We start from the raw sequence: 71,656 nt of genomic DNA on the forward strand, positions 1-71,656 counted from the left end.
CTTTAAGCCTTAGTCTCTCCCTCCTCTACAATGCACCCAAAAACGGGGAACATCCCCTTACAGCGATGTGATGAGCATTAAGTGAGAATCCTCAGAGAACACCAAGAACAGTAAAAAAGTAAGCTTTCAGTCCATGGTGGTATTTTTCATGGCATCTCGAAGAAGCTGGACAAAAGAGTGCTTTTTAAGCTTTTTAAGCCTGTGCAAGTGCTTTGTTACCTTAGGAGGACGGGAATCACCCAGGGCAATCGCCCAAACCCCCTCCACCACACACCCACCAGATGCTTCTCTTTCAACACTACCCTCCCTTTAATTCAGAAAGACCAAAACTAGAGAACAACTAAGGTGAAAAGCTTCTGTGCACCCAGACGACACCCCCTGGCCTCCCACTGAAAACTCAGGTGGACTTTGAGAATCTTGGCTCAAAGTTGCACGATGGAAGAGTGGGGTCCTGGGGAGTGGCATCCCCGTTAGACTGGCACTCAGGTGCTGCATTCTGAACACAGAGGAGTTCCAGCCCCATCATTGAGACTGCTAAGAAAGAGAGCTTGGGGGGGGGGGGCGGGGGGGTGCTGGGTGGCTCAATGGGTTAAGCCTCTGCCTTCTGCTCAGGTTATGATCTCTGGGGTCCTGGGATCGACCCCCCCCCCCCCCCCCCCCCCGCGCATCGGGCTCTCAGCAGGGAGCCTGCTTTCTCCTCTCTCTGGCGGCCTCTCTGCCTACTTGTGATCTCTCTCTCTCTCTGTCAAATAAATAAATAAAATCTTAAAAAAAAAAAAGAAAGAGAGCTTTGGGAAGCAATTTCCCCTCATGTGGGAGCAGAGCACATGCCCTCTGCACTGACACCTTGCCTCACCTTCCTCTCCACTTAAGGTAAAAACAGAAGGAAAAGTCCCAAACAAATTAATTCATCATCCATTTATTGAACCTCTGATGCAGCTCCCTAGCTGCTCTCTCCACACCCAGAATTGCCTTGGGGAGCAGACCCAGTCCCTTTTCCTTGCCTACAGGTGCTTGTTGTAAGCCTTTATGTCTGTGAAAAGCATGGCCAAGTAGGGCTGTCACTGCTTGCCTATTTCTTTTGGTTCCCTCTGAGACCCTTCCATTCACGGGACGCTTTTCTGCCGATCACACAGATCCATTTACCTGCATCCCCATTCGGCCTGACCCTCTGTTCCCAAAAGAACTGCCTTCCCTGTTTCCCCAGGGGGTTGTCCCCAGCGCGCGAGCTCCCTGCAAAGGAAGGCTTCAAATCAAGCCTGCTCCGCCACCGTCGGAAGCTGCACTGGCGCCTCTGGGACAGCAGGTGGCGCCCCGTCGGTGGCCTAGACCAGGAGCCGGGGAGAAGCAAGTTTTCTTAGAGCAAAGGTGTCTGGGTCGGGGAGGGGCATAGTACACACTTGATAAGGGAGCGAGTGTGCTCTTGAAACGTGGAATCGCTTCCCGAGACACTCTGTTCCCTGGTCCAAGCTCCAAGGCTAGCAGGAGGGGATAGGAATGAGAATGTGTCAGCTGGAAGGGCCACAACCTCCTCATTGCAGAAATGGGGAACTCAGCCCACAGCAGGGGAGGCTCGCCCAGGCACCCACCCAGGCCAAGACTCCTGCCCCGCGGTCCTTTGGCAGAACTAGAGCCAGCACTTAGACCCTCAGACGGGGGTCTTCCGAAAGATTTGCCACTATTCGCACATGCCTTTGCATAAGGGACAAGGGACAGGGTGGTGAGGTGGCGAGGGGGAGCCAGAGGGCGAGGTGGCCACAATGTTGACTTTGTTGTGAACAAGGAGAACCCTGACATAGTCCATGGCCTTCCTGCCATACACACTAACTTCTGAATAATAAACTGCAAGTTCTTTTTTAGTCTGGAAAGCTGAAGGGGAAGGGTGGAGACCTAGTTTCCTGTGAGCCTGCCCCACCCTGGAGCTCTTAGGGAATGCATAAAATAGTATCTCAGGATGAGGCGGTCCTAAGAGGTCACCCAGCCAGTTCCCTGTAGCTGGACTGATCTCCTTTCCCTCCCTGTCGGGTGGCAGGGGTACTCGGGCATCTACACCAGCACAGTGCCTGCTGCCGGCATAGCAGGAAAAGATGCATGGGACCTGGGCCTGGGGGTGGAGAAAGACGAGGCCCTCCTCTAGACAAGGGTGAGCCTGGCTGTGAAAAAGGTTTGTCCACTCTGGATTGGGTTGTAGGGAAAGACAGTCATGGGTGGGATAATCCACTTCCCCTCTCTGAATTTCGGTTTTCTCATCTATACAATAAAGAGGATAGACTAGACAGGGGGTCTTAAGTTAGGGTCAGCCTCAAGCGCCTCTCCAGAGTACAACTCGGGGTGGGGGGGTTGTCAGGAGGAGATGTCCCCTGGCCAACTCTTGTCTTCCAGAGCATTCAGGAGTTTTATAACAGGACGTCCCGACCTGTCTTGCACATTTCCAGAGCACAAACAAGAGACAGGTCAAGTAGGAAAAAGACCTTCCTGCTGTCTGGGTCCTGCAGTCCTAGAATGTGGAAAAGTCATTTGTGCCTTCCTAGAGATCTTTAGTTGAGAAAGCCCCAACTGGGGCCCTGGGCAGTAACTGACGGAACCTGTCATGTTTGGGTGCAGTAGAGTACCAGGGGAACCAAGGCATGCGTGCCTCCTTCTACTTCTGTGTCAATATTGCAGACCTGTTGTATCAGTTCTGGCTCTGCCCTTTCCTCCCCTTCCTAGTGGTATAGACTTTAGATAAGTTACTTGAACTCCCTAAGTCTCAGTTTCCCCATCTTTAAAATGGGTATAACACCTACTTCATAGAGTTGTTGGTGGGAGTGGACAAATGAGATCATTCGTGTGGAGTCAGCCAATCATTAATTTGTGGAACACGTACTGTTCTGAGTGCTGGGTGCATAGCCCAGTTCCTTGTATTGGTCAAGCATGCAAAGGGGCATTTGGAAAAACAATGTATATATAGACATATACACATATGCTTAGGCAGCATGTCTTCCATGTCAGAGCAATTCCATCCAATCCCTTCCTCATTTGTGGGGAATTTTCCCTTCCTCATTTCCTCTGCATCTTTTGCCTGCCCCTCACCACTTGATTTCTGTCCCTCGTGGTGGTAACAGTATCCTATCTTTCATTATGAAGACATTACTTGCCTTCTTTTGCTCTTCCGGAAAGATAAGCAAAGACCACCTTAGTCACTGTTACCCCTACCTCTCATCCCCACTGGTGACTTTAGCATATCCTATACATTACAGGCACTCATATGAACTTTGTCTGAAATTCCTCAGCCCAGGTAGCTCAGACCAAAGGTCTCAAAAAGCGGACCCCCTTGTTTGGCCACGTTATCCTAGAAGCTACTGTATCCACCCGGACTGGATTGTGATACATGCCGCTGAGCACCTGGAGTCTCACGCCTGGAGTGGTGGCCTCGCCCACGTGCAGGAAACCAACAGCTCTTCCACTCTGGCTTCAACATAGTTCCACAAACAGGAAACGTGATGACAAGACTTCTGAAGCCCCCGCTGCTCTGTGATTTGTAGAATCTATCAACAAAGGAGCATGGATCACCTTCTAATGTCTTCCCATCACATGTAAAATAAAGTCTGCCACTTTCCCAGGCCCACAAGGCCCCGTGCTCTGGCCACTGCCCATGTCTCAACCTCAACCTCTTCTCCTCTCTGTGCTCACCCAGCTCCAGGCACATGGGCCTCCTTGCTGCTCTGCAAACACACTAACTACGCTCTGCCTATAAGCTCTTCTCCAGATATCCCTAGGGCTTCTGACTCCACTCAGATGCCTGCTCAAATGTCAGCTCCTCAGAGAGGTTGTCCTTATCCAGCCCATCTAAAGGATCACAAATGGATCTTCTCCATTTCAGAATCCCCATCATTGCTGATGCACCCTTTTTCTCTATTCTTTATGTTTCCTGTGAAGGAGACCAGCCAGACCCTCTCTCTTGGCCTATGTCCCTACCCATCTCTCCCTCCTCTCTATGGGAAGGTTGAATTGCCTGATTGATGAGTTTGGGAGAAGAAGCTGAGCATGTGCAGCTCAGCCCTCTTCTCTAGGGGAGCCAGCCTCGCTGCAGAGAGCACACCCTTGACTGCTCTCTGATGTGTAGAAAGGGAACTTCCCAAGTGCCCAGAGGGTAGGGAAAGAAGAGAAGACTGGAGGGTGACCAGCGTGCCCGTCACCGGAATCGTCTAGTTCATGATTAGGTCAATAACCAGTCACAACCTCCACTCAACACCATCAGTTATAAGTTTCAGTATCCGGCTTCAATGTTGCCTATCAGTTGGTTATGAATTTCAAGGTTTCTTTTTTTTTTTTTTTGTCAAAATATTTTATTTATTTATTTGACAGAGATCACAAGTAAGCAGAGAGGCAGGCAGAGACAGAGAGAGGGGGAAGCAGGCTCCCTGCTGAGCAGAGAGCCCAATGCGGGGCTTGATATCCCACCCCCCAACCCCCCACCCCCCAGGGCCGAGATCATGACCTGAGCTGAAGGCAGAGGCTTCAACCCACTGAGCCACCCAGGCGCCCCTCAAGGTTTCTTTCATCGGGTGCTACATAACACACCACCCAAAACTCAGTAGCTGAATGAACAATTTACCATTTCATAAAAGTCTGTGGGTTGACTAGATGGTTCTATTGTTTCACAAGTTGTCTCTCAGCGGGAACCCTGAGCCAGCTGGAAGTCCAAAATGGCCTCGCTCACATGACTGGTACTTGGTTAATGGTCACTAGCTGAGAGTTCATCTGGGGGCTGTCAGCTGGGAAAATGAGGACCTTGGCCCTTCTCCACCTAGTTTTTTGGGCTTCCTCTTGGCATGGTAACTAGGTTCCAGTCAGGCCTGTTCCACAAGCAAGTATTCCAAAAGGAAGGAAGTAGAAGCTAACAGGCTTCTTAAGAATTGGTCTTGGATATCCTGGAATATCATTTCTCGAGAAGCTATTGGTCAATGCAATCACAGAACAGCCCAGATTCCTGATATAAGTATGATCCTAGTATGACCACACGGAGAGGAAAAGCATTGTTGAGGGCCATCTCTGGAGACTAGCTACCAGAGATGTGGGATAGAATATGGAGCTCCTAAATTCCCACAGCCCCTTCCCAACACTGTGCCATTCATTCATTCATTGTCTCTTCCCTTCTAGTGAGTTCATGAAAGCAGATACTTCGCCTTGTTCATTGTTCATTTGTTCTTTAACTAGTTGTTAAATGAATACATGAATTAAACAACCATTCAACTGCCCAATGAAGGCAGATACTTTGCTTTGTCCATTGCTATGTGTTCAGGCAGAGCCTGGTACACAGTAGGTATTCTGTAACTATTTGTGGAATGAACAAATGAATTAAACAACCAGTTATTCAATTGCCCTAGTTAGCTAAACAGGCCAGCATGTTTTCCCAGAAGTGAGGCTTAAGCTGGGCTTTAAAGACAGGCGGGCCTGGCAAGAATGTGCCCTATAGGTAAGCTGATGAGAAGCAGTGATGAGCAATGGGCAGCCAGTTGCCGGGTCACTAGCTTGGTGGCCACACATAAGACCAGGACCCTCTTAATCCATGTTGTTCCAAACTCCGTCTACACAGGACAATATATCAGAGGGAACTCAGAGAGCTTTCATTAGATTTGGGGTGTGTGTGTGTGTGTGTGTGTGTGTTCCCTAGAGAGAATGCAGAAGAGAGGAGAAGACAGAATTCTGACTGGCTCAGTTCCAGGGACAAGGCTTTCTCTGAACTGCTGTGTAGACTAGCAGTTCTTAGTAGGGACAGGGCCATTACAAACTGTCTGGAGACATTTTTGGTGTTGTCATAACTGGGCTGGAAGGATGCTATGGCATTATCTGGCCCTAAATGTCAATTGTGCCATTATGGATAAACCCTACTGTAAAAGGTGACAGGAAAACACTGTAGATCCAGGGCATCTCGAAGCTGGGAGGTTGCAGGCAATCATGGTGTAACACCTGGCCTAGCAACTGTGTTCCCACCTGAGACGACTGAGATTTATAAATGACTTACCATGCGGTAGCAGGTTAGCAGTTTGAATTAAGGCCAGACGAGTTCCAACGACGTAGGTAATAACAACACAGAGGAATTATAAAGGGAAAGAAGCATAAGACCGAAGCAGCAGAAACACTAGGACTTTTCTTCAGCGAAGGAGAAACAAGCCCCCTGTACTTTCCTATTGAGGTTTTGCCACCAAAGCACCTCTCAGATTCCTCCTGTCTCCACTCCAGCTTCCCTGATGCAAACCACCACTATCCCTCTACTGGAACAACACCAACTAAGTGCTATTCCCAGGTCCACTCTGGTCCTCCATGCTTCCTCTCCCAGAGAAGGCAGGAGATCTCAGAGCACACACTGAATGGAGCACTTGCTGCTTAAAACCCAGGAAGGCTTCCCAGTGTGCTTAAAACACAAAATCTGTGGCCCACCAGGTTGGTTGTGGAAGCTCCAACCTCATCCTACTAATAGGGTATCCCCCTGCCTCAGCACTCTCTAGACATAAAGGGCTACATGCTGCCCTGCTTTCCATTCCTGAAATACTTCAAGCTAATTCCAGCCTCCAGGACAGCCCCCATGGAGCTGATGGTCTGATGACATCTGGAGATGGATGGGAATCAATCATATCACACAAGCAAATGTAAGACTGATCAGTGATATGAGCAAGAGGACCACAGTGACTCCAAGAGCCTGTGACAAGGCAATTTGATCAATCAGAAAAGCCAGTGAATGAGTTGTGGGTGGTGGTGGTTGTTTTTTGTTTGTTTGTTTTGTTTTGTTTTTAAGATTCTACTTATTTGACAGAGAGAGAGAGAGAGAGCGCATGCAAACACACCACAAGCAGGGGGAGCAACAGAGGGAAAGAGAGAAGGAGGCTTTCTGCAGAGCAGAGACCCTGGGTTCATGACCTGAGCTGAAGGCAGACGTTTAACCAGCTGAGCCTCCCAGGCGCCCCCAGTGATTAAATTCTTAAAAGAAGTGGCTCTTGAGGGGCACCTGGGTGGCTCAGTGGGTTGGACCACTGCCTTCTGCTCGGGGTCACCATCTTGAGATCCAGGGATTGAGCCCAGCATCAGGCTCTCTTCTCAGTAGGGAGCCTGCTTCCCCCTTTCTCTCTGCCTTTCTCCCTGCCTACTTGTGGTCTCTCTCACTGTCAAATAAATAAATAAAATCTTAAATTAAAAAAAAAGTTTGGATTTTATTCTGAGCATAAGGGAAAGCCCTTGAGGGGTCTTAAGAGATTGACTGATGAAATCTGCCATTTGAGAACATACTCTGGCTGCAGCATCGATATTTGTAAATAATTTCTCCCAACCGGATGGCAGTTGTAGCTCTTGGAATTTGGAGAGAGGGCAGGAAGAATGTGGGGGCTGGATCCCACAGTTGTCAAAGGGAGAAATGATAGTGGCTTGGACTAGTGACAAGGGAGATGAGAAAAACTGAACAGTTTGTAAATATATTAAAATGTGTGGCTAAGACACAATTGTATTCCTGTTTCTTACTCTAAAGCTGTAGGTGTCATTATACAAAAAAAAAAGGAAAGAAAGAAAGAGAAGAACAGAACCCAGGAGGTCTCATCACCCTAGAGACTGATGGCTGGAGGGCATGTTAAATCAGTTTATCCGATTGGTTGGTTGTGCCAAGAAATGATACTTGTGCAAATCTGTCTATTTTTGACAGTATTCCAAGGCAAGCAGAGCCTAAGAGTTAGTGACGCCCCAGCATAGAGGGCCTGGATTCAAATTCCTATTCCTATCACTTAACTTCCCAGATCTGTGAAACATTCCCAAACCTCTCCATGCCTCTATTTCCTCACCTTTAAAATAGAAATGATAATAATAGCAACCACTGTTGGCATTTTAGAAGACCAATACACACTTTCTGCCCCTCCTGCATTCAGAACTGAGAAATAAAAGCAGGTGTCAGACAGGTGGAAGTCACAAGGTCATTTTTTGTACTGAGCAAGCTGGCCTGGAGGATGTGGCTGAAGTGACCCAGTGAACAACTGCAACAGCACACAATAACACACCTTCTCGGGGGGCAGGATGGTCCAACTTAGTCCTCTCAGAAAGCCACTGGTCTGTTGGATCCAGTAAGTCTTCCTCCTGCCCTGGGGAAGAGTGAGGGAGAAGTAGATGGAAGCTGGGATATGTTCCTCCATACTTGGCTCTGCTAGGGATAAAGTAGGAATCCACCCCCATCTCCATGATAATACGAGAAGGGGAAATAAGAGATTCTCTTAACACTGTTTCATGGGATATCAGAGAAAAAAATTAGGTAAAGGATTTGGAATATAGACTCCATAAAGGTCTCATCCTTGGCATCAAATGTCCTGGGCTGGTGAGACTAGCCAAGATAGACTAGGCTGGTCAACTGAGGAAAACTGTGGTTCAGAAATTGCAGGAATCAAGGGAGTTTCTTAAAAAGGGGATTTCTCTTTCTCCCTCTCTCCTAGTTCCCTACACTCAGGAAACCTTGAGAGTTCCCTAAAAGGAAATGCTGACCAGATATGAGTTGACAAGTCTTTTAAATAGGGGGGTAAAAAAACCCCAACAGCTCTATGTCCGGTGATACACCCATTCCGTGACTAATGAATACAATATACATTATACATGTAATGTATCAGCTATCTTTTATGGGTGCGTGTGTATGCACTACTTTTGTTGGCATAGGGCGGGTTTTTGTTGGGGGACGGGAAGGAGCTGTTGTGTGTTTTTCAAGGCAACCTCTCCTCACCCTTTACAATTACGCAATTAATAATCACTGGCCAGGAAGTCACTGGGAGCAAACAGGAAAGCCTGGGGGGGAAATCTTGTCCAATCATTGAACAATAGCAATTCCTTTTAAGGTGAGTACAGCAAGAAGACAGGAAATAACATGTGTTGACTCTAGCTCTGAGTGCAATCTATCAACAAGGCCATGCTCACCACCTGCCTTGTCTCAGCCACTCTCAGGTCACCTACCTGAGGAGGTAGAGGAAGATTGGAGGAAGACTTCTAGTTGTGTAGACATCAAGGGAAAAGCCCAGGGGAACAGGAAGTCATTGATCTGTGAGCCTAAGGTTCTCTTCCCTGTGTTGAGTCATCTCTCACTGGGGCATCAGGGAACCACACCTGCCTAAATTTCTGATACAAATGGAAAACCCCAGCAGCCAGGATCCCTGAGAGGTTTTACCTTGGGTAATCCCTCTTACCAAGACCGTTTACCTTTGGCATTTCCAACTGTAACATCTTTAGATCCCCTTCTTTCTCCTTAAGGGGAAATCTACACCAATGGAGGGGGCTCCCAGGCCCACAAGTTCACCACAAGTTTGTATAATCCATACAAACCTTTTCCATAAAAATAGAACCTTAAATGAATTGTTAATTCAGCAATAGTAATAGCTAATACTTAGTGATCACTTACCATGTCCAGGTAGTGCAGTAATTTTCACAACAACAGGAGGCACTATTGTTGCCCTCATTTCACAAATCAGGAATTAAGACACAGAGAAGTTAAGTAATATTCCCATGATCCTTGTCTATCTATCTACTATATCCATGACATTTAGCCCAGGGAAAGGAAAACAACATTTTATCTTCCACAATCTCTTGTTATGGACTCAGAGAATGTAAGATCTGGAAAAGTCTTTAAAGATAACTGAGTAAACCCATGATTTTATAGATGAGAAAACAAAGTTGGAGTGGGGTTAGGGCATATTTATTCAAGTACCACAGAAAAACAGATGCATCCTTAGTCCCCCACTTTTTATACCTCTATTATGATATATTCCCCTTCTTTCCTCCCAGAAGAAATCACCCTTCTGAATTTTTTAATCATTTCTTTGTTTTTCAATTCTCCATATTTATTATTCCCATTTTTTTCTCTTCTTGTTACCATTTTTACCGAAAAAGCAATAGGAAAGAAAAGAAGGAAAAGAATGTAAAGGAAGAAGATGGGTGGGGGAGAGAGAGAGAGGGTGAAAGAGAAGGGAGGGAGGGAGGGAGGGAGGAAATCTGTCTAGCAATTATTGAGAATCTGGAAGGGATGGAGAGAGGGTGGAAAAGATGGAGAGAGGGTTGGAGGGGAGGAGAGGGGAAGGGAGGGAAAAGAAGGGGAGGGGAGGAGAGGAGAGGAGGAAGGAAAGTAGGGAGGAAGGTGGGAAGGGAGAGAGGAAGAGATGGAGAGAGACCATCTGCCTATCAATTACTGAGAAGCTAGAAAACTTCAATTGCTAGAGCCCTAATTTGGGCTTCAAGATGTAGGAAGACAAGCCAAATCTCTTGTGATACTGGGTCAGTCCTGTCAGTTGATTCAGAGCTTCAATTTCCCCAACATTAAAACCAGAGATTCACCATCCATCAAGACGCCCCAAAGCGTTCTGCCCTCACCAAAGAAGGCCGTCCAGGCCCCTCTCCGCAGCCGTCATCTTGCCCTCAAAAAACATGGCTACTGCACGTGACGTCAAGTTCCGTCGCCTCCGCCCTCCCTCCTTCCCTCGGAGGCGGCGAGCATCAATGACGGCGGCAGGCCGGGCGCATGCGCGGCGGCGGGGCTCGGCCCGCGGCAGCGGCGGCGAAGGGGCGGAGGGGTTCTCTGCCCTCAGTTGCCAAGCTGCGGCGGCCGTGCCGGGATGGTGTAGCTAGGCCTGCGGGAAGGCGGCGGGGCGCGGGCGGGGGCGAGGCGGCCGCGAGGGCCGACGCCTCCTGACGGGCTCCCGTGTAGCGGCAGCACGCTGAGGGGGCGTCGGCGCCGCCGGCCCCCGGCGCCGCCGCGGGAGGCCGCGCCCGCCATGGCGGCCCGGGCGGTGCTGGACGAGTTCACGGCGCCCGCGGAGAAGGCGGCGCTGCTGGAGCGGAGCCGCGGCCGCATCGAGGGCCTGTTTGGCGTGAGCCTGGCGGTGCTGGGCGCGCTCGGGGCCGAAGAACCGCTGCCTGCGCGCATCTGGCTGCAGCTCCGCGGGGCGCAGGAGGCGGTGCACAGCGCCAAGGTGAGTCCCGCTGCCGCCCCCGCGCGCCCGCCTTCCGCGGCTCGGCCCCCGCGGCCTCGGCTCAGCCGAGCTCCCAGGGCGCCCCCACCCCCTTCCTCCCTGCTCTTCGTACTGGGACGCAGCGAACGTGGTTAAGAGCGCAGTCTCCAGAGCCCACGGACCTGCGTTCTCAGCTTTTCGAGCCATGTGACCTTGGGCTAGCGGTTCAGTCCTGGGGCGCCTCAGTTTCCCCATTTGTAAAGTGGCGCTTTGTAAAGAAAGCGCCTCCCTCGGAGGGCTGTCGCGAGGATTGGAGTAGATGCTTTTGTAAAGCGCAGAGCTCAGTGACTGGCCTGGGGTGATTCGCGCTGCGAATGTTGCCTGTTATCTTTCCCCTCCCGACCCTCAGGACGGTGCGCAGGGCCTGATACCAGGGCCCACAGCCTCCTTAACCACCACATCAGCCACCCTTCTCTTCCCAGGTCTCCAGTACACAGTGGTTCTGAACCTTTTTGGGATTTCAGTCCCTTTTGAGAATCTGACAAAACCGTTCTAGTGGTAAAACGCACAGAATATCAAGAAGAGATAGGGATGTTTAATAATAGTGTTAAAAAGAACATTATTCATTGTATCGATATTATGTTCAACTAACATTTATTTAATGGTTATAGCACATCAGACGTTATGCTAAACACTTCATAAGGATTATCTAATGCAGCTCTTAAAAAATCCAGTGAGGTGGATTTTATTATCTTCCTCTCTGTAAATTAACAGCTGGGGAAACTGAAACTCTGCAAGTGGTGACTCACCTTCTCTCAGAATCAGCATTTCAGGCTTATACCTACGCAACACCTTCAACTATTGCCCTTCCTTCCCGAGCCAAGAAACAGTAACAAAGCACATACCCCCCTTTCCCAGGTATGCAAGTTTCTCTAGGTTTTGCCGTCCATTACGTGGAGGCTCCAGGATTCAGACTTAGAGCCCTTGTTCTTGATACCTGGCTCCCAAATGATGAGCCCTCTGGCCGGGAAGAAAATGGATCTTTTTTTGGCATCCGACTTCAGAAATTTCACAGTGTCCTTGGAGAATTGGACAAGCTGTAATTCCTGACTCCCTTTGATAAGGAAAAAAAAAAAAAGCCTGGGTGCTGTTTGTTTTAATACTTTCAGAGGAGATAGGACTCTGTGTGATTCTTCTCCGCAGCATAACTTAAAACATTGTAGATGTTCCATCAGTTTTACTTTGCTGTAGTTAATTTTTCCTAACTTTAAATTTTCTAAGTTTTTTAAAATTTTTTAATTTTTTAAGGTGGGCTCCATGCCCTACGTGGGGCTTGAACTCAGTATCTTGAGATCAAGAACCACACGTTCTATGGATTGAGCCAGACAGGCACCCCCTAACTTTTAATTTTTAACTTCTTAGGCCCCTCCTTCTTTTCTCCCTGGCGACTGAATTTCTTCCCACTCCCCAGAGCTAAAAGGTTTGATGTAACAGTCCTGTCAGTGCTTCTGAAAATATCTTAGATGCAGTCATTCCTCTCCTTCATTGCCTCTGCTGCAGTTAAGACCTGCTTTCTTGGTATGCGCCCCTCCCTTAGTTCATTGCCCTCACTCCATTCCTCCTCCTTTCCCTCCCTCTCTAGTAAGACTTGCGTTTAACTGATCCTCCCACAGGAAATCATTTTCCTTCCCTGGGAACTACTGGGAAGTCCTGCTGGCTATGTCATTCATTCTAAACTCCTCCTCTGGAGATTTATAAAACATTTACTAATCCAGTCCCACCTTATTTTCCCAACTCTCAAGCTTAAACCTCTCTGTCTTCTGCCTAGTCTCACTGCTTTTACTTCTGCTTCACCTGTTCCCACTTCAGTTTTATTCAGTATTCATTCCAAGTGTGGAAAGTGCTTCTTTTGCTCTGCAGAAAAGCTGGCATAGTCTGCCAGACCCTCCAAAGGGCTGTTCTCTTGCCTGTCCTGCCCTGCAGTTTAGCATAAGCTATCTGGAAAAGGTGTGTCTTACAGTATCTTGGAAGTAGGTGTCACTTGCCCATTTATCTTTGTGATGTGTATTACTCATAATCCAATCCTCCCACTTGTAAGCAATCCTTTTCTTTTCCCTTGAGTCATGGGTAGGCATTGAATGAATGCCATAGTCGTTAGTTGGTTTTGGAGTTTGTCTTACATTCTTTTGAGGAAGAGAAGACCATTAACTTAAAAATTAAGAACAGGAAACAAACTTCAGCATCTACAATATTTTAAGTTAAGTTGTGGAGGAGGAGGAGGTTTTCAGGAAGGAAGATTTAGAGTAAATAAGTGCTTAAGCTAACTAGTAAGTCAGTCTGATTAAGGTAAGATGCAAGGTTACTGTTTTGGGTCCCTTCAGGTGGTTTACTTTGTTTTCCTGCATTTAAATGTTAAGTCACTACAGTTAGCTAATGCTAGGGAAGAGGAAAACGTGGAGATTTAGTTAGGGGTCCCTTGGCTAGAGAGAATGGGGCCTATAGGTAGAAAGTGATAATGCCCTAGGAGGTTAAAAAAAAAACAAAAAATGGCACACTCTAGAAGAGTGGCCACTTTTGTCAAAGGGGAAATGTATTGGGGAAAACTGTACTTGAGCTGGGCTTTGAAGAACCAGCAAGATTGAAGAGCCAGAAAGTGTCAGACCCTCGAGGGACCCTAATGCCAGGTTAAGCCATTGGGCCTTAGTCAGTAAGGAGTCAGGATTTTTGAGAGAAGGAGAACTTGTCTTCTTTTTACTTGGAAAGCAGGAAGATCCAACTGTGGAAGAGACATGTTTTAAGCTGGACATGGGTGGGTGACAAAGTTTTCACTGGAATTTGGCAACTGAGTGGATGTAGGGATTAAGGGGAGGGGTTTTAAACCTCTGTGTCAGGAAGATTGGTGGGTATGTTGTTTGACCTGTTGGTAGGCCCAGGTAGCCAACATTTAAAGAAAATTTATGTGCCAGGAAGTTCACTGATGGTTGCCTCTGGGCCTCAGGTAATCCACTGCCTAGTAGGGGAGACAGACTTGGAAACAAATAGTACAGTACGACACAGGTTAACAATTTGAAGTATGTGCAAGGTGTTATGTTCATACAGGAGAGAAAGGGTTGTTCTGCCTAATTGGGTGTTAAAGGATGAACAAGAGTTCTCCTGAGGGAAGAGCATGTGTAAAGTCACAGGGATGTGAAATAGTGCCAGTTTATCACTGATTTCTCAAGTCTAGAAGTAGATTGGTAGAAAGAGGCCAAGTCACAGACACTTGGGGCCTGCAGAAGAACATGGTTTTACCAAGCAGGCAGGTAGTAGGGAGTCAGGGAAGGGTTGTGAGACCAAGAGTCATGCCATCAGATTTACATTTCTAAGAAATCTCTCCATGTCAGTTTTTATACACCTAGGTTTGTTTTTCTAGTGTGGTGCATTGCTGGTTTGTGTTGATGTAAGGGCAAAAATTGGAGACAAGTGTTTAGTGGCTTTTATGGCAATGTGACATTACCATGAGGGCTGGAGAGACAGTGTCTCAAAGAGCAGAATACTAGTAGAGAGCATTGTACATGGGGACCCAGCAGGAGGGGGTTGAAGTCAGGGGTGGCTGACGTGGAATAAAAGGAGGATGAGGACTGAATTTTTGAGAGGAAGTGTAGGTTCTGACTCGATGCTACCTCATTCATAGAAAGATCAAAGATGCAGTGCCTTGAGGGATCCTGGGAGTCAGACAGTGATGGGGAGGGGTGAGGCTGAAAAGATCTCAGCCCTGGGAGCAAGAAAATAGAACTCTTACTTTAGCTCTAGGTGGCATGAATTCCATGCCCTAGGTCCATGTAGGGAGACTGCATATCAAAGCAGCTGGTTGATAGGGAGTATCTGGTGAATAAGGAAGATGCTTATGCTCTGTGCGAGAAGGTGACTGCCAATGCTTAGTATTAGCCAATGACATAGTAGGGGCCCAGTGATATCTCATCTCATTATCTGAGAAAAGTCAGGGGTTTAGATTTCATAATGTGAAATCTATTTTGTTTATTAAGAGGTAACCAATTTCTACTTTAAAAACCATTGATGCTGTGAATGATAGCTCAGTAAAATTTGCATTAATGTATCCTTGTTAAAAGTGTATGTTCTGCAGGCACCTGGGTGGCTCAGTGGGTTAAAACCTCTGCCTTCAGCTCAGGTCATGATCCCGGGGTCCTGGGATCGAGCCCCGCATCAGGCTCTTTGCTCAGCAGGGAGCCTGCTTTACCCTCTCTCTCTGCCTGCCTCCCTGTTTACTTGTGATCTCTGTCAAATAAATAAATAAAATCTTAAAGAAAAAAAAAAGTGTATATTCTGGGGGGGAAAAAAAAAAAGAAAGGAACCATGCATGCTAAATGAAACATGTCAGAGGACCAGGTTCAGTTTTTAGGACCTCTTCTAGATAAAGGAGACAGGATGAGTGAAGATATGCTCCCCCTCTCCCATTTGGTGAAGAGGGCAGTTGAACACCTTAATGGCCTATAGTATTGTCTCAGTAAAGTGGGAAACCAGTTCATGTCTGCAGAGGGAGGGTGAGAGCTGGAAGATGGTGGAGTATGTTAGGGTGGATGCAGTGGAGCTTTTGGAAGTACTTTGGAAAAGAACAAAAAGGGATTGGAACTGAAGTAAGGACCAGGGGAATTTAAATGGCTTGAATTTATATTATCACTTGATCCAGAAATTCTCCAGTAGGTGATGATTTCCCCCACTTGGGGTATTGGTAAAGCTAACACACCAAGGACTAAAGGAATCCAGGATGTAATCGAATGAGGCAGAATGGGGCCCGGGAAATGCTTCTGTGTGGTCAGCATTATTTGGGTTAGAATAATCCAAAAATGTGTAAGACTTACCTTCTACTTTAGTGACCTGACAGGCATAAAGGTTCAGACTGGGGAGGAGAAGGCAGAAAAAGGGGCATGTGAACTGTGAGAACAAGGGAAGGAGTAAGACCTTAGACCCTGTCCCCTCCTAGACTCTTGGAATCATACAGATAGGGCAAGTTCAGTGAGTATTGGAGAACTGTAGAAGGTGAAGTGAGGGAGGAATTTCAGATTAGACTCTTGGATATGGAGGAATTCTGAGAACCAAGGAGTGGTGCCTCAGTAGTCTGGGTCCGAATGGAAGTGTGAGGCATCTGGAGATAATACGGGGCTGAGTTCAGCAAGGTTCATAGCAGTGATTTGGGTGCTAACATTAGTTTAGTTGGTTGATCCCTGAGCCTGTCCTGGAGGTTAACAAACAAGAGGGAGTAATGGGAAACAAATGGCTTGGCTGCTTGTACAAAACTGTCCATCAGCTTTTCGGGGGCTTAGATTTGCTAACTATAGTTGCCTGTCAGTTGGTGTTTCAGGCATTACCTGGTGACAGCGAGGAGCCACCATGAGCCACAGCCGGAACACCAGTCTGGAGGACTTAAAGAATAATTTGGAAGACTGGGAAGCCTTGGTGGCTCAGCTGGTTAAGAGTCTGTCTTTGTCTCTGGTCTTGATCCTTGGGTTTTGGGATTAAATCCCACATTGGGCTCCTTGTTCTGCTTCTCCCTCTGCCTGCTGCTCCCCCTGCTTGTGCGTGCTCTCTCTCTCTCTCTTTCTGACAAGTGAATAAATAAAATCTTTAAAAAGGGGGGGATGGTATTTGGAGGACTGATTAATCTTAAACATTGAAATTACAGTACACTCAAGAAGCTATGCTAAGGTAAACCAAACATCTGGCCCATTTTAATTTGTGAGGAAGAGAGAAAGGGAGAAAGAGTGTCATATGAAGAGTTGGCAGTCATCCTTAGGATTTTTACTTAAATGTTTATAGAGTAAGAGGAGAAAGATCAGGATTTTTTTAAAAAAAGGAATTTGAGTGGAAGTGGCTCAGTACTGCATTGACTTCAGAGAGTTAAAATGGACACTGTATTGTTTCATTTCCTTTTCTGTTAGGAGAGCTTGGTACCTGGTTTCATGAATGAATTCTTGAACAGTTGATTTGTTCATGGAGGAAATAATTTGTAGATGTAATACTGGGTAGTGACATGGAGTTTTTGTTTTGATTTTACCAGAAAGGAGGTTGGTGGCCTCTTTGCATTTCCTAGAATGATTTTTTTTTTTAAACTCACTGTGGTTGTGAAAAGCATCTTCTTAAGAAATGGTGGTTTGTTCAGTTTCTTTTTATGGTTAATATTTTGGGGTTATACCAGAATGTTGAAATAAGGGATACTCAGACTGGTTATACTGGGGTCAAAGTGATTGCTCAGGATCGTAGTTTCCTCTTCCCTATTTACCACCTAGTATTGTAGGGTTTTAATTAATTCAAGGACAACATTCTTGTTCTCTGTTGGCTTTTTACTGAATTAATATAACTGTATTAAGTTAGAAGTCTTGCATTTCAAAACCAAAGATGGGGGAGGGCAATACTTAGAGTAATTAATTAAAGAACCTTTTTTTTTTTTAAATTATGTCCAATAGAAACAACATAGGAAACTTCTTTGTTTAAAGAAACTGAATTATTTGTTATTTTATGAGGTTCCTTTCAAATTGGTAGATTTTGTTCAGTTTAGTACTGAGAGGATTAGTAATTTATATTAGTTGATAAATAAAGAGCCACATAATAAATATTTTAGATTTTGTGTACTGTACCCAGTGTTTGTCTCATACTCTTTTTTTGTTTTTGCTTTTTTACAACCTTTCTGAAGGTTCTAGAAACCTTCAGATAAGACAAGAATCTGAACGATTCTTATCTTGGGGGCTATACAGAAATTGTCCAGAGGCTGTATTTGCACTGTCCAGTATATAGCCACTACAACATGTGGCTATTTAAGTTATCCAGAGTTCAGTGAAATTAAGTATTTACTTCCTCAGTTGCAATTCAGGTGCTCTGTGGCCACATGTAACTAGCGTCTACCGGTGTGGGCAGTGCAATTATAGAACATTTATGCTATTTTGTCCAGAAGTTCTGTCAGACAGTGCCACCCTAGATAGAAACTAATCCTTGGTTGAGCCTCCCTGACAGTTCTCTGGTATGACAGTGAATGAACGGACATGCAGCCATCCTTTTACCTTGTTAACTGAATTTCTATAATTTTTGTTAATTGTGTCCCTTGTAATCATAAATAATTTCCGAGGACGACTCTTGATCATAGAGACACATGAATACAGACTAGCTTCATTGTATTTGGAATATGGTAGGAGATATTAGCAATTAGTAAACCTGGAGAATTATCCTCTGAGAAAATTTCACAAGGAACCTTCTGTTGCATTTTTAATAGCCAGGTGGTTTTTGTTCTTAATTGCCTTTATGGCTCTCTTATTCTAAAGTGAGGAAGCAGACCTCCAAAAAAATCAAGAAAGTCATGTCTCCATATTTCACCTATAGTATTTGTACATTTGCATGAATTCTTCTCTTCCCAAGGTTCCCAAAATATGCTAACATTTCTGGCCTGTCAGGAAGTCACTTTCTTTATACTATATGTAAGGCTGGGACCCTGTATGCCACAGAACAGGTACCACAGCAGTTTCCTAAGCATTGGTTCTATGCATGAACTACAGTTCTTATTTTGTAATAGTGATGTTGCCATATATGATTCAGCAGGATTTGTAAATATGACATTCTAGTTATGGCCTGGGTTGCACATTGAATTTGTCTAATTTTATCCTAGTCAAACTGAGGACAGATTGTTACTGATCCCTACACAAATAACTACATTGCCATGAAAAAGAAACCAGACTTCCCTTTTGATTTGACACAAATTAATGGTTTTGCCCCACATAAGAAATAGTTTTAGCATCCTTCTTGTTGGAAGGTAAAACCTGGGTGGCTCATTTGGTTGGACGACTGCCTTCGGCTCGGGGCATGGTCCTGGAGTCCCGGGATCGAGTCCCACATCGGGCTCCCAGCTCCATGGGGAGTCTGCTTCGCTCTCTGACCTTCTCCCCTCTCATGCTCTCTCTCACTGTCTCTCTCTCTCTCAAATAAATAAATAAAATCTTAAAAAAAAAAAAAAAGACAAATTTTTGTGACTGATCGCTGGGGACATTTGGAAAATCCCAGAGATAATTTAGGAGTTAACGCTTTCAGAGTGGTATACTGCACAGCACTAATGTAGATGAATTCCAGAGATAAGTCGAGGGAAAGAAGATTTACATAAGACAATTCTATATATATGAAATACTAGATAGGGCAAAAAAATGTGTAATTATGGTGAAAAAATAGAATAGAGCAGAACAGCTGGAAAAGGACATTAAACATAGACTGATTATTACCAATACTAGGGAATCACTGTTCATTTTGTTGGGTGCTGTAATGACATTGTGGCTATGTTATAAAGCCTGTATATGTATGTGCTTTCATTGTATTTGGTGTCTGACTCATTTGGAAATTAACGATGTATCTGAAGAGGACCTTAGTTAACCATTTACTATTAGTCTAATCAAGATTTTAAAGGTAACTGAGGATATTGTAAATTATGCTTACGCTGAAAACTGAACAGCATATAACTTCTGATCCTACAAAAGTTGTCAGTGTTCTAATTCAATTTAGTTGAACATATAAGCTTGTGTGTTTCATAATTATAAATGTGAGTAATCATGAATAATATAGCTTATTTGACCAGCAAGCCAGCAAAGTTTAGAAAGTTCAGATGTGTCCCTTCATAGGAAGAAAAATATATTAAAAAAAAAATACACGAGTGCATTGTGTTCTACACAGATGAAATCAGGAAAAGGATATCTGTTTTTAAATTAGCATTAGAATTATCAAATCAAACTGACCTAAGGATTATTTTCATTATGTGAATGGGATTCTTAAAAAAAAATTCTTTTGAAGTGTCAGTTTCTGTGAGTTTGTGGGATTTTTTTCTTTTGGTCCTTAAAAGACTAACGTAAGTATTAGATGTTTAGTTCCTTTATTTTCTAGGAATTCTAGGTATATAAATTTAAGTAAAGCTTGTTACTCTGTATAAACCAATTAGAACAGAAACTTTTTAATCTAATTTATTAATACCCCTGGAGGTAGGAATATATTTCATACTCAAACCGTGAGAAATAAAGGCTTTCCTCCTTTTATAGATAAAAACATTCATAGAGCTTTCAGTTTTGATTCCACAGTGTTAGACATACGTCAGGAGTAATCCAAAAACACGAAACTGGTACAGATTTCAAAAAGAGTGTTCTTTCAGTGGTGCTGAGACATGTTTTACACAAACAGAAAAACAGAAAAGACAAAAAACAGATTTTCTTGTAGTCTCTCATCCAACAGAAAATAGATCCGTTATCCACTGACAGATCCCTTGGTCAGACACTGTAAAATCGGATTCCTGTAGTCTAGGTTTGTGTATACTAAGGATGTAGTTGAGGCTGACCTGGTAGTGTGTAACCAATGGTGTAGGTGTAGAAAGGCACATGTGGCCAAGAACTCTAAAGCAGAAATAAAATCAGAAGAATAAAAAACAAGGAAAGAGCACCAGTAAAAATCTCTTCTTGCTTGGGATTCACTCTGGGACCCAAAATGAGACATGGTTGGGCTTACACAACCATGCAGTCTTCTTTGTGGGCCATTCAGTTTAGTAGTTCCAGGCAGAGGAGTCCACTTGGACATCTCCATGAGCCCTATAAACTGCCAAAGTGTAAATTTAAAAAAAAAAAAGCTGTAAACATGACTTTCAGGTAGATAACTCATGAATGAGGGAACCAGCAGGAATGTAAAACTGGTTCAGAGAGCATTTGAGGATCTGACTATTGATCTACACTGAAAGAATAGTGGAGTAAAATTACTTGGTGAGATACAGATTGCTTTATATCTCTCAAGCAGGATAATCATAATGTTTTTTTTTCAGTCAAATGGAGATACTGACATCTCTGCTGGACCAAAAAAAAAAAAAATAAATCTACATTTTAATATGTAGCATCCCTGTTCAGGCCCAAATGAGTAATGAATGGTGTGTCAGACAAAACTAAATTTTCCAGAGGATTAAATACTCTGGGAGTGGGCCAAAGACAGTGCTCTGTTATGATTGCAAGGCCATCCTTTTGCCTTATTTAAGAGTATTTAGAACTTTTCTTAACATTATACAAACTATTAAAATGGGACACCCCACCCCCACCTCCTTTTGGTCATCTTGGCCATTTTCTCTTTGACAGCATTACCCAGTCATTGGTACTAGGCTAGATGTCAGCCTGTGTTCTCAGACTTCCTAATTTCTGTTTGAGTGCATATTTGTTCAACGTTTATTGTTCAGTTCAGGGTTTCTCAGTAGTGGCACTATTGACATTTTGGCTGAGAATATTTTGTTGTTTGGTTGTATCGTGCTTTCTAGGATGTTTAACAACATCCCTGACCTCTACCCCCAAGATGCCAGGGGCACCCCATCAGTGTGACAATCAGAAGTGTCTCCTGACATTGTCAGTGCCCCCAGGAAGAGCAAAATTATCCATGGTTGAGAACCACTGTGTTAAATAACCAAGGCCAGGCCCCACACTGTCTCACCAAGTTGTGTAAATGCTGTAGTTCAAATAATGAGATAACTGGTGTGCGTAGAAAACATTAACATCTCCCTCACCCAGTTCTTGGAAAATGTTTTTGGATGAATATAAGGAAGGAAAGGTTAAATTAGGCTGCAGAAATAAGAAAATAGACTAAAATCCAAACTACAGAGGACTTTGAATATGGGTCTGAGGGTCTTGAACATTAATGCTTTGTAGTGAGGATCTTTAGAAAGTTTTTGAGTAGGAAAGTGAAACAGGTAGGTTTTCACATGTCACCAATACTGTTACTTGGGGGTGGAGTCTGACAAGACCCAGAAAGAAGGGTTTAGAGTTGGTTGCGGTAATACTCATGTGAGATAGGATTTGTGAAAAATTGCAGGTGATGAGAAGGAAAGAAAGCTTTGAATCCAGGCAACTGTGTTTCATTTTCAAGAGAACTTGGACTAAATACAAGTGGAGAGCTCTGAGCTCTGATGCAGATCATTAAATTTGAGGCACTTGTGGGACAGTCTGGTAAAAGTGTCCAGGGGATGGATAGTTTGCAGCCTAATAGTATTAAGGGCTAGAGATGGAAATTTGGAGTTGACATCATAGAAATAAAAGTTATGGTAGGAACCTGAAGAGTCTCTGAGAGTATAACTGAGGGAGAAGATCAGAAAGGCACCTTGGGGGCGCCTGGGTGGCTCAGTGGGTTAAGCCGCTGCCTTCGGCTCAGGTCATGATCTCAGGGTCTTGGGATCGAGGCCCCCATCAGGCTCTCTGCTCAGCAGGGAGCCTGCTTCCTCCTCTCTCTCTGCCTGCCTCTCTGCCTGCTTGTGATCTCTCTCTGTCAAATAAATAAATAAAATCTTTATAAAAAAAAAAAGGCACCTTGGGGAAGGCATACATGTAAGGTGCAGTAGGAAGCGGCAGCAGAGGATTTTGGGAAGTAGTCAGAAAGATAGGAAGTGGACAGCTAGAGGTATTTCCAAAGTATGGAGAAGAAATAACTTGTCAAGGAGAAGTTGGGCAACCACATCGTGCTACAGAGAGCCTGAGTAGGAGAGTACAGAAAATGGGCCTTTGCATTTGACAATAGTTGTCATTGTTGACATTCAGGAAAGTGGTTTCAGTTTGAATGGGGGCAGAATCCAGATTTCAAAGGGTTGGCAGTGAAATGGAGTTTAGGCTACTTTTTTCAAAAAGTGTGATGATAAAGACAAAGGTGGAGCAATCCTATGCCAAGGCAGTAAGGCTGAAGAAAGTGTTCTGTAGGATCAGGGAAACCCACACAGGTTTGTATGTGGGCAGGGGTGAGTAAAAAGAGAGTGATGAACCAAGACCTGGGAAAGGGGCATGGCTTTGAAGCAGAAGGAAGGAGATAACAAAGTCATGAAAGGTAGAATTTTTTAGATAAAAAAGGAGAGGCAGTTGAAGACGTCCACAATGTTGGCTTTTGGACTGTGATAAAATAATTTATTTTACTAAGAGTGAGATGAGTAACAAATGAAGTTTGGTACCTGAAGATATTATTTGGGTAAGAACAAAGAATAAATTGACCAGGAGAGCTGAGAGTTTTTTGGAAGCTGTAGAAATTTCATAGATTTACAGGAATGGGGATCAAGTCAGGGGTAAATACTGAGTATGGTCCCTGGTCCTGAGTCAAGAAGTACACTCAAGAGTGAGTACAAAGGAATTTCTTCCCTGTGGAGCTGTTAAGGCACTCCTCCTGGGAGAGCACTTGGTAGTCATTTTAGAATGAGATGGAAGAGAAAGATGGAACAGAAAGCAGATGTTGGAAATGCACTGGAAAAATGGCTAATATGGTTACTCATTTTATAGCAGTATTATTAATATAGATAACCAGGTAGAGACCTAAAATGGATCTGTTACAGATTTGTAAATTAATCATGTTAAAAATCTTTTCTTCTTCTAAGTCTTATGTGGTGCTTTGAAATAAGGCATATTCCGTGCGATGTGTGTCAATGTCTAAAAATCATATTACTGCTCCTTTCTTTCCTTTTGGAGATAATATACAGCACCGTTTATGTAAGAGTCCCCTAAGTATGAGAAATCTTTAGAATCCTAAAGTGTGTAGCCAGAGATGGGAAGTGTTTCCAAACATTTTAGGAATCTCTCTAAAATGTATTAAGAGCTTCCTTGACTGCATAGTTTCTTTTTCCTTGATGAATTGTGGTCCACTTGAGTGTCTTCTGTGTTAGCACAGTTATGCTCCTGACAGCGGCCAAAATGTGTTAGATCCGCACTTAAGCTACCTGATCTTGAGTTGTTATGGCTTTTAACCATTATGTCTTCCTTAAATTTGTTTTTGCACCTGTGCTCTCAGTTGTCATTTGCTGTTACGGGCTCTGTGTTGTTCCTTCTGTACTTTGAACCAGCTGCTTCAAACCGTATGTGACCTGCTGACAGAGCCCCTCACGTGTGCGCCCATAGTAAGTGATGGTAGACGGTGAACAGTGGTTCAGAGAAACCTTTCCCCGGTCAAACCTGTGGACTCTTGAGTAGCCACTCTGATCTTTTCTGGTTTTAGATATGTTCTGAATGGCACAGGTTGCCAAGAACTTCTCTTTGGTTTTGTGAAATGTTAGAATAGGGTTGAGAAGAGCTGGTTTGTAGAGGGTAGAATAATAGAAAGTCACTTTACTATATGAAAGGGAAGTTACAATTGTATGTATCAGATGCCCCCTCCCCTCATTTTTTTTACTAAAAAGCCTGAGTAAACAGCATATGAATATTACAGGGTGGGGGAGACAGTTTTTGACTAACATTCAAATGTTGAGATAACCATTTACAGCCAAATGCAAATAATGGATATTAGGGTCCACAGATGCTTATCCATGCAACTGATGGCTAGACATCTAGACTGCAGTAATACTGTATACCTGTATACTTTATTGTTCACTTCTGAATTTGAACATAAAAATCAATTGTTGCTATTTAGTAATTCACAAGAGTAAAATATTAATGAAAAAGTGGGAGTCTTAATCTCAAGGGATAATTACTCCTTTCTTTTGGGAGTACACAAAGATTTGTGCATGTGAAGCTGTAACAAGCTCTTAGCACAACTGTCCCTCAAAACTATGCATTTAATCTTGTAGTAATGGTTTTAGTTTCTTAGCAAATAATGTCAGACGACTCTGCTTGTATTGGGCATTTCTCTGCCAGTGCTCCTGGTGCTTACATACTGAGAGCCACCAGAGCTCTCCTGAGGCCTTCTATGATCTTTTCAGAGGATCTAAATTTTACTTAATTTTTTTCTCTGAAAGATGGTAATCTAAATAGTATCTGGATACCTCCCCAAGAATACTTCTTGCTGTGAAATGATTGCATAAGCAATGATAAGTAAATTGATTTGTTTGTAAATAACACATCAGATTTATAATTTTAGAGTGTGTATTTTCTGTAGGTTCAAATGTATAAAATGGATGAAGTTGATAAAAACATACAGACTTCTGTGATCAACATTAAACAAATTATGTGTGGGAAATCTGTATACCTTCTCAATTTTGCTGTGAACCTGGAATTGCTTGAAAAAATAAAGTCTTTTTAAAAAAAATCAAAGTCGGGATTATCACTCATCTTTGCAGTTACCTGTCTTGTGTCAGCATCCAGTTTAATATTACTTTCTTTTTTTGGTTGCATAGCATTGAGAACATCCTAAATCAATCAGTACAGTTACAATTAATTAGTTATAACTCTTCTTGAAGATTATACCACTCCAGAAAAGTGACAGAAATAATGGAAAATGTTTGTTTCAGAGATGAATCACTCACAATATTTCAAAACTGCTAACATTTCTTATCTTAAATGTCAGATAAGAATCAAGCAAAACAAAACACCAAAGCTATCACTAATGTAGCATCGCAGTATGTTCTGTATCCATTTTAAACATTTTTTATTTAAATTAGGAAATAGGGAGAATACCAAAATAATATATGTACATGGTTAAAATAAAAATGTAGTACTGTTTTTGTAAGAAACAGTAACAGTCCTTACTTCCTAAAGGCAACTACTTTTTACTGTTTTTAGCTCTTTGTTTTGATGGTTACCTAAAGAATTATAAATAATATACTGCTATTTTTTATAAATTTTCGGCATTATCTACTTTCTTTAATAGATGAGGTGGGGCACCTGGGTGGCTCAGTCAGTTAAGTATCCAGCTCTTGGTTTAAGCTTGGGTCATGATCTCGTGGTCCTGGATCGCGCCCCACACTGGGCTCTCCACTCAGTGTAGAGTCTGCTTCAGATTCTCTCTCCCTCACTCTCAAACTTCCTCTCTCAGTCTGACTCGAATAAATAGAATCTTCAAAAAAATAAAAAACCAATGAAGCAAAAACTACCCTCCATTTTCCCATTTGCTATGGTCTGAATCTTTGTGTTCTATCACAGTTCTTCCGGTGAATCCCAATGCCTGATAAGATAGTTTTGGGAGGTGATTAAGCCCTGAGGGGCTTGAATGAAGTTAATACCCTTACCAAAGAGGCCCAGGAGAACTCCTTTGCCTCTTCCACCACATGGAAGTACAACAGGAGGTCTGTACCCAGAAAGAGAGCCCTCACCCAAGCACACTGGCACTCTTATCTTAGGTTTCCAGCTGCCAGAACGGTCAGAAGTTTCTGTTGTTTCTATGCCACCGGTCTGGTATTTTATTACAGCAGTGTGAATGGACTAAGACACCTATATAGTTATTTTGTTACTAGCTAAAGTAAGAATCAAGGTTTATATAGTTACACGATTTATGTAAATATTACTGCAAAGCCCAGTATTGTATTACATTATGTATTCCTTCTGATACAGCTTTTAATTTTTACTGCAATTTATCTGCCCTGTTTTCATTTACTTGTGAAATATGATTTAAACACATCCTTAAGTTTGTACAGATACTCATTGAGCTTCCTTTTCCAGGAGAACAGTCCTTGAGCCTCCTTGCCTCCTCCACTGAGCTAATTCCTCAGCTTGTTTGCTGCACAGCTGTAGTCTTTGGACATCTATTTGCCAATCTTGGATTGGATTTACTAATTACTTCATCTCCCTTATTTTTGGTGGCCTTCATCTTCAGATAGTTTCTCAAGAAACTGTGAGAGTGATTTCGTTGGCTTTTAGCATGTCTGGAAATGTCTTTAATATGAATGGTTTAGAATTATAGATTAAAAAATCACTTTCTGTTAGAATTTAGAATGCATTGCTATCCTTTTTATCCCCCAGTTGTCCAGATCTACTGTTGAGAATTTCTAATATTCTGATTAGGATTCTTTTATATGTGCCCTGTTCCCATCCTGCCCCCAGGATTTTTTTCTTGTGGGCCTTTAAAAAGTAATCATGCTTGGATATTCTTTGAACCCTTTCAAGATAATATCTGTGTGCTTTAGTGTCCAAACAGGATTTGATGTAATTTTTTCACTAATCATACATGGGGTCCTATGTATTTTAGTTCTGAGAAATTATTTGTTTTACTTCTTTATTAATTGCCATTCTGTTTTTGTTTTTGATTTTGATTTTGTTTTGGAGTGTCACTTATTTGGGTTTTGGATATTCTAGATGGACCCTTAAAGTTTCTTTTCCCTCTGGTTTTTCAGTTTGTTTCTGTGGTACTTTTGGAGAGGTTTCTTCCAGTGTGTCTTTGAAATCTTCTGTTTACTTGTATTTTGGCCATCATATCCTTAATTTACTATTTTTGATTTGATTTACTATTTTTGTCTTTGATTATTTGTCTTTCTTTAGCATCTTGATTTCTGTTATATGAACTCATTATCAGATTATATGTTTCTGAAAGCACTAATTAAACTTTTGTTGAACTTTTCTTTCCTACCCTGCATTTATTAGTTGGTTTCCCTCTAGTTTATGTTCTACTCTGTTGGTTTCTGTCTTTCATATTTGAGATATTAATCTGGCAGGTGTCCTTTTTATATTTCGTATGGCATCTGAAAAACTAGTTGGAAGCCTTGTGTCTTGGGCAGGATCTGTTGCTATGTGGGCTTTACAAATTGGGTCAATTGGAGAGAGCCCTTGTTTGAGAGGATACTTGTTTCAGAAGCTTTTCATCTGGAGAAGAAACCTCTTCTCTCTGGGTTGGCTAATAATTGCTGGCATTCCACTGAGTGGATGTGATCAGCTTTTTCTCATCTGGTGGCTGCACAGTAGTCTCAACAATATTTGACTCGTGAATTCAACCATGCACTTATGCTAAACAGGCAGCATTACTTAAATATTAACAGGTAGCCAGGAGATTCCTGTTCTGCGTAAGATAGAACAACCAGACTCTACCCTGTCACTCCTACTGAATATGATTAGAAAACCTGGACAGAATCCATGGAGCAGCTAATTCGAGGGCTCTGAAAATTAAATAGTAGGCAGACTGGGTTTGAAAACCAGAATTCAGAGCACCACCAAACCAGTGGCAAGTCTGCCATTTTTTCCTCTTTTTGGTCCTTCATCCTGAATTCAATGTCGCTCAACCAGAAAGTGGAAATGATCACCAGTGGATAGAAAGAGCAGTAGCAGAAGCCCTCTGGTTCGGGCTCCAAGGGCAGGAAAGGGAGCACCTAATAGAGGGCAAAGGCCATTTCCTTCATTCCAATGCATACCAGCTTCCAGCCAATCCTGTGATGGTGACAGGGGGAGGTTGCTGGAACCAAAGTTCTGAGGGAGGAGAACCTTCCTTTCCAGTTGGTGCAGTTGTGGTCCCAAGAGGATGGGGCCAGCCTCATTACTTTGTCTGTGTGTATCCTCTGGCATGATCCAGGCAGAGCTGCAGAAGTGCAAGGCAAAGTGGGGTAACCAAAGCCCCAGCTTTCTAACTGGAAGATGGAAGAAAAGAGCCTCAGGGAACCAGAAACCAGAGAGAAACCATAAAAATATGGCAGAGAGGGTAGAGCTCAGAAAAGTGACTCTGTAAAGTTTTGATGATCTCCTGGGTTTATCCCAAAGCTACACATGTGTGGATCTGCTTTTCGTCAGCATAACAAAGACTTAAAAACTGAACTAACAGAAAAACTACCATCTAGGTCCCAGACTGGCCTCCGGTAGCACACATGTGGGACAGATACGGATAACATTGCAGAGACTTTAAAAACTAAATTAGCACCAGAATCACAGCTTACTGAAGACAGGTTGCAGCTTGCAGCCTGAATCTAATTAGGTCAATTAATTACCTGTTAGAACAGAAGTATCAACATTCATCCTAGGATTTAAATAAGACTCAGCATCTCATAATATTTAGAATGAATACAATACAAAATCACTTGGCATATGAAGAACATGGAAAATACCAACTCTCATGAGAAAAGACGGCAGACACCAATGCCAAGATGACACAGATGTTAGAATCATCTAACAAAGACTTTTTTAAAAATTTTTATTTATTTGAAAGCATGCCCACAAGTGGGGGATGGGCAGCATGAGAGACTCTCCAGCAGACTTCCTGCAAAGTGTAGAGCCCAACCTGTGGCTGGATCTCCGACCCTGAGATCATGACCTGAGCCAGAAACGAGAGCTCATCCCTCCCAGAATCAACCCTCATCCGACTGAGCCACCCAGGCATCCTTTGTCTGTCTGTCCTATCTCCACACCCATTGTGGAACCCAATGCAGAGCTCAAACTCATGACCCCAAGATCAAGAGACCTGAGCTGAGATCAGGACTCAGACACTTAACTGACTGAACCATCCAGGTCCCCCATCTAACAAAGACTTGAAAAACATCTATTATAAAGATGCTCCAACAGACAATCACAAATACTCTTAAAAGTAATTAAAAAATAGAAAGTTTCAGCAGAGAAATAGAAGATACAAAGAAGCAAATGGAAAGGTTAGCAATGAAAAATACAATAACCTAAATTAACTCACTGGATAGGCTTTATTTTAAAATGGACATGACAGAAGAGTCACTGAGTTTGAAGACAGAAAATAGAAGGTATCTAGGAATGTCCAGTTGGCTCAGACGGTTAAGTGTCTGCTTTTGGCGCAGGGCATGATCCCAGAGTCCTGGGATCAAGCCATCGTTGGGCTCCGTGCTCGGTGGCGAGCTTGCTTCTCCCTCTCCCTTTGCTGTTCCCTCTGCTTGTACAATCTTGCTTTCTGTATCAAATAAATAAATAAAATCTTTAAAAAAAAAAAAAAAGAAAGAAAGTAGGAGTTATCTAGTCTAAATGAGGGGAGACGGGAATGTGGCGTTTAAAAAAAAAAAAAAAGATGTGGAGAAATAATGCCTAAAGATTTCCGGAACCTGGCAGAAGATGTAAACATAATTTAAGAAGCTCAGTGAACACAAATGGAATAAGTTCCAAGACTTCCACACCCAGACATCATAACCACAGTGCTGAAAAACTAAAGACAGATGAAAAATTACAAAAGCATTTAGAGAAAAACACATGTAGAATAACAGCAACTAGGATGAGTACAGGTTTCTCATCAGAAAACTACAGAGGCCAGAGAAATGACACAATATTTTTGAAGTGGTAAAAAACAAAACAAAAAAAATGTTACCCAAAAATTCCCTATCCAGTGAAGTTAATCCTTCAAGAATGAAAGTGAAATAAAGCATGATAAAAATTCTCATTTGAATAAAAACTAAAATGAAATCATTGCCAGTATCCAGTTCTAAAAGAATTGGTAAGGGAAGTTCTTCAGCCAGAAATGATAAATACATGGATAAATGTAATAGATTACTTTAGCTTCTTGAGTTCTTTAAAATGAGTTGTTGAAAATAAAATTTATAATGTAGTCTGATGGGATTTCAAATGTGTATACATGTAGTTTATGTGGTGGCTGTAACGTACAAGGGAGGGCAGAGAAAAGAGAGATTAAGGTAAAGGATGATAGTGATGTTCTAAAATTTATACCCAGGGGCTTTAAGTTAGGGAAGTGACTGAATGATGGCCCAGAGAAGTCAGTGCCACTGAAGGAAGATTTTGATTATATCTCCTGGGAGAAGGGTGCATACTTCACTATGCTGGGCTATAGGTGAAGCATTGGGCTTTGGTCAGGAGGCAGAAGCAGGAGCAAGGGGGAGGGCAAGGCAGGATAGAATAAACCATTTGGAATTGGCTAGTTTGGGTAATTTCAGTGGCTTTGGGGGATGAAGGCTGGTTTCAGTTGTCTGGTTCCTGGCCCAGGCTTGATACAAGGTAAGGGAAATACTGGCTTAGTGTGTGAGTTCGATAAAGAGATGGGTGTGGGGACATAGCACTAGATCAGTCAATCTGGACACATGTTCACCCCTGCTAGAAATTAGAGGTAAGTCTCTCCTCAGGTCTGAAGGCCCCCCTAAGATGTCAGAACATCATAAGATAGAGAAAATAAAAGCATGACTAGTGCAGATGATAAGGTTTATACATTCTCGAAATGATAAAATATTGACTCTGAAGTAGATCAGGTATGTTATAATTGATAGCATGACCGCTTTAAAAACTATACAAAGAGATATAGTAAAAAATACAATAAATTATAATACTAAAAAATATTTGTATAGTGCAAAAGAAGGCCATGTAGGGAAAAAAGGAATTAAAAGTCAGGAACAAGCAGAAAATAAATAAATAGTGGACTTAAATCCAAACAATTTCATTAAAAGTAAATAGTATAAACACACCAATTAAAAGAGATTGTCAGAGTGGATTTAAAAAACATAACCAAACTATATGGCATCTTCATGAAAGTTATTTCAAATATAATGATACAGATTAAGTTCAAATGAGGATAAAACATCTGTGCAGCCATTAATCAGAACAGAGCTGGAGTGGTAATATTACTGTCAGACAAAGCCTTCAGAGCAAAGAGGAGTATTTACATAATGATCAGAGGGTCCATTCACCAAGAAGAGGAAACAGTGCTTAAATGTGTATATTCCTAATAGTATAGCTGTAAAATTTATGAAGCAAAACCTGGGAGAACTGACAGGGGAAATGGATACAATTATAATTGGAAACTTCAGCATCCTCTCAACAAATGACAGAACCATCAGAAGATCAGCAAGAATAAGAACTCAACATCATTAGCCAGCCAGATCCAAATAGTTGTTTTTTGAACATTGCCCAGCAATAGCAGAATGCACGTTGTTTCCAAGTATCCACAGAACATCTGTCAAGATAGACCATATCCATAAAACAAATCTCAACAAATTTAAAAGAATAGAAGTTATTTAGAGTATCTTGTCTAATTACCAAGAAATCAAAACTAGAAATCAATAACAAAGATAACCAGAAAATCTTCAAATATTTGTAAACTAAGCAACACTCCTCTGAATACTGAATAATTTCTAGAGAAATTTAAAAAATACATTGAACTAAATAAATGAAAATACAGTATATCAAAATGTATGGGATGTAGCTTAAAGTATTAGTGCTGAAAGAGAAATTTATAACTACTTTAGAAAAGAAGAAAGTCTCAAATCAGTAATTGAAGCTCCCACTTACAGGAATAAGAAAAAAATAAAAAGAGCAAAATAAGTGCAAAGCAAGCAACAGGAGGGAGTAGCAGAAGTCAATGAATTTGAAAACTGAAACAATAGAGAAAAATAAATGAAATAATAAGCTTGTTCTTTGAAAAAAAAAAAAATAAAATCGACCTCTTAGCAACCCTTAAGAAAGCAGAGAGAAATTACTGATGTCAGGAATGAAACAGGGTATCAACTGTAGAGTAGACCCTGCAGACATCAAAAAGATAAGGAAACACTACAAACAACTCTGCACGCATAAAGTTGACAGCTTAGTAAAAATGGGCCAATTCCTCAAAAAGTGCAAACTATCATAACTTACCCAAGATGAGATAGATCATTTGAATAGACTTATAGCTATTAAGGAAGTTGAATTAATAATTTGATAATTCTTAAAAAGGAAATCTCCGGGCCCAGATAGTTTCACGGGAGAAGTCTACAAATTGTTTTGGGAAGAATTAGTGTCAATTCTACACAATCTTTTCTAGAAAATACAAGAGGAGAGAATACATTCTTCACTCACTCATTATCCTGATGCTAAAACCCAACAAAGATGGTACAAATGGAAACTACAGACTAGAGTTCCTCATGAATATAGTTGCAAAAAATGTAAAAATTCTTAACAAAGTATTAGCAGGTAGCATTCATCAATATATTTATATATCAGGACCAAGTGGCAGTTTTTCCAGGGATACAGGCTGGTTCAGTATTCAAAAAATCAGTCAGTGCAACCTACCATATTAACAGGCTAAAGAAGTGAAGTCACTTGAGAATATTTGATACAGTAAATAAAGCATTTAACAAGTTTTAATACGTATTCATATTCCTGTTCCTAGATAAGTAGAAATACAGGATGACCTCCTCAACATGATTTTTTTTTTTTAATATATAAAAATCTAACATCATAGGGGTGCTTGGGTGGCTTAGTTGAGTGTCTACCTTCAGCTTGGGTTGTAATCTCAGGATCCCCCCCGACTTGTGTGTGCTCACTCTTTCTCAAATAAATAAGTAAATAAAAAAAAAAGAAAGAAAGAAAGAAAGAAAATCCCAAGGAGTCTGTAAGAAAAAATCCTAGAACTAGAAGTAGGTTTAGCAAGGTCACAGGATACATGATCAAAATCTATTTCTATTTATTAGCAATGAACACAGAAATCAAAATAGAGTGCCATGTTCTGTCACTCCAGAAATCAAGTATTTGGGTGTACAGGGTTTGTATGCTCAAAACCATAAAACACTGATGAAAGAAAGCAAAGATCTAGAGAAATAGACGTTATTCTTATAGCAGGAGACTCAGCAAATGTCTCTTATCCTCAAGTCAGTCTGCTGGTTTAACAAAACTGCTAAATGATAGCTAAGCAAGATTATCCTAAAATTTACATGGAAAAGCAAAGGAACTAGAATAGCTAAGAACAATTTTATAATGAATAAAATAGCAATTACTATTACTATCCAATTTCAAGACATTCTGTAATTACAATAATCAAGATTGTGTTGCATTGGGGCACCTGGGTGGATCAGAAGGCTGGGCCTCTGCCTTTGGTTCAGGTCATGGTACTGGGGTCCTGGGATCGAGTCCCGCATTGGGTTTCCTGCTCGGCGATGGGGGGGCCTGCTTCTCCCTCTCCCTCTGCTGCTCTCCCTGCTCATGCTCTCTCTCTCTGTCAAATGAATAAATAAAATCTTAAAAAAAAAAAAAGATTCTGTTCTGTTGCATTGATGAAGGAATAGATACCTAAGCCAGTGGAACAGAATAGGGAACCCAGAAATAGCCCCACGAAAGTATGACCAGCTGATTTTTGACACCTGCAAAAGAAATTAGAGAAAGGATATTCTTTTCCAGAAATGGTGCTGGAGCAATTAGATATCCATAAGCAAAAACATGAACCTCACCCTAAATCTCATGTCTTATCCAAAAGCCAACTCAAAATGGGTTGTAAATTTAAATATAAGACTTTTTGAAAAATTACTGTAGGAGAACTATCTGGGATCTGGGGTTTGGTGAAGAAAAAGCCAATGAACTAAACTTCCCTAAAATTAAAAACTGTCTCCTGTCATAGAAGATCTTGGTAAGAGGATGAAAAAGCAAACTAGAGAACAAAATATTTGTAAGCTGCACATCTGAGAACGGACTCCTATATTTGTAGAATATAACAACAACTCCCAAAACCCAACATAAAACCCAAATATTCCAGTTAGGACCAAAAAATTGAGTGGACAGTTTGCAAAGGAGGGATATAGAAGGCAAATAACACATGCAAAGATATTCAGTATCACTTGCCATTAGGGAAATAAAAACTAAGACCATGAGGAGATACACTATACTCTTAATAGAACAGCTAAAATAAAAAATAGTAGCACTATCAAATGCTGGTGAGGATGAGGAAAAACTGGATCTCTTGATCTCATACATTGTTGTGGGAATGGAAAATGTTACAGTTATTCTGGAGCACAGTTTGGCAGTTCCTTGAAATCTAACCATGCACCTACCATATGGCGCAGCATTTATCCCAAAGAAGTGAACAGTTAAATTCACATGAAAACCTGTTCATGAAAATTGTTCATAGTAGCTTCATTTGTAGTGACTCCAAACAGGAACAACCAAAATGCCACTCAGTAGATAGTGGTTAAAAACCCGTAGTTCATCTGTACCATGGAATAGTACTCAGCGATAAAAAGGGATGAGCTTGATACATTTAACAGCTTGGGTGGGTTTCAAGAGCATCATGTTGAGTGAAAAAGGCCAATCTGGAGGGGCCTGGGCGGCTCAGTCAGTTAAGCGTCTGCCTTTGGCTCAGGTCATAATCCAAAGGTCTTGGGATTGAGTCCCGCATTCAGCTACCTGCTCAATGGGGAACCTGCGTCTCCTTTTCCTTCTGCTGCTCTGCTCTCCCAGCTTGTGCTTTCTCTCACTCTCTATCAAATAAGTAAGTAAAATTGTAAGAAAAAGGCCAATCTTAAAAGGCGGAAACTGTTTAATTCTATTTATGTAACATTCTTTTTTTTTTTAAAGATTTTATTTATTTATTTGACAGAGAGAGATCACAAGTAGGCAGAGAGGCAGGCAGAGAGAGAGAGAGGAGGAAGCAGGCTCCCTACTGAGCAGAGAGCCCGATGCGGGACTCGATCCCAGGATCCTGAGATCATGACCTGAGCCGAAGGCAGCGGCTTAACCCACTGAGCCATCCAGGCGCCCTTTATGTAACATTCTTGAAGTCACAATATGATAGAGACAAAAACAGATGAGCCGTTGTTGGGGGTAGGGATGGTGCAGGCAGAAGTAGGGGTAAATAGGACTAATGGGTGGCATGAAGGTAATCTTTGTGGTGATGGAGTCATTACGCTGATTGACGTGGTATTTGCTTGAATGTGATAAAATGGCACAGAACTGTGTACACGCTGTATCAGTGTGAGTGCCCAGGTTTTGATACTGCGCTGTAATTAGGTGAGATACACTTAGTGATTGGAAAGGACTGGGCGAAGAGTACACAGAACCTTTATGTCCTGTCTTTGCAGCCTCCTGGAAACCCATGATTATTTCAAAATAAAAATGTTTTTAAAGAGAAATAACTTCAAAACACAACCTAAATGCAGCATAGTTTCAAACAAGTGGTAGCAAAATGTCCATTTGGACGTGTTCAGGGAGGCTGACATCAGTATTTAGCACTCTGCACACACATTCAGGAAAAAAGGATGTTCAGTTACTATACTTTGTGTTAAACGCAGTTACCGTGTTGCAAAATTAGCAGACCGCTCTCATAAACAACCAGCACACGTGCGTCCTGCACCAGTCATCTCCCATCTTTACCACCAAGCCCCCCTACATGCCAGGTTTATCCAGAGGACCTAAGAGGATCTTGTGATTGAACATGATACAGCTTAGATCAGATGTCTCCTCTCCGACATTTTCCTCCTGTTTCTACTCAGAGGGATTTGGACCCATTGGTATATGAATTCTCCCTGAAGCTGTGTGACCCCTGTGACAGCAAGCAGGCAGCAGGGACAGGGCTGCAGGGCCTCACCGGAGCTCTTCAGTAGCAACATTTGGGGGAGCGCCATTCTGATTTTTGTGTCAAGTATGGGTCATGTGTTTCCAGGCTCATTTCTTATAAATGTCCTTCCAGAAAATTTGCAATAATAATTTAGGAGTGTTATTATTTAGGAAGCACTAGATAAAAGACACTGTCGTCAGAATTTTACTATCTCGTCGAGTTTCCTCAAAACACCTGGGATTGCACCATCTTCTCACTCCTCTACGTGGGGACATGAGGTTAGGGGGGCTGTGGAACTGTACCAAGGCCTCCAGACCCCCAGAGCTGGGGTTTGAGCCCAGGAACAGACTCCAGCGCCCACATTACTAAGTGTATCCCACCATGCCTCTGTGTGTGTGTGTGCGCGCATGCGTGTTCATTGTTCACATCATTCACACTTTGGCCTCTGGGAGCAACCTAATTGGCTGGAGAACGCTGTTCCCTTTCTTACCTCACTGAGGCCTTATTTAATACCAGATTTACTAGAAACTCTGGTTTTCTGTCTGAGAGGGGGCAGTACTGCCCAGCACTCTCTGGCTATTTCTATTTAGATCTACATTTAAACAGTCTGCCCTTTGAATTAAAAAAAAAAAAAAAGACATAAAATTATATAGACTATGCATTGTTCTAGCCAGCTAGGGAATTTATTTTATTTTAATTTTTAAAGCTTTCAGAATCTCTGTTTTATCTGGAAACTAAGGACATTAGTAGCAAAGCAAAAGTCAAGGTTTATTCTGGAGTAAACTGACTTGATTATCTTATCTCTTAATTATGTCATTGTATCAATAAATACCTGGTGGCAAGCAAAATGTTTGTTCTTTATAGATGTAAATAAATCCAGTCTTGTCCTTACCCACTGTGCAGTTGGGCATACCCCAAAGATCATATTGCAGGATACATTATTGAAAATGTTTACACGGGCTTTTAAGGCAAAATTTTCAAGTCCAACAGAAACGATTAAGCAGCTTAAATCTCTTATCTTGACTCTTTTATTTAAAATGTGGCATTTTTCCCCCAAGTTATTAGCATGCTTTTGATTTTTGTACGGCTTGACATTTATCATTATGTGTAATATAATAGGTGCTATAAAGAGCTTTTGTAAATTGATCTAATTTCTTAACTCCTCTTTACAGGAATATATTAAAGGAATCTGTGAACCAGAACTAGAAGAAAGAGAATGTTACCCCAAGGCCATGCACTGCATTTTTGTTGGGGCCCAGAGCCTGTTTCTGAAAAGCTTGATTCAGGACACCTGTGCCGATCTCTGCATTCTGGACATTGGTCTTCTTGGCATCAGAGGAAGTGCCGAAGCTGTGGTCATGGCTAGGAGTCACATTCAGCAGTTTGTAAAGCTCTTTGAGAATAATGAGAACCTACCCAACAGTCAGAAAGAATCCGAGGTGAAAAGGGAATTTAAACAATTTGTTGAAGCTCGGGCTGACAACTATACAATGGACTTGTTGATTTTGCCCACTTCCTTGAAAAAAGAGCTTTTGACACTCACACAAGGTGAGGAGAATTTCTTTGAAACGGGAGATGATGATGTTATTGAAATTGGAGATTCTAAACAAACAGAGTTTCCACAGAATGCTGCCACAGGGCTGAATATTTCCAGAGATGAAATTGTTTTGCAGGAAGATGCAAGAAATAAAGCTGGCACTCCTGTTTCTGAGCTTACAAAACAAATGGACACGATCTTTTCTAGTTCACAAGATGTACTTTTTGTTCCAATAAATGGTCTAAGCCCAGACGAAGAGACATTATCCAAAGACAGAATTTGTCACAAAAGGAGATTTTCTGATTCTGAAGAAAGGCATACCAAGAAACAGTTTTCTTTGGAAAATGTTCAAGAGGGGGAGCTTCTCGATGATGGTAAGACATTAGCTGGAAGTGTAATCATTGACTTATCCGATTCTTCTGCTGATCCTGAAAATTTAAGTCCCGATGTAAAGGACACTACTGAGGAAATGGAATACAACATCCTCGTAAACTTTTTTAAAACCATGGGCTATTCCCAAGAAATTGTTGAAAAGGTCATTAGGGAGTATGGGCCATCCACTGAACCATTATTGCTCTTAGAAGAAATTGAAAAAGAAAATAAAAGATTCCAGGAAGACAGAGAATTTTCACCTGGTACTGTGTATCCAGAGACTAACAGAACCAAAAACAAAGGTGTTTGTAGCAGCGTAAATGAGCTTACAACGGATTCCACTCCAAAGAAAACACAAACTCACACACAGCAAAATATGGTGGAAAAATTTTCTCAGTTACCATTCAAAGAATCAAAACCATGTACCTCAAATTGCAAAATTAATACTTTCAGAACAGTGCCAATAGAACAGAAACAAGAAATCTGGAGTTCAAACCAGAATTATGTTTGTAACATGGACCTTGAAACTGATGGCCTTTCACCCTCTGTTGTTCCTTCAAGTCCCAAAGAAGTTGTCAGTTTTGTTTCAAGAGGAGCCTCAAGTCACCAGCCCAGAATTCCAGTTTTTCCTGAAAATGGTTTGCAACAGCAAGCAGAACCCTTACTTCCAAGTAGTATGAGGTCTCCCTGTGAAAACCGATCAGGGTGTTGTAGCTCTCCCCAGTCTAAGCCAAATTGTCCACCCCTTTCTCCACCAATGCCACTTCCCCAGCTGTTACCTTCAGTTACTGACACAAGGTTGGCAGGACCGTCTGATCATATTGATTCCTCCGTCACTGGCGTTCAAAGGTTCCGAGATACTCTGAAAGTACCCTACAAGCTGGAATTAAAAAATGAGCCAGGGAGAACGGATTTGAAGCACATTGTTATAGATGGGAGCAATGTCGCAATTACGTAAGTCCACTATTTGCAAGTTATAGTATAGTTGTAAATAGGGCCCTAAGCAGTATCTCAGAATTACATGCAGTTGAAGGAACTTATGCTATGCATCTGTCTAGCTGATCTGTTTTCTTACCTGGAAAAAGAAAACATGAAGCAGCTGTTTGGAAAGTTTTGTTATTCCATCTTCTGGAGTTATAAACTTGGCTTTTCATCTTGCTGAACCTAAATTTCTGAGGGTGAGAGATAATAGAAAATTTGTCTTCACTTTTGCATTGCCTAGTCAGTGATAACAGTATAGAGATTTTTACAGCATTAGCTACTTTTTTTTTTTTTAATCATTAGGTTCTTAATACCATGAATTCCATTAGGTTCTGAATATGAGGATGGAGCTTAAAGCCAAAAAGATTTTTTTGTCTCTTTATGCTACTTTATGCTATTTTTATGTCTCTTTATGTATGTTGAGGTTCTAGGCAAGAGTGCAGTGATAATGGATGTGCTGTACTTCTGTTGTTCTTTGTTGATAGAGTGATAGCAATTTCCTTTCTAAGGAAGTTCATCAGTTTGAGCTTCTTCATGGTCCTCTGCTGCTACAAAAAGCTTGTATATTTGCTTTTAGCAAAAGGAGTTAAAAGATCATTTCTATTTAACCTGTCTTGGAAACCTCTGAAGAGTCTGTATTTTATACATCTGGTACAAGCTTGGGTTTCTTCTCTAAGGGGAGGTTTAATACAATGACTAAGAAGAGGAGAGGGGATCAAGAGGGAGTCTGCCCTGCTATGGACCACCTGTTTGACCTCATGTAGGTTTCTGTCTGCTGGGTTTCATTTGCTGTAATCTGTTGCCTTTGCCTTGTCCTAAAGGGCACCTTTATCATGCCGTTTCAACAACTGGTAGGTAAAGTCTCTCTCCAGTTTTCAAAATCAGTCACTCCGTTGATTTTGAAGAAGTCTGTAAGGTCTGGCATTTAAGTGGCTGTCATTTAAGAAAAGGGGCATGTCCCTGGACGCCAGATGAAGACGGTGAAACTCTTCTAAATTTTAGCAAATATGTATGTGACCTCTCTCTTAGGAATTCTATAAGTGCTATATATTTATTTTTTTGTTTTGTTAATTTTTTACTGAGTTTTCAAACAAATACATAAAAAGGTAATAGGATGAATCTTTTTTTTTTTTTTTTTTAATTTGACAGAGAGAAATCACAAGTAGACGGAGAGGCAGGCAGAGAGAGAGAGAGGGAAGCAGGCTCCCCGCTGAGCAGAGAGCCCGATGCAGGACTCGATCCCAGGACCCTGAGATCATGACCTGAGCCGAAGGCAGCGGCTTAACCCACTGAGCCACCCAGGCGCCCCGGATGAATCTATTTTTGAATTTGGGATTCCCCACCTTCAGTAGTTCTCAGCTCATGGCCAGTCGTGTTGAGCCTATACCCCCACTACTGCCTTTCACCCAAGTTATTTTAAAGAAAAGCTCAGATAGGTCATTTTATCCTTAAGTACTTTAATGTCAGTTTTTTAAAATAAGGATTCTTTTTATTTTTGACTGAATTGTTGATGCTGTATTTTGCTGTCAAAAGAAAGAAAAGAAAGAAAGAAAAATCCCAGCATTCCCCATGTTAACGTTTGAAGATAGGCTGGAAAAATACGTAATACACTTGTCTTCATTTCTAAATAATACTGTTTGTTGTCATTTCACTTTGCTTTTTGGCAGTTCTTGTTGGGGAAACCCAGCAAATGGCCCACAGCCACATAGCGTTATCTAAGTAAAAATGTAAAGTGCAGTTTCAGTCACCCACAGTCCAAGCCCAGCACCAGTTCCTCATTGTTATGATTTCTTTAGCAAGTGGTGATAATAAAATTTAGGTCATGATTGTGAGTAATAGTAATCCTTTTTCAATTTTTATAACTGGAAAGATTGCCCAAATTGGCGTTGAAGGATTAAGAAATCGTAAAGTAACATAGAACGAGCAGTGATGATGCCACTATTTAAAAACGTTTGGGAGTAGTAACTAATGTATTTCTCAGAGGGGTCCCTGTTGGAATTTAGAGTGGTACTGCCTTTCATGACAGGGTTTTTTGCATATCTCGTCCCTCCTGCTTTGCCCATAGTATGACACCCCAGAACACTCACACCTATTTACTGACACCCATGGGTGCAGTGCCATTTCTTTTGAAAACCACTGAATTAGTGCACTAAGGGGAACCACGAGCAGACTTTCATTACTTTTCCTTTTAAAAGCTGATTATTTGGGGAGGATTCCAGTTTTCTTTGAATTCACAGATGTCTGTGTTTAAAAGCAACAATTATTTATAAGGATGTATTATCCAAAAAATAACAGACTTATACTTAACTTGATAAAGATTGATCTGAAAATATCAGTAACTAAAATTAACTCTTATCCTGGGGGGAACTGCTTTATAGGACAGGGTCTTATTTGGGGGTGATGGAATGTTTTAGAACAAGATCTAAGTGGTGATTGTACAATACTGTGAATGTACTGAATGCCACTGAATTGTTACTTCAAAATGGCCGGGATCGAGTCCCACATCGGGCTCCCAGCTCCATGGGGAGTCTGCTTCGCTCTCTGACCTTCTCCTTGCTCATGCTCTCTCTCACTGTCTATCTCTCAAATAAATAAATAAATAAAATATTTTTTAAAAAATGATTATATTATGTAAATTTCAACTCCACATTTTTTAAATTTGGGAAAAAATTGATCCTCATTTGAGATCACTTTGATAGTAAATGTGGATTCTAGATTGTACATTCCGTGGAAGAAGTGATTTGTATGTCTCCTATTAACTGAAATACCTGCAGGGTCCATGGTGCTGGCACATGGTGGGCACTCAGTAACATTCTGTTGAATGAATGACCTAAAGACTTAAATATTAGGATTTTTTTAATAAACATATAATATATTTTTATCCCCAGGGGTACAGGTCTGTGTATCGCCAGGTTTACACACTCCACAGCACTCACCAGAGCACATACCCTCCCCAATGTCCATAACCCCAACCCCTTCTCCCAACCCCCCTCCCCCCAGCAACCCTCGGTTTGTTTTGTGAGATTAAGAGTCACTTATGGTTTGTTAAATATTAGGATTTTTAAAATGACTTTTCCCCACTCTTTTATAACTTCCTATTCCATTGATCAATTTAGATTGAAATTTAACTGAGACATTTTTCAGCAAATATTTGAAATCTTAAAACTGAAACATTTATTATGTTTTAGGTACTTTTACTTTACTCTTTTAAAATGTAATCTTTACACTGATTTTGTGAGACAAAAATGATCTATACTTTTATAACATAAAATGGCTTAAAAATCTTATCCAGGATTCACAGATAGGAGATGTGGGCCCATAGGCTCCCAGAGCCATCATATATCCTGCCTCCTCCCATCAAAAATGAGGTTGGAATTTTCAGGTCTTGGCAATGTAGAGTACTTAAGTCTTGAGTTGTTTAAGCATAAACCTCACTTATTTGACCCAACTGGTGCAGAAGTAGTTAAAAAGGAAATTTGAACTCTTAAACAGTAGGATTTGTTGGTTTGATCCTACTCCGGAGCAGCTCAGACCTACCCATCTCTGGGTGTCTGCCTGTCCTGTATTATATTAGATCCGGCATGCTGTCTGCAATCCATATACACTGTGAGAAATTCCAAAATACCCACTTCATGCTGCTAATTACACATATTTCTACTTAGTTTTTCCCCTTGTCACCATGAATGAGTCAAATGATGAGTAAATGGAAATTGTTTGTGGTGCACGGCTAGACATCACAGTGGTGGCTAGATCACACTCAGACTCGGTCACTTTGAAACTTTATCATTAGGACACCTGACTTATCTGGGTAGATAATTTTCCGTGTAGATGAGGTTTGCCCCTTCGCTTTTCAGCGCTATGTATTTTCTGCATTTTTTTCATGCTAGTCTTCTGTATCAGGGTCCCATGGCTTTTTTTATTAGTGGAAACTATAGAAGGAAATGACTTTTTCCCGGGGTAACTCCAAAAGAGTTTTTTCACCATTTGCCCTACATTGCATGGTCTGGGTCTATCACTACTGTGAGATTTTATCAAGCATCTGTTGCCCATCTCCTCTCTGCTTGGGACATTCTTCCTTCCAGTTTAATGCCCGCTATAATATGGAAAACAACCAGATGATGTAACTTGTTTCCAACTGCATGGAATAGGACTTTAAATCTCCCTTGAGAGCCAACACACCTGGCCCCTCCGGCCTATTAATCTGTTCATTCTGCATTCGGAGCTGGAAGCCCCAGACCTTTGGCCTTCCCAGAAGTAGAGGAGAAGTTACGGTATGTAAACCCTTTGTCTCAGAGTCTAAATTTAGACAGTTGGTCTGGGTCGACCTGTCAACAGGTTCCTCTGACTTGACTGCAGGGAGGTGAGGAGGCACATTTCTGCCTAGCCAGGATGTTGGGCAGTTGAAGTAGGAAGCAACAGGAACCTTCTTGTTACCTGGAGGACGTGAATTTGGCTGCACTTGATTTTCTTGTCTAGTTCCATTTTTTGGCTGAATCTATGTGTTTTCCACCAGAATTTTGAACTGCCGTTTTTATTCCTAAAACAGCTCTCAAGATTTTTCAAGGTACCCACAGTGATTTGATCTTATCACTAAGGATAACACTGGAAATTAGTACAGAGCTAATGTTTCCGGAAATGCCATATCTTCCACTGTAAGTTTGTGCGTGGTATAGCACAGTGGGATTGCATCTACTTGCATTTTCCTTCTTTTCCCCCGGGATCCCCATGGGACAGAGCTGGATTCCACTCACTTTCTACTGTTGCACTCAAAAGAAGCTTTAGAGGGAGGGAAAAAGTTAGTACACATTTGTAGCCGATGAATAAACCAAACTTTACAAGCCTTTTTTAGTGCATTTCTCTTAAGGATTGTTCTTTTCAGGACTTAAATAACATACATATTCCTTGGTTTTTCTAAGAACCAGTAGGCTGGTTTTTTTGTGTTTTTTATTTTTTATTTTCATGTTAAGGCTGTGGTTGACATTAACTCTGGGTGTGTTCTTGCTGTTAAGCAGTTAGAATGGTTTTTAAAGATTTTTTTTTTTTTTTAAGATGACGCCTACAAAAACTACCTCCAGCCTTTCTCCAGTAGCAGATGTCCTGTTGCTACATTCTTGCCATGTTTTGAGTGCTTTTAGATAAACAGATCACTGCTGAGTTACTTCATCAAGAAGGTTTACTTGCATATGTTTTCTGGAGCAAAGCTGATGTCCGTGCAGTCTCTTATTTGTGGCTCACAGAGAAGAGAGAGTGGGCTTTAGACTCTTAAAGGAGAAGTGTCTGAGCTGTTCTTCTGAGTGTTAGACGTTTATTGAATGTCCAGCCTATTTTTCCTTCGTGAGAATGTAGATTTAGGTGGGGACAGTCCCAGTGTAGGGTGGTAGGGGGGCACTGGCTCCGGAGTGAGGAAGCCTGAGTAATCCCAGCACAACCACCCTGTGGCAGTGCAGCCTGGGAAAGTTGTTCAGCCTCTCAGGGCTTTCGTTCTTTGTATCTAGTAGGAATCTACCCTTGTTCTCCTAAATTCTGTCATTCCGGTAGACAATATAGGATAGCAAGACAGGAAAGGGGAGAGATGATTGAGGACCTGTTTCTAGAAATGGCGTCATAGAAGAAGGTTTGGTATTGTGTGCCTACGGCATTGGAGGAAGGCATAAGAGAAGGTCTACAAAGATAGCAGGGAAAAGAAAGCTCACTGCCGAGGAAGAGGGCGATGGCAAGCCCACCTGGCCAGAAACGAGAGTGATAATGCATGGTGATGGCTAGATCCCTCCTGACGAGAGAGGTATCGAGGGGACCTTGAAGCCGTGCCCTGAGTTTGTTGAAAGGAATGCTGCCACTGATGACCCTGAGCAGGATCGAAGGCCTTGACAGCTGTATTTCGGGGTCTCACTGGAGTTTGAGGAGGTATGGGAATTAGGAGAGCATGGGGTTGACTTAGGACACATTGTGCTTGAGGTGACAGGACTTCTAAGTGATGGAATTTTGGTTTTGATATGGAGACACTAGACATGAAGAGAAGACAGGACTGAAGATGCAGGATTTCCTGTCACTAGAACCTAAGTAACTATTGAAATAGTGAAGATAGATTATGCTCATTTCATAAACTGTAGCTTCACAGTTTGGGGGTTTGAGGTTTTGTTTTTTTCTTTCTTTCTAATATTCATGGTTAGAAAATGGATCACCACCAACTAATGTCAAACTTTGAAACCCCCTCCCCTTTTTTAAAAATCTCCACTTTTACTTAACTATGGGAAAATACAGTTTAAATATTTTTTCTCGTTTCTTTTGAAATTTGTTACCACATTTTTGGGTGGGGTCAGTTTTAAATCCACTATACCAGGGGTTGCAAACTGTGGGCCAAATGTGGCTACCACCTGTTTTTGTAAATAAAGAACACAGCCACCCTCATTCATTTCCAGTTGGCAGACTTGAGTGGAGCAGCAGAGACCATATGGCCTGCAAGGCCTATCTGGTCCTTTACAGAAAATCGTATCCTGACTTACATTCTATACAGTTCATTGTTTGTTTGCATCTGCTCCCCACACTTTGTTTCTTTCAGTAAAAGCATCTGCCATGGCCTCCAGTTAGTTCCACTGGAATTGTGTCCTCAATTTATCTCTGGGAAGCTGTAAACTGAGTAGGTTTCACAGTTCCCTAGAAAGGGTATGGAGCCCTGGAGCTGGAGGCACTTGTAGCCTTTGGAAGTTGTGAGGACCATGGAAGGGTTATGTGTACTTCTGCTTCAGCAGCAAGTTTCTTTTTTTCTTTAAGATTTTATTTATTAGAGAGAGAGGGAGAGAGCATAAGCAGGGGGAGCAGCAGAGGGAGAGAGGGAGAGGGAGAAGCAATCCCAGAATGTTGGGATCATGACCTGAACTGAAGGCAGATGCCTAACCGACTGAGCCACTCCAGTGCCCCCAGCAACAAGTTCCTTAATAAAATGTGTAAAATGCTCTTAGAGGTCAAATGACCAGGCAGGACTCTTTGGAATGGGCTCTCTAAAGAGCAAAAACAGAATAAAAAGTGCAATAAACAAGTATTACGTTGAAGCTCAAACTGCCTTCTATCTCAATAGCATGTTCAGTTAGATTGAACAAAGTACAAGAAAAATGATAAAGCTATTAAGAATCACATCTCATGCAAAGTCTTCTGTCTTGGCTTTGTAAAGTCATAAACTATGCGATTTGGTGCCAAAGAATATAAAAGAGTATTACAGGGAATTTTGTTGCAGTTGTTTTTGTTATATATGGAATTCACCTTTTCACTTTCTCATAGTGAAGCTTAACATACTTTAAGCTGAAATAAATTTTGTTCTCTTCTAGCCATGGTCTGAAAAAGTTCTTTTCTTGTCGTGGAATTGCAATTGCAGTTGAATATTTTTGGAAGCTTGGCAACAGAAACATCACTGTATTTGTCCCACAGTGGAGAACAAGGCGTGATCCTAATGTCACAGGTAAGGCAAACTAAACTGATCCTTCCAGATTTCTCCTTTTCTAGATGTTTAACGAGTTGGCTTATATTTGCAACACGTGCTACTTAGAGCAGAGCCATGTGCCTTAGACAGCAGCTTTAAAAAAGTAAAATGGTAAATCTGTTGCGCGCAGTAGAACATTAGGTGGAGTGTGTTACAGCATAAGAAGTACTTAGGGGAAGGATGGAAAGTTAACATAGTTGTTTATATGGAAAGTTAGAGTTCTTTAAACATACAAAAATTTTCCCAACTTTCTGAAAACGAGGTTAAATCTATCTTTCCTTTAGTCTGGGCTTCTGCCTCATGAAACGGTCTTTTTTAAAATGGTCACTTGCTAAATTTGGGAACCCCCATAGAGCGTGTTTTTTGAGCAGTCTGTTTAATAACGTAACATAAATTACGTCTGTTAATCGTGTGGGACTGTTGACTGCAGGCCACATACAGAGCTTTGAACTTAGTGAATCGTGCAGCAGCCCAGAGAGGTTGTTTCTTAGGTCACTGTAGGAGGAGTGTTCGGTCTGTGTCAGACAGCTTACCACAGCAGCGGGCCTCGACACAAAAGGTAGATTGGGAAGAGAAAGAGTGAGTACAGAGCTCACCCAGCATTTGAACAGGAAGTGAAACTTAGTCACTGTTGAGGTGGAAATGGTAAGACCACACATTTCTCAAGTATCCCAACTTCTCTCATTTTGGAGAGCATATTTGTCTTAACTGAGCGTGCTTGAGGACTAAGGCAGAGCCACTGATTTTTTGCAGTAGGACCTGTGAGGGCATCTTGTGATCCCTCCTGTGAGCCCTCCATGCTGTGCATCTCTAGGACAGTAAAACACTGGCCAGGGTGGGGGAGGGGGACAGCATTTTGGTCTAAGCCAGTAGTGAGTACTGTTGCAGGGGATACTCTCTCACCCCGAGCTAAGTTTAGTGCTTTTTGCCCATTGACTGGTTTTCTACAGTTTGGCTTTGACCCTCTTTTCTTCTGTGTCATGAAAGTCAGTAAAGGTTCATGCAGATAACTGAGAGCAGTTGGATACAATGCCAGCTAGAGGGATATTTTGACAGACTCTTGGAATGGGGTCCACACAGGCCTTCCTTGGGATGGGGCAGAGCCTCGTGTCCCTGCCACACCTCTGCTTCCAACCCTGTTTCCTGTCCCACCCCAACCCTCTCTCTCTGGAACTTGTGTCGTCAGTCTGTCTGTCCTACTGATTGTGATACGAGTGTGAAAAATTCCTGGATGGTAGGATACATTAAATACAGGTTTATGGCCTACTCTTAATTTCGGGAGCAAATGAGTTGAACTTTTTTATATTTAAAAAATAGCTAAGGTCAGTTTTTACATTGTATTTGCCTTAGTTATGTATATTCCTTGTTTTTTATTTTTTTTATTTTTTTATTTTTTTTTTCCTACCCAGTGAGTTAGTACATTGAGTCTTCTTGAGTCAGTAAAGGTTTCCCTAACTCTCCAAGTGAAACATTTGGGGGTAGTTTCATTTATTTGAACATCTGGGAAGATAGCCTTTTTCTGAATGTGTATTCAACTTATTCCGTGAACAGAACAGCACTTCCTAACTCAGCTCCAGGAGCTTGGAATATTATCTTTAACTCCTGCCCGGATGGTCTTTGGAGAAAGAATTGCTTCTCATGATGACAGGTACGAAAGGCTGTTTTCCTTCCTGAGATGGGTGAGGGGTGCTGAGGAGCCCACCACCTGCGCCATTGGACAGTTCATGGTGCTCTTGGACCCCCATGCCTAAAGGGCTTAAAAGATCCAGGGGTTTGAGAATTTTAATGTTTATGGTCATTAAGGTTATATAGTCACTCAGTGGGTTATTATTTTTTTTTGTTATATGAGTTTAGGAACATTATCTTAAAGTCTGTTGGTTAGAATGTTTGTTTATATGCTTGTTTGTATTCTTAATAAAACATAACTGAGAATCCATAAGTAAAAGCAGACACTGAGTTCTCTTTTTTGATGCATACTAAAAGTAATGTCTGAGTAAAGTTTGTCTTGTCTTAGGGTGTCAGCCTCAAGAATGCTTTTCAAACATGATTCATCTCCTCCTGGTTGATTTTGGCCAGTGACTTAGTTTGTCATTGCCATACCAGAGCCCTCAGTATTTCTTCCACATAATAAAAGATGGTCTCAGCTGACGCAAAGTGTGATAAGAGTAAGCTGCATTTCTTAGGTTGGTGGGTCACTCAGAAAGCAGGTGTTAGTGCATTGGAGACCATGGCTTTAATCTGCACCTTTTACATTTTTTCTAGCAGTCTTACTGAGCACCAAACCAAGTACAATGCACAGAGCTAGGCTCTGGGGACACCTGATTCAGACACATGTCCTGCTGTAAGGAGCTTGTGATCTAAAGAAGGCACACAAATAAATAAGGTGGGGTGGGTTCTTGTGGTTGAATAAGAGAAGGTCCCAAACATGACCAGTGGCGTGACAGCCAGTTTTTCAAACCCTCCTCTTTGGAGTGAATTCAGTAGTAGCAACCCTACCAGTATCTGGGAACTTAAGTAGTGGCCTCTTGTTCTTTCCACTCCTGCATTCACCCCCTTTATGGTATTCAGGCCTGAAGCACTTAGAGTGTGCTGGTGGTTTTGCCTCAGTATTCCACCAAAGTGGTCCCCCTACATTGAAGACCATGTTTAGCTTGTAACCCAGACTAGTGAATGATAGTCAGATGGGTGAGAGATGCAAAGAGGAGAGCCCGGCAGTAGGGAGTTGGGGAGAGACTAGGGATGACAGCAGATGTTCCTTAAGCAAAAGATTCAGAGGCCTTCTCACTGACAACCCCTTGTCCTTCTCTAGGCTGGAATGAGAGGCCAGATCAGATGGGAAGAATCAGAGTTATGTGAGAGAATAGCATGAGAGGAAGTGGAAGGAGAAGAGCACGTCGGGTGGGGCAGGGGTGAGGAAGTACTGGGAGACCAGGTCCCACTCCAGTTCCCTGGTACTGGCCTCAGACCCTGCAGTGCTCGGGTGGAGGGTCAGGTGGGCTGCCGGGCTCGTGAAGAGCCTTCAGATCTCTAATACTGTAGCTGCACACCTGCAGAATTTGAAGTCCTGTGCAAGTATGCAGACTAAATAAGCTTGTGCTTAATTTGTTATGACTCTGGGTTTTTAGCAGACGTGGATCTATGTCTTGATTCATAGTACACGCACTCAGAAGCCTTAACTACTTTCGTTAATACCTATGAGTGAACCTCATCGCTTACAATTCATGCCAGCTAGGAGTAGTTTATAAAATATTCAGTAATAAATCAAAATGTGTATTCATACTTTCCAAGGCATCCTAAGACTTCTGAAACTAATGAGGCTTGTTTTTTAATTCCTTTGAAGTTTTTACTCTCACTAAGAAAAGCAGTTGTTCGCACCTTCCATTCTAGTGATTCTCTTAATGTATTGTTTGTTGTCTTTGTCTGCATTGCCTTAGACAGATGCGGTCACCCTGACTGAGGGATAAAACTCAACATTATTATCCTCACAAATCTCTCATTAAGAGGGTTTAAGCATGAGTAATCTGCCGCAATGAAATAGAATTATCAATATTGAATTCATACCCTTCCTTTTCACCAGTGCAGCTTCTCGTAAATGGCATTTGAGTGAGTCTCTAACTTGGGCTAAACACAATAATAGTTCTAGACATCACAAGTCCAAGCAGAAGGTGTGAACCTGTGGGGTTTTGTTTTTGTTTTTTTTAATGCAAGGCTGATTGTACCAAGCAGCTAACCTCAGAAGCAGAGTACTGTAGCTTAGCAACCAAAAATTGAATAGTGATTTCACAGGCTTGTCAGCTCGAATTTATTCTCAACTTTAGTCCTTGTGGATCATCTGATGATCACTATCTGTTGATAATACAACTTTTCTAGAAAAATGTTTAAATCATGGTTGAGATCATTTTTAAAAAGAAAATAATATATTGTATGAAAACCAGACTTTCATTATAATCACACTAATAATTTCAGAGGTATTCGGTATTTCAGATTGATCTTCAGCTGACAAGGACTTAACTTTTCTACCTCCTAGCCATAGTTAAATTCTTTGGTGATTTTCCTATGAAGAGGAAATCCTTCTGTTTTCTTATAACATAGCTTCTATAAGCCAGGAATGCCTGCTTGCCCATTTTAACCTCTTATATTACTATAGGTTTCTACTACACTTAGCGGACAAAACTGGTGGCATAATTGTAACAAATGATAACTTCAGAGAATTTGTGACTGAGTCACTCTCTTGGAGAGAAATTATTACAAAAAGGTAATATTTTCTTCTTTGTCTTTGGTAAAGTGTTTTTTGTTGTTCATTGTTCGGTTTTGTTTCGTGTCCACCTTGGCCCTGCAGAAAGCAGTATAGGGAAATAAGAATAATCCCCATCCCATACTATCGCTGGTCCCTCTAGATAAGTGGGGGTCCCAGTACAAAGCCACAAAACCAGCAGGGGATGTATAGGCATGCTGTGGTGGCTGCAGGGTGTCTTTGAAAGATACAGGAGGCAAGAGGCCCATATTTATGGTGTGGTTAACTCTTGTTAACAGTGTAGTGGAGCAGAAGTGGCCCCTACCTTAGCCTTGCCCTGGATGCCAGGGGAGACCTCGGCAACTCACTGGGCATCCGTACTTGACCAACCGTGAAATACGAAGGTTGGATTTAATGACAGCTGTGATTCCAGCAAGAGGTCGGGACCAAAATCAACCTGCTGGTTGAGTTTTTACTTCTTGGGAGTGGGAAGAATATTTGTGCTTTTTAATCTGTGATGCCTTTCTTGACCCTTTACCACAATGTTAAATCATGTACATTGAAACTATGTTTGGTTATCATCCAGAATAAAGTCAAGAGTAGAGCATTCACAGATGTGTTTTATTTGTGATGGTACTCTGAATGTGTCCGCCTGCCTGAAGATCAGTGAACACTGGGTTCCAGGACTTCTCGTTAACAGGCATCATCTGATCAAGTTACCTAACAGCACCAATCTGTGATGGTGCCCCGGAGGAGGCCCATATGCCACAAATCTAAAAACGTAAATCAGCATACCTCAAGCTGTGTGTTAGTAGTAGTGTGTAACAGCTACAACTGGGTATTTACCTCTGTTGGGGGTTCACCGTTGCCCCTTATCTGATATTTGTATTTTGCTAAATCATTAGAGGATTTTGGAAAATAATTCTTTTTTTTTTTTTTAAAGATTTTATTTATTTATTTAACAGACAGAGATCACCAGTAGGCAGAGAGGCAGGCAGAGAGAGAGAGAAGAGGAAGCAGGCTCCTTGCGGAGCAGATAGCCCGACGTGGGGCTCAATCCCAGGAACCCAGGATCATGACCCAGGCCAAAGGCAGCGGCTTAACCCACTGAGCCATCCAGGCGCCCCGGAAAATAATTCTTTACTGTAAAATGCCCAGGTGTGAGATAAATACTCTCTGCATTTTGACTCACATGCTGTTAATAAGCTGTTCATGAGAGCTGAACTGAGAATTGGTCTTTGACCTTCTGGGCACACTTAATAAGCCATCAATCTTCGAGGACATGTTTCTGTTGGATCTTTGCCCTGGACTCATTGTCAGTATTTACTGGACACTCCTCTGTGTGGTCTAAGTGCAATCAGGACTCATGTTTGTACACCAACCCACTGCCTTTAGAACTCACAAAACAAGGCGTTTACTGAGGTCTAGACAACCAACACAAGCACTTGGCCTTCTTTTCTTTCTTATACCTTGCCCAGACTTACTAAATCATACTGAACTGATCTCAGATTTTCTTTCCTTGTAGATCATATTGTTTTGTTGTTTTAAGAGGTTATCTTCAGTGGGTTTGCCTGTAGACACAACTATTCAAAACAAAAGTAAAACCTTTGTTGTGCACCTGCTGTGTCCCAAGCTGACAGTCTTTAAATCTTGTTTTCAAAGTTGTATTAGGAGAAGAAGCTGCTTCCAAAAGCCCAGATAAAAAAAGTCTGCAAGTCTCCTTAAGAAATGTGAGGGCCAACTGATTCAAGTTTCTTACTTTATTGAATTTGTATCCAAGAGAGAAATTCAGGTGGTTTAACTTGGTTGTTTTTTTCCATTAGGCAATTAAGCAGCCTTATAATTTTGTAGGTGACTGTTGCCTTGGAATTAGGTGGCCACTGCTACTTTCTTCTCAGTTCCTGCAGCAGTAAAAGCTTCATGTTTTCTCCAGCATTGTAATCCTACTCTGTTGTAGATTGCTTCAATATACCTTCGTTGGGGATATTTTTATGGTTCCTGATGACCCTCTGGGAAGAAGTGGACCTCGATTAGAAGACTTTCTTCGGAAGGAAGTCTTCCTTAGGTATTTGCTTTTTTCACACTGTTTTGTATTTACAGATTTGTTTCACTTCTTTGTGCTTTAGTGTAAGTGATGTCTCTGAAGGACTAAAGATGGCACTTTTGAAATTTTTATTAGCCTTATACTTGTCGCTGGTGTAGTATATTTGAAAAGCTAATCAAACACTCACCTTAAAGACCAGTTCTTCATTTGTGATCCTTTTGGTTTTAATCCTAGGACAGGATTTAATTTAATTTAATCCTAGGACAGGTCTTAAAAGACCACAGATTTTGCTGGCAGTCACTTACTAGCAAATGCCACTTGGGTTCGTTTTGACGCATGAATATTCTTTTATATTCATTTTCCAAAATCATTTACTTTTTTAAGTTGTTATGCTGCTGTTAATTTACTTACTCTTCAGGAATCACTACCTGGGGAACTCTTTATCTCAACTGAAAGGAGAAGCCGGTATTTCATATTCTTCTGAAATTGATTTGATAATGTGGGTTTTCTTTATTGTAGTTTGGGGTTTTGTTTTGTTTTTTTAAAGATATGTTGCTAGTGGTTGTTTCTGTTTTCAGAATTCTCAGGTAATGGGCATTGTTAACTAAAGTATTCTGTGTGCCCAGCTGGCGGATAGTATGACCCGGTGACAGCTGATCTTTTTTATTTATAACCAGATCCCTTTGGAGTTCTAGCTTTGGATTTGGGGGTAGTTCACAGAGAGGTACTTCTACAGAGGAGACCAGTGTAATTTCAGTTCCCTGGTCTGAGAAATCATTTCTCCTTTGAGCCTTTGGGTTTTATTACACAGATGAGGGCTTACTTCCCAAGGTTCTGCTTCTCTCCTTACACCAAGGGAATGGCAGCCATTTTAACATCCGCTGAGTGTTGTTGCATTGCTGCTGGGCTTTTAAGACCTGGGGCCTGTGCGCAGGCATCGGGGCCCATGGATCAGACTTCACGGAAAGACAGTTCTCTGACTTCTTCCACACCTGAGCAGCTTGGCAGCAGGATCTGTCCTGCCTGCACACTTAATCGTTCTTTATAGTGTGTTAACTAATCGAGTAAGAAGTTAATAACCCCTCACAGAGGGTCTAGCTTTTGAAGTTGGGAAAAGTGTTGAGCCAGCCTCATTTCTTGGCTGCAAGTCCGAGTCACCTGGGAAGCTGCTTAATGAGACAAATGCCCTTTTCACACACACACACATGCCCAGAGAACATGTAGGTGTGGGCACCAGCACCTTGCCCAGACTGGTGATGGGGGAGGGGTGGAGACTGCAGGAATTGGAAGTGGCTGCCTCGCCCCAAAGGAGTCCCTTTTTCTAAGCCCTTTCATCCAGGGCCCCCACACAAAATTGGAGTCCTCAGAAGAAACTCCGGCTTCGAGCCAGCAGTTGGCTGGGGTCCGTTCTCGTAGCTGTAGGTCTGGGATGGTGGGGTAGCTCGTGAAGAGCTCTCACTCACCGTCGTGACCAGTCGGGGGTGGTACAGGCGTCACCCCCGTGGACCCGTCTGTGGGCAGCTTGCCCTCAAAGGTCTTGGAGCAGCACAGCCTCCAGGTCAGCAGCAGGTCATTTTTGACAGCTTTCTCATCTTTTCTAACCCAACTCACCAGACTCGTTCTGTTCACAGAGATATGCAGCCCCTACTCAATGCCTTGCCAAATGTGGGCATGTTTGACCCCAGCTTCAGAGTCCCCGGCTCCCAGGCAGCCAGCACCAGTCACCAGCCTCCCGCCCGGATTCAGGGCACCCCGCCCAGCCACTGGCTTCCTCAGCAGCCCCGCTTTCCAGTACTGCCGAACCTTCCCAGTATGCAGCAGAGTGTGCCCATGCCGGCGCAGAGGTCTCCTGCGGAAACCAGCGAGCTGAGGGAAGCCCTTCTGAAGATCTTCCCTGACTCAGAGCAAAGACTGAAAATTGACCAGATACTGGCGGCCCATCCGTACATGAAAGACCTGAACGCACTGTCTGCCATGGTTTTGGACTGAAGGTCACACTCTAGCTCGTGTCTGCACGTGGCGGCAGGAAGCGACATAATGTGAAGAGACCGATTTCCCAGTGGAAATACTGTTGTAGTATATAGAAAACAGATGTTTTGTGTATAAAAAAATCTGGGTTTTCAAAACCAGCTTTTTCTATATATAAATTATGCTGCTATTACAGATTTAACATTTTCTGTAAAAGGAAAGTACATTTTCTGCCTGTTCAGAACTGTTTAATAGCAGTTACTCTTGAGTGTATTTACATTTTTATGTTTTTTAAACTATTTTCCTTAAAGCTGAAAATATTGACAAATGGATATGATTAGCCTTTCTAAATAAAAAAAAAAAAGAGTTGCTTTCTTAGGGAAAGCAAGACCTCTTAAAGTATATTTTCTTGAGATGACTATGTAACGTCCACTAACATGAAGTGTGCTCACCACCCCCAGCCTCCTCTGCCCTCACCCCTGAATTAGAGTCATAGGAGTAGGTTTTGCTCCTGTGAGTCTTTTGTTGGAGCCATTTGTGAGAGGGGGCAGGAGGTGCCACTAGATGGCACCTCTGCCTAGCCGTTGTTAATGACCAGGGCACAGTGAGACTCCCAGAATGTCAGGGCAAGAAGAGATTCTAGAATTCATGTAGTCCCACCCTACTTCCCCTGCCCCCAGCAGAAGAGGGAACTGAGGCTCAGCATGCTTACGTCCACAGCTGTGGAGCAGCTGGGCAGGGACCAGACTCTTTGTCCAGTGCTCTGACACGCTCACCAGGCTGGAGGCCTCACTGTTGAGTAGAAGTCATGTCTTAGCCTCTGAAAATAATAGTGGGATGTGAGGAAATTCCATGATGAGCCCCATTGTTACATACAATTTTGTGTCCACAACCTCCATGCGAAGTTTGTTCAGCTTTGCCAAAAAGTGGTTTTCTATTCTCAAGAATGACCCAAGCCAATAAATAGCATTAGTAGCTGCCGTGGGGGCTCAGCCCCTTATTTATTTCTCCTGGATTTGTCTTTTTAGTGTTCTCAGCCGTCCTTCCAGTGAGTCTGTCTCAGCATTGGTATCTTACTATTGTGTTTTCAGTGCTCAGATTCTGTGTCAGTGAAGTTCTTTTCCTGGGTAATTATACGTAACATCTTTCCTGTTCTCTGGACTTTCAAAGGGCTTTGTATTTTCTACCTTTCTCTTCCCCGGCTGCTCACGGTCAGTTTTGTGTCTGCCCTGTGGGTCGTGCCCCTCCCAGTCCCCAGAAACAGCTGCTGCGGACTCGGGGCCAGTCTGTTCTTCATGGTGAAGGGACTTGGTTGGCCACGAGCAGAGCTGGTACCTCCCCAGGAGCCTCCCTCCCAGTGGACCCTTGCTTCCCTCAGGGGATGAATTCAGAGTCCTCCAGGTGGCTGGACTTGTATTTTTCAATCATGTTTTCTCTCTAGATGCCTTTAAGATGCCTTCTAATGGGGAACTGGTTGTCAGCTGCTGCTTTGGGGCAGGTGGCCAGAGTCACCCACCAGCTCTGGGTTTGGAGGTAGACTTGGGGCGGGCAGGAAGTGATGCAGTCACAGCCCCGTGCCTCAGCTTCAGAACTCGTGGTTTATAAAAGTGTGGCAGACATGTGCGGGCTAGGGCTGTCTCACACAGACTCTGATCTGGCTTGAGGTTTGGCCTGACAGCCTTCCCAATCCAGTATTTCTCCTATTTGCAGAGAAGGACTCAGCGGTAAACCTTACTGGCCCCGGCTTAGCCACACAGGTCTTCCTGGAAGGGGACTGGGCCTCGAGTGACACCAGGTGGGGCTGGCTAGACTGGGGGTTGCAGAGTTTCCTAGGCTCCAGAAGTGACTTGACCCTTGACCTTTGGGTTATCTAAGCCTCTCTATTTTTAGTATTGTTTCTGAGGGCTCTACCTGCCCCTTTCCTCTTTCTAGGGTATAGGAAGGAAGGATGCAGGAAATTAAGTGGGTCAGTTACTTGCCTTGATAAATTACAACATAACACAAAAGTCACAGTTCTTTCTGAAACTTGAAAATTTAAAAACCCAATTTTCAAACCATTAAAAAAAAATAAAAGTCATTACTTGTTCTCAGCTTTCTCTTATACTCGGCTGAGTGTTGACGCTCCTCAAAAGCTGCTTGACGGTCTGCCCCCAGTGCTGGATTTCTGAACCGCCGCGGTGGGGTCGGCAGCAGTGCTTCCTCGCTCTGCAGCTCCTCCGGCAGCGTGTGCCGAGGCTCCGCATCCTGCACTTCCTGGCCTTCCCAGAAGGAGGTGGCAGGGCAGGGGATGCCACCACATTCAGGAGACAGGCGCCTCCTGCTCCTCTGAGAGTGGTTGTCCAGGGTTTGAGAATTAAGTAAATGGTGATACGGGGTGGTCCGGGGACTTAGCTTCTGCCCCAGGCCCCTGCTGCCTTCTCTGGGAGAAAAAAAAACCTTGTTTGACCCTTCTGTACGGTAGCCTGTGTTTGAGACCTTGTAGGCTGAGGGCTCGAAGACAGTGGGAAGGCAACTCAGCCATCCTGGATGGCGGGTCAGCTTTGTCTGGCAGGCTCAGCTGTGGCTTGGCAGAGTCGCCAGGGACTCAGGCCTGTTGTAGCGTTTGGTCTCTGAGAGGAGGGCGAGGGTCGGTCTTGCTTCCTTAGGTTCGTTGTGGCACTTGTGGAATAGGATTCATGGAGAAAGCCATGCTCCCAAGTACCCTTCTCCATCACAGGAAATGCCCCAGGCACTGGGCCTCCTGAGTGTGGGCCTGGGCACCCTTCTCCCTCAGCTCCAGCCTGCCCCCTCCAGGCACCTCCCAGATGTGGCCTTCCTACTTGCAGCTCTCCACCAGCACTGCCGTGTCCTCCCCCGTCCTCCTCCCTGTCTCCCTCTTTTCTCCTCACCGTGGTCTGTTCCGTCGGCCACTCTGCCTCATGCCATTTGTTTCTTCATGATCTGCCATCTACCTCCCCGTTATTGCCCGTTATTACAGTTCAGATCCTGTAAGAACATCGCCTGACCTCAGAATCCTCTCCAGGCTCTGCTGCTCTCCCTCACCTTTCCGCTCTTCACTTCCTGTTTGGCAAACTTGGCCTTCATCCCACCACATGGGAATAGTCTAGGAAAAGTCACAGGGACCACGTAATTGCCAAATTCAGAGGCCTTTTCTTAATCTTCAGTCTTCGTGTCCATGTCAGTGACCAGAATATTTGATACTATTGCCCTTATTTTCCCCATTTTCTGAAATTTCCCTCCCAAATGTTCTTCATGCCTTTCTCTTCTTTTACTGAAAGGCCGGTCCTTGAGACCCTTTTCTTTCTTGACAGGTGGTTCTCAAATTTTGGACCAGCCATGGAATTCATGGTGGGGTGGGGAGGGCAGCTCTTAGTAAAAATTGTGATTACCGGGCAAAGCCAGCCCCCAGAGCTCTTATACTCAGTGGCCCTTACTCGGTGGCCCTGGAGTAAAGCATGGAAATTGATTTCGTCAAGCTCCCTGGGTGTGTCCCACGCAGGCTATCCGGGGACCACATGGCAAGAAAGTGCACTCACCTTTAGGGCTCACTAACTTCAGCCTTCCTCCTCCCTAACTTCTCTAGCTCAGAGTGTTCCCCCACCCAGGGCATCGACTTCTAGTCCCACCTCTAGGCCTCCCCTGCAGGAGCATGTTTCTAGCCCACCTGGAAGCCCTATGCCGTCCTCACACTCCGCCCCCAGACCCCCTGCCTACATCTGTCCCTTGCTCTCCACCCCCATTCCACCCTGCCACAAAGTCCCCTCCATCCACCCTTGTCCATGGCCCGACAGTGCCCCCCAGTCATGCTCTCATGGTCTCCCTATGGGTGACGGTCCCTGACCAGTCAGCTCACCTCCCTCCCAGACTCCACAGTGCTCGCAGATCTATCCAGCAGAACCACACCACTGGTCACCCCCTCATCTCTGTTCAGTGCTTCAGTGCCTCACGACCAGAGCACCAAGCTCAGCGCTCCGGAGTGTAGTATCTGTGCCATCCCCCTCGTGGCCACGTGTGACTGCCCCACTTGGAACAGCCCTTCCCCGGACGCTTGCTGCAGCCCACACACATTTCCTCAGTTCCCTGTGGGCTCCTGCTTCCGCGTGCACCTCTTTGCTCTGCTTGAGATGCCCTTTCTCCCAAATGGCTTCCCCTGCAAAGGCCCAGCCTGCATCCTCTTTGTACCCTTGCCCAAGCTTCTGACCAGAAGCAGCGCCATGGCGCTCTGTGACCCACAGCACTTGTGTCTGGCTTTCGGCACTTGCCGCGCTGGCTGGTGTCACCGCAGCTGATTGTGTACTGTGTCTCACCTCCGTTTCTAGACTGTGAGCTCCTCGCGGGCAGGGACCGTCTGTGTTCACTCTTTGTATTTCCCATGGCACCTATCACAGTGCCTTGCACTTAATAGGTGCTCAATAAATGTCTGCTCAATTGAACTGGACACTAGTGTCTTCTTGATATGGTACGTGGCAGCCGTAAGACCTTCAGAAGTCACACTGTCGGCATTTGCACCAGGGAATCCATACTCCGCTGTGGTAGACGGCGAGGGTAGGGGGAGCCACCTGCCTGGCTTTCTGCTTCTCTCCAAGACTCCCAACACACCTCGCGTCCCAGGGGTCAGCACCGGATAGGCTGAGCCCTGCCGCATGCTCACTTCTGCCCACAGATGGGCCAGGGGCAGATACCTGGCCCAAGCTAGGCGAGTCAGAGCCACTCCTTGGGTTCTCCCCCTGCTGGTGGGACTGAGGAATGTCCTGCCCAGGTCTTTTGGAGGCCGTTTCCTGCCATGGGGGAAGCTGACTATGGTAGAGAAGCAGGAGCAGGGCAGCAAGATTCCCAGGCAGGAAGACCAGGCTGCTGTTGTCTCGGGAGCCTGATGGCACCCATGCCTTTGCACAGATGTCGAGAAATGCACTTCCTTTCGCTTAAGCTAGTTCAAGTTTGGTTTACAACCCTTGAAATCAAGAGTCTTGAGTAAAATGGGTATCACGGCTCCCAGACTCAGCAGATTAAATGGGAGAGGCCCATCGTATCTTTAGAAAGATCCCAAAGATTGGTGTAAACAGAACTTAGGAGTGTTCACCCCAGTCAGAAAACGGTAAGAGGCTGATAGTTTCTGATTTATTTGAAACTTTACCTCCAGGAGAGCTCCGCGCCCCCCCCCCTCCTCAAGCCGGCTGTTTCCTGGTGCTGCTTTTCCTTCTCAATATCCCCACTTCCTCTTGAGGGTGTCTGGAAAAATTCCCTGATGTGAATTTCTTTGTTCAGTTCCCCGGCTTGGCAGACACTAGGCCTGTCCGGAGCCCGACCTTCCCGTAGCCTTCACATCCCCATCTGTAAAACACGCGTAATGGAATCCCACGTCCTACGCCAGGGGCATTGTGAAGCGTAGGTGTGTTCATACCCATGAAGCATACATGACAGTGCCTGACACTGGGCCCTGTTCAGTGACATTCAGAGCCATCAGTGTGGCTCTGATCAGCGCAACCCCTCTAAGACACCCGTAGTGTTCACACCTTTACAGTTCACTCCACATCTAACCAGGGGTTCGAGAGCTTGTCTCCAAATGCTCAGGTTATCTTCCAGCTTCCTGATGCTCTTCCGTGCCTGCCGACTCACTAGGAGTGTGGACCAGACTTCCCTTAGAGCCTCAACAGGGCCATGAAGTCCAGCTCTCTAGGGCACGGCTCCTAAAAGCTAGGCAGCCAGGAGGGCCCCTCCGATATCACCCCCAGGGAGGGGAGAGAGAGAAGCGGGCAGAGCCACTGCCTGGCCTAAGGGTGCATGAGAAGGCAGACCCTGACCGCTGGCGCCAAACACCCACTGTGCCTAATTCTGTTTGTGATCCTCACCACACTCCTCTGGGGTCTCTGGGAGGAGCTGGAACACAGGGCTACAAAGAGATTTGCAGTTCTCCAAGCCAGCGTGTCCCGGGTCGTCACCTTCCCCAGAGGTGACATGGCAGCCAGAATGGCACCTGAGATGATGCCCTGCCCCCACCCAGTGAACAGAAGGGGGGCCCACAGAAGGAAGCTACCTCTTGCCTCCCCCCTCCCTGCACAGCGAAGCCCATGTCTAGTGCTGTTCCTGTGTGAGGAGCCCAGTTCCTAAAAGGGAAAGTTGACCAGCATTGTCCAGAGTAAGCCCATGTGTGCAACACACCACCTTCCATTTCACTTGGGGCAACGCAGATCAGTAGGAGGAACTTCGAGGGGTTTTGAAACCTGAAAGAAGTCTTTTTCACAGCTCCAGTCCTCGGACATCGTGGTTCCGGAGCAGGTGGCCGTGACTGGCCAGCAGGGATTTGCGAGAAACAAGGCAGGAGCGCCCACAGCCAGTGCTGGAGCTGGAAGCCCAGGGGCCTTGGGACTTCTTGACTCAGCCCCTCCCAATAGACTCCATGAAGCACAGGCCTCAGACTCCAGCTTGGGGGCTTTCCTTCCCACCGCCACCACGGCCCCAGGGAGCCCTGCTGGGCCCCACAGCCTGAAACCCAGTCTGGGGTCAGCCTGGGCAGGCCCTGCCCCTCCCCATCCTGTTCCCAGAGAGGAGGAGGCCGCCCTGAAGAGAATGCGCTTGTCTGCCCGCCTGTCTGGCTCCAGCTTCCGTCTAGAGTTTCACACCAGAGCAGGCTGCAGGAGGGAGAGGGCCTCCCACAGCCCGCAGCAAGCTGCTGCTGGGCCCCCATGCCTTCCCCAGACCAGTGTCTCTGCAGCAGCAGGTCCCTCTCCCCTGGCCAGCCCAGCACCCCGCTGGTCCCCTCCAGGATGGGCAGGGGGCCATGCTTCCTCCCAGCGTGTGGCTAGGGAGTCCGAGGCCTACTCGTGAGGGATGGAGGTGGGGTGGGAGTCTCGGACACCCACACTTTCTCTGCCTGCTTCTGCTTCCCACCCCCGGGTGATTCCCGCAGCTCCTCATCCATAGGCAGGCCTTGATCTGCTGGTATGTGCAGGGACAGTGGGGGAAGGGGAACAGCCAGATGGGCCCCTTTTCTAATCCTGGCCTGGCCACGAGGGCTTGGGCCCTGCTCTGGCCCTTCTTGCTGTGTGACCTTGAGAAGGTTACTCAGCCTCAAGGTCTGTTTCCTCATCCGAATGGAGGTGATGCTGTTGCCCTTGGAGATGGAGTCGCGCAGCCGTGGCTGCACATTGCAGTCAGCTGTAGGGAGAGCTTCTAAAATGCTTGTGGCCAGGCCATGCCCCCAGACTACCAAGATCTGAATTTCTGTACCTCTCCAGGTGACCCCGGGGTGCCCTCAGATTGTGACCTGACCCCCTCCCAGAGAGTTGCTACAGCCACAAAACCCCACAAAGCGGGCCTGGCCCCCAGGCGAGTGCTGCTCTTTCCTGATCCCCACTGGTAGGAATGCACCTTAAAGGCCTGTCCGTGCCCCTCACGATACACACAGCTCCGGCTCCAGTAAGGCTTCCTCCTGGAGTCCTCGTCTTACCTTCGGGGATTTTCAAACCCAAGACGCCGCTGAGGCAGGACGCCACAGGAAGCACTGAGCCAGGGGAGCCCCAGGAGCCCCTGCCAGCATCCTCCTGTTTGCAGGACTGACCTTGATTTTCCCCCACCCTCGGCCCAGCTGTGTATCCGCTTCCTGCAGAAGCTGGCTCCGATCACATCCCGGGACAGCTCCTGAAGGAGGACGAAGGGAGCGGCGCCTGGCCCCGACGAAGCATGCACGCTGCTCTCCCCCAAACCCGTGCCTTCACGCTGCCCATCACGTACACCCGCAAGGGCCCAGTCACCGTCCAGCAGAGCGCAGATGGGGCCTGGGAGTCCCAAGGGGGCAGCACACACTGTCGGGAAGGACAGGAGTCGTCCAGCCTGGAAGGATTCCTATTTCACAGGGTGTACAGAGGCCGGCTGGCTTGGGTTCCCACGACCGTCGGGCACTGGGTGAGGCAAGACTCAACTGGTTCTCTCCACTGCCTCCCTGGAAGAGCATCTTCCAGGGATACTGCCAGGTGCACCCCTCGCCCAGGAGCATTGGCATGGAGGACCGGCCTGAGACGATGTCCCCCTGGGGTGGGGATGTTGGACAGTGACTGCCCAAGTGCCCTGGTTCCTCGGTCCCAGATCCCCGGCCCTGGGAGGGCCCCCTGGGGTGGCTGCCGGGAAGAGGCCCTCCTGCACACAGCAGCGTTGGCAGTTTCCCTCCGCCGTCCCAGCACCCAGGCCTGGGCCCATCTGCTGCCCTGACAAGCCAACCCCCCATGCCACTGTTAGAGTAATCACCAGGGAACTCTGCATGATGGTGCCTGAGACCTGAGAACCAGCCCCAGCAGCAAGGGACTTGACACAAGTGCCTGTCCAGACTGGAGATCAGGCCCCCTCTGTTTGGTCCTTCCAGGTGTCCCTCACAGGTACCCTCAGTCAGCCAGAGCTGCTCACCAGCCTCTTACGGACACCGACTCCACGGCAGCCAGTGGGTAGAGTGGGTAGAGTGGTTATCCCACCTTGCACGTCTGGAAACTGAGGCAGAACCATTCTGCGACCTGCAGAGCCAAGACCTGAAGCCAACCCTCCGCACTCAGCCCCTCCCGCGACGGCTCAGGAGCCACCGCTGGGTGTCCCAGCTCGCCCACCCGCATCAGTTTTTACTCAGACCTGCCCGATTCTGAATTTCTGGTGGGAGGAGGAATGAGGGCCGGAGAGCCAGAGAGCAGAAGTGTGAGTGGGGTGGCTGGGAGGCGGCCAGGAGGGACAGGGGAGCTGTGGATGGGGAGGACTGCCCCCGTCAGAGGAAACAGCACATGGAAAGGGAGGCCAGGCGGAGGGATTCTGGAGAAGATCAGAGAGGGGGGTTTGGCTCTGTCCTAAAGGAGGAGTTCTGCCTTCTTTTCTGGGCGTGGCCCTTGGGGCCGGCAGGGTAAGTCTCTGCTCTTTGGAAAAGCCCTTCTGGAGCCTATGTCTGAGCCTGGCAGACAACCCTTGGTCCAGCCCTCGCCAGCTCTTGGAACAGGAGGGCAGCCTAAGATTCCTGCGAACCCATCTCCATTCCTGTGGGGAACAGAGTGGGTGGCAGGATGGGGACTGGGGACCTCCTGTGCCCGAGGGATCACCACTGGGTCCTCAAGTGCCTGTCTGGGGAGGCCCGGCCTGTCAGTGGCACGTGGCGGCGTGTTCCTAAATGGTCAAGACTAAGTCCTCCCGGAGACACCTGGGCTGGGATGTCGCCTCTGCAGCAATGCCTCTGGCCCTCCATTTCTAGCCTCCTTGAAGGGCCAGCAGCAAGGGGCCAGTCAGTCCTGTCACTTGGGACCAAAATTCTATGCCCTTCCTGGTATCAAGAAAACATGTTTCCATCCATCTCTTTCCCCCAGTGGATTTGTTTCTCGGCAGCAGACCCGGCTTCTCTGCTTCTCTGTGCCTGCAGCAAAAATGGCCATGCCAAGCCTCTCTGGCCTCACAGCTCCACACTCTGCACCAGGACCAATGACAATCACCAGGCTCCACTTCCACGCTACAGGAGGTAGACTCTGAGGAACCGGCTTGTGTCAAGCGGCCCACTCCTAGCCAACCGGCTGTGGCCCAGGGGTGCAGGGGCAGGCCGCAAAACAACGGCATTCACAGCTCGCCTTTATTGATCTCCCAGTGCATGCTCAGTGGCATGGGAAACGCAGTACACACGAGGGGACTCTCCCTGAACCAACATAACAATATGTGGCAAGGGTTACCCCCTCTCCGAGTCCAGAACCGTCAAGTACCTGACCTGGGAAGGGCCGCCCAAGACCGGGGCTGTTGCAGCTTTCAGCAACACAGGTGCACCACAAGCGGGGATGAGTCCCCAGGGAGGTGAGACACTGAGATGGTGAGGGGTGACAGCTGGGGAGCTCCAGGAGCAAGGAGCTGAGGACCCAAGAGCCAGGTGAGGCCAAGAGAAGCCAAAGAGGTGCCTAAGAGCAGGACTTTGCAGGGATATTTGGGGAAGTGGTTCACCAAAGGAGGTTCTCAGGAGGAGAAGGAGGGACGCAGCAGGGGCCAGGGACAAAGTCTCAGCGGAGGCGGCTTTCCCTGACCCCACAGGAGGCTGTGGAGTATGAGATGTACTTGAACTAGTCCCCTCTTGCCACAGCTCTGCACTGAGATGGTGCGTCACGGAGTGTAGCCGTCCACATAGGCAGCCCTGCTGCAGGCATCAGCCAGCACGTGCGGCCACGGGTGGACACGCCGGCCCAGCCACGGGGTGTGGCTGTGGCGCCACTGCATCCCCTTGAACGTAGCCCCAGTAGCTCTCAGCACCGATGTGGTCATGACATCTGGGAGGGCGTTCCCAGGAAGGTCAGTGGGATGAACTCCTCCCGCTGGTCCAGGGGCCGCACCTGCGTCTCATCATCTCCCTTTTGCATGACACATGCTGAATTCCCATCCCCCCGTTGGCCTCGAGGGCTTGTCTGCTGCAGGAACCCAAACCCTGACCCGTGTAGGGACGTATGCCCTTCCCGTTGCTGTACTTGCACACTCCAGTTGAAACTGAGTCTGGCAGGTCCAAGTGGGGCTCCAGCAGCTCTGGGCACTAAACACAAGCCTCCCTACCCCTATGATATGGCAGAAGTCCCCTTTGCCCTTGATGGGCACGGTCCCCCACCACCATGCTAACTCCTTTCTCTGCCTGCAGGCCCCTGGATACATAGGGCCCTAAGGGCCCAGACAGCGGCCGCAGCTTGAAGTCAGCAGGGCTCTCACTGTGTCTCTGATGGAAGCACCACCCGCCACGGGAGCCAGGACCTCCAGACTCAAGAGTGGAAAATCACGAGCACAGAAAGCCTGAGCCCTGAAGTAGCTCACTGGAAGGGACGGGGCCATAACGACTTCCGTCCCTTGGCTCCCAGACCCATCTCCTCCTCTACCTCTAGAGCAGGTGTTGCTTTAAGGAGTACACCACAGCCCAAGGAAAGCCCCCCATCCGGACCAGCTTACCTGTACTTTTAAGGGACCATTCCACTATATTGTCAGGATGAAGCTTCTGGTGGACCAGGTAGGCAGGACAGTGGCTGCCGTGGTCACGTGCCCACTGCTGCTCCTTCTTTACTGCATGAGTCCCTTGGCCTGCAGGAGGTCTTTGTTGAGGGATCTCAGAGCCTGGGACCGTGGAGCTGGCTGAGGCCCCGCAGGCAGGGAAGGCAGACCCTCACCTCCCCCAGCACGGTCCGCATGGGAGCTGACACCCAAGATAGTCTAACTCTCCCAAGTCTAATCTCTCTTATACCCCCAGAAGAGGGTCTCTTTGATGTCCTAAATGGGGGAAAGAAAGAATAAAGCCAGGTTTAATCTCTGACAGGGCACTCTGCTACACATGATATTTGGGAATACGATTTAAACCAACCAGGCCAGGGTTAGGGTTTATTTCCAGTAAATGGGGCAACTTTCTTCTTGGAAAGACATGACACCTCTGTCTCCCAAGCACTGGGCCAGAGTCTAGACACCAGTCCTGGTTCTGGCTTTGTCCAGGTTTCACACAGGTTCCTTGGAGGAACACTGCCTCTCCCTGGATCTGTGTCCCTATCTCAGGATGAGGGGTCGAGGGCTGACCTCTGAAAGCTCTTCCAGCTCCAACCTCTCCTGTCTCTTGGAATCTCTTTTTCTTATCCAGAGCAGAGGAGGCCAAGAGTAGGAAGAACAGCTGAGGCTTCCTTAGAAAACGAACCAGAAGTTTCTTACAAAGTGAGATGCGTATCTACCCTATGACCCAGGAATCCCACTCCTAGGTAATGACCAAAGAGGATGAACACATATGTGCACAAAAAGACTTGCACAAGAATATTAACAGCAGCCTTATTCCTAAGAGCAAACTGGAAGTAACCCAAGTACCCAAGAGGTGAATGGATAAACTAATCGTGGAACATTCATATGATGGAATTACTCAAGAGGTACTTGGACCACACTATCCCAACTGTACAGACAGACACAACAGCAGGGACAGAGGAGTGAAGAAAGCCAGACATCAGTACACATTGTATGATTCCATTTATATGAAGTTCTAGAAATGACAAAAGTGTTCTTTGGGAATGGCAATCAGAAAGCAGTGGATAAGGGGAGAAGACAGAGGGAACTTCCCGGGCTGATGGCAATGTCCTTTATCTTCTTTGAGTGCTGGCTATATAGGTGCACACAATTGTCAGAACATTGACTAAAAAATTAGGATCTGCGCATTTTAATACATGTATATAATGCCTTAATTTTAAAAGATTAATTAAAACTTTAAAAAAGGAAAAGAGAAAACTAGCCACACAGGGAAGCTAGTTCTGGCTTGCTAGCTGAGGCCTGCCCCAACCTCTAAGGAGCCTGTTCGTCTTGTTAATGTTTAGCCATTTCCAGGCCATGGACTAAGGGTCCTACATGGCCACTTTCATAGGCATTTCATTAAGGGAGGAGACCATAGGGGTGGAGATGAGCGGGGAGGAAGGTCATGAGGAGCAGCTTATGAGATCATTAGCTACAGCCTGGGAAAAGGGCTCATTTATTCTTTGAGCATTCATTGAGCATCTACTATATGCCAGACACTGTGGTAGGCACTGGACATACAGCAATGACCAAGGTCCTTGAGTTACTCACATGGAGATCTCTGGCAGACAGAGACATTGAACAATTAATCACACCAAAAAACACCTCACCCCTGGGCCATGGTCTGAGAAGAAGCACAGGGAGCTCCAAGTTCACGTGCCTGGGGTTCCCCCATCACTTGTGTCCAGGATGGTCTCTCACAGGCCATGAGTACAGAACTGAGTTCTGAATGATCAGAAGATGTTAACCAGGTGAAAAGTACAAGTAAGAGCATCCTGCCCCAAAAGCCAAAACATAGAGAACCTGAAACAATAATCACAAAACAAGGTGTCTGGGAGAAGCCAGGTGAGCAACAGCAGTGGTGAAATGTAGAGCGTTGGACACCCAAGTCACTGTAGTGGTGGGGACCTCAGATGCACTGAGCATAGAAGGCCCATCTGCATAGTGATTGCTGCCCTGCGGGACTGCAGGCCTAAAGTTGCCCCAACATCCTGCGTTTTGTTTTTTGTTTGTGTTTTTTGTTTTTTTTTTAGTTTAAAAAGATTTATTTATTTATTTGAGAGAGAGAGAGAGAGCATGAGTGGGGGAAGGAGCAGAGGGAGAGAATCTCAAGCAGACTTCATACTGAGCATGGAGTCCAACATGGGTCTCAATCTCATAACCCTGAGATCGTGACCTGATCATCCAGCTTTCCAAGAAAACCTAGAAATCTGGAGTTTTTAAAATGCAAACCCAAATCAATTTTTAAATCATGACTCAATTTTTAAAATAATTTCTATAAATTCAAAACAATCCCAATCAAAATTCCAGCAGGATTTTTTTGTAAACTTTGCAAGCTTGTTATAATATTTATACAGAAAAGCAAAGGACCTAGAATATCCAAAAACAATTTTGAAAAAGAACAACAGAGAAAACTCACACTACTTGATTTCCAGATTTAGTATAAAGATCAGAATTAGGACATTATAGTTTGACAAAAGGACAGATGCATAGATAAATGAAATGGAAGAGAGCACGCAGAAATAGGCTCACATATATATAATTCTTTTTTTTTTTTTGCAAAACTGCAAAGATAGTCAATGAAGAAAGGATATTCTTTTCAGAAATGGTATGTCCATATACCCTCACTTCTTGGTCATGTAACTCTGTCTCCTTGAGTGTGGGTGAGACCTAGGACTTGCTTCTAACCAAGCGGTTATGGTAAAGTGGTGGGATATTGTTCCCATGACTGTTACATTGTATAAGACTCCATCCTGCTAGCCACTTGCTCCAGACACTCTCCTTGCTGGCTTAATGGAATGAGCAGTTGTGTTTGGAAAGCCCATGTGACAAGGATCTTTGGGCCTTCTAGTTTCTGAAGGTGGCCAGCAAGAAGCCAGGGTGGATAGTCCCACAACTGCAAGGAAATCCTGCCAACAACGTGAATGAATTTGGAAGCGGATTCTTTCTAGTCAAGCTTCCAGATGAGAACGCAGCCCAACGAACACCCAGATTGCAGCCTAATAAAACCCTAAAAAGACAGCCCAACTAAGCTGTGCCCAGACTTCTGACAGACAATATGAGATACTAAAATGTGTATTGTTTTAAGTCACTAAGTTTGTGGCAATTTATGATGCAACATAGAAAAGTAATAAGATCCGTAAGCCAAAAATGATTCACCACCTATACATCATATCATACACAAAATTTAGCTCAAAATGGATCATAGGTCTAAATGTGAAACCATAAACCTAATAGAGGGTGAAAAGAAACCCTGAACTTGGGTATATTTGGACAGGCGGTGACCATGATGGGAGCCATGGAGTGGAAGGAAACAGTGATGGAGAAAGAGCACAATTGTGGTCCACTAGGACCTGAGGTCAGAGCAGCTTAAAGTAGCATGGAGACAGCCACAGCTCAGCTCTGGGATATCTGGTGGCCTCTCTGTTCTCTTGCTTCCAACAGCCCAGTTGCTCTGTATTCTCTAGTCTGGTCCAAACCTGATTGGCTTAGCCCCCCATGGGTCAGAGTATTTTGTCCCAAACCCTTCTGTAAGTGGCTGAGCAGCTTATGGGTGCCCAGTCCTAGGTCGGGGATCACTCCAGTTCTAATTCATTCCCACCTCTGTGCACAGTCGGCCTCGGCCACCTCCTGGTAGGGCCACGGAGGCGGGGAGGAGGGGGACACTGTATAGGTGTAGGGATGGGCACATCTGAAAGTTGTCTGCTCTCTCTGCCTCGAAAGTTGGTCTGCTCTTTCTGCCTCAACCTCCTCTGCTGCCCCCAAGGTCCCAGTCCCTTCCATGCCCACATTTCATGGTTCCCTGTGGCCCTCCAGTGCCTCCTAGGTCGTCATGCTTCGACCACTAGCTCCTGCCAGGCTGCTGGGACTGCAAGCCCAGTGGAGCTGCAGCCACCCAGAAGCCCCGGCTGTGGAGGCTGGAAAGCAACTCCGCAAGGACAGGTGTGGGGTGGGTGCAGAAGGCTACCTGGGAAGTGCATGGCCCATCCCTCTCTAAGAAGAGCCTCCAGGAAATAGGCAGCAGAATCCTCAGTCACCCCTGACAACTAGCACCAGTAGACCCCTGGGTGGCATAAATTCACAGGCACCTTTATGTGCCAGAGCTGTCCAGAGACCAGGAGATAGGAAAACTTTCAAGTAAATGAACAGGGTGGCTCATGATCCAAGCAAGTGTCAGCAAGGACCCCTAGCCACCGGTACAGGGAGGTGCAAAGGGGTGCTTTTCAAAACCAGAGCTCAGCGGAGGGCATTGGGCACCCAGATTAAAGGAGGGCTTAGTTCTACGCTGCCTTGGTTGATCCCCAGATCGGTACCTGACAGTCCCCAGTAAGACCCTCCTTTGTTCTTTCATCTGTGGGCAGAGCCACCATGGACTGTGGGTAGGGACACCGCGGGGTGGGGACCATGATTCCTGGAATGTCCAAAGGACACCAAAACTGTTTTAAGAATTGCAAAACGTAAATCTCAGTTCCTTTTCGCCCTGCAGTGCCATAAACGTGCCAACGTCTTCAGCAAGCTAGAACAGTAGAATAAAGGAGACTGGGACAGTGCAGGAGAAGGAGGGCTATGCCGGGCAGCTGACCAGTTTATGCCCAGAAGAGGTGGTGAAAACCTCGGAGGGCAGATGGAGGTCTGATGTCTCCCTACAGTGCCTCTGTGGCTTGTCACCAGAAGTAAGTTGCTACGGTGTTGAGGAGAGAAGATCCAACTGAGCAGACTATGAAAACGTCTCCTGGGGAAGAAGTTGGGGAGGCATTATTTGCTTGCTCTGTTGTGCACCCAACAAGTTTTGTCAACTTATATTCATTTGAGGTGGTTTAAGGATGTCACACTACCTCACTGACCAGGGGCCTCCAGGTGCTTAAGTGCTAACATGACAGGTAAAAAGTGTGACCCGATATAGGGGGCTCCATCCTGGGAGGCTTCCTAGCAGAGAAACATGTGGGAGTGGGTCTGAAAAGTGCCAGTGACTGTGGGTGATGGAGGCCTTGGCACCTCTGCAGGAATTAGCAAACTGTGTCTGATGGAATGGGAAGAAACCAAGGGCGCCCCAGCGAGCAGGAAGAGCTGCCAAGTGGACCAGCATCTGACAGAGAACCCGAGTCTGACGTTTATCCTGCTCCAGTGGCTACTGATATCTGCCCTCAGCTGTCACCCACTGCATCCCCTGACATCCGGAAGCTCACTGACATCCATGGGGTCTAGCGGGGACTGTCATCCAAGGCAGTCTCCCGTGGCCTCACTACGTGATCTGGGAGTCCTCACAATGTGGTAGCTGAGTTCTAAGAGAGGAAGAGCAAGGAGGAAGCCATATGACTTAGTTTAGGCTTCAGAAGTCACCCAGAGTCACTTCGGCCATTCCTTATCGATCAGGTCAGTTACAAAGATCTAGTGGGACTATGACATATAGGAAACCTAGATGCTACCTCTTGGGAGAGGAACATCAATGCCATCTTGTAAGAGCATGGGGGATGGCAGCTATCTTTGGAAAACACTGACTACCTCCCAGAAGCAAGCAAAATTTATTTCAGCCTTGAAGGAAGAGCTGGAGTTCATCAGGTTATGGGAAGGAGCATTGCAGGCAGAGAGAATAGCAGGGGAACCACTCTGAGATGCTCTGCATATCTCAGCCCCGAAGAGAAGACCCGTGTTCTTACAACAGGATGCGCATGTCCAGAAAGTGAGACTGGAAACGTGGGCAGGGCCAGAGGGTGCAGGGTTCTGGGAGCCAGAGTGAGCTTAAGTTCTGCGCCTAAGGGCACTGTGAAGCCACCGAGTGACTTGATCAAGCAGGTGTTCTAAAACGCTTGGTGGGCTGCTGTCTGGAGAATGGGTTGGAAGGGTCAAGAGTGAATGAATGAAGAGAGATGGGTCTGAGAACCTGAGTGCCTGGGAACGGAGGAGAGAGGATGACCCGCTTCGGGGGCATGAAGAAGGCAAGGTGGGAGAAGGCAGGGTGGATGGCGGGTGCTGCCAGGCAAAGAGGGAGAGCTGTCTCTGAGGGGGGCAGGAGCCGCTGTGAGCAAAGAGCTGACCCTGAGAAGCCCCCTGATGTGCTGATGGAACCTTACGAATTATGAAGAACAGGTACTAATCCTCCCGAGACCCTCACAGTAGATGTCTTGTTTCTTGGCACTTCTCAACGACTTGTCTTGGTCCTTCTAAATAAAATACAATCCCTTTGTATTTTGTATTTCCCTTTGTA

At 44.7% G+C, this 71,656-nt stretch overlaps 1 protein-coding gene across 1 annotated transcript; it reads left to right on the plus strand.

Annotated features, from left to right (window-relative positions):
• The first annotated feature begins 10,742 nt into the window (after nucleotides 1-10,742).
• N4BP1 (NEDD4 binding protein 1) lies at nucleotides 10,743-58,874 on the plus strand. Its single transcript, XM_044256200.1, has 7 exons — nucleotides 10,743-10,961; nucleotides 37,004-38,694; nucleotides 46,044-46,174; nucleotides 47,747-47,843; nucleotides 50,343-50,450; nucleotides 52,387-52,494; nucleotides 54,105-58,874. The coding sequence occupies exons 1-7, from the start codon at nucleotides 10,764-10,766 to the stop codon at nucleotides 54,460-54,462; spliced, it is 2,691 nt and encodes an 896-aa protein (XP_044112135.1). The 5' UTR covers nucleotides 10,743-10,763; the 3' UTR covers nucleotides 54,463-58,874.
• Nucleotides 58,875-71,656: the final 12,782 nt, after the last annotated feature.

Source organism: Neovison vison, chromosome 7 (genome assembly GCF_020171115.1).
Source record: "Neovison vison isolate M4711 chromosome 7, ASM_NN_V1, whole genome shotgun sequence".
In the NCBI taxonomy this organism is placed as follows: Eukaryota; Metazoa; Chordata; class Mammalia; order Carnivora; family Mustelidae; genus Neogale; species Neogale vison.

Bases quoted from the DNA above. Each gene is read 5' to 3' on its own strand.
- N4BP1 (XM_044256200.1), top strand. From the start codon at position 10,764: ATGGCGGCCCGGGCGGTGCTGGACGAGTTCACGGCGCCCGCGGAGAAG. The intron at 38,695-46,043 runs GTAAGTCCACTA...GTTCTCTTCTAG, and splicing joins GGGAGCAATGTCGCAATTAC to CCATGGTCTGAAAAAGTTCT. The intron at 46,175-47,746 runs GTAAGGCAAACT...TTCCGTGAACAG, and splicing joins GCGTGATCCTAATGTCACAG to AACAGCACTTCCTAACTCAG.